The sequence below is a fragment of the Pocillopora damicornis genome, chromosome 4, assembly GCF_964200805.1.
Source record: "Pocillopora damicornis chromosome 4, jaPocDami1.2, whole genome shotgun sequence".
Taxonomy (NCBI): domain Eukaryota; kingdom Metazoa; phylum Cnidaria; class Anthozoa; order Scleractinia; family Pocilloporidae; genus Pocillopora; species Pocillopora damicornis.
The window spans coordinates 11,968,431-12,029,378 of NC_142673.1; the positions used below are offsets into that span (position 1 = coordinate 11,968,431).

The 60,948-nt window shown below is 38.6% G+C and overlaps 1 protein-coding gene and 2 pseudogenes across 9 annotated transcripts; 2 read left to right on the forward strand and 1 right to left on the reverse strand.

The window, feature by feature from the left end:
• Positions 1-25,034: 25,034 nt before the first annotated feature.
• On the reverse strand, positions 25,035-27,280 carry LOC149046825 (t-SNARE domain-containing protein 1-like; annotated as a pseudogene).
• A 1,162-nt stretch (positions 27,281-28,442) lies between these two features.
• Positions 28,443-34,230, forward strand: LOC149046826 (uncharacterized; annotated as a pseudogene). The gene is made up of 4 exons (XR_016185470.1): positions 28,443-29,602; positions 30,687-32,008; positions 32,303-32,457; positions 33,174-34,230. The product of XR_016185470.1 is annotated as an uncharacterized LOC149046826 (transcript).
• A 12,916-nt stretch (positions 34,231-47,146) lies between these two features.
• On the forward strand, positions 47,147-54,937 carry LOC113668176 (cannabinoid receptor 1). Of its 8 annotated transcripts, none has more exons than XM_089202607.1 (3): positions 51,148-51,188; positions 51,601-51,659; positions 53,084-54,937. In XM_089202607.1, exon 3 carries the CDS (start codon positions 53,087-53,089, stop codon positions 54,089-54,091), a length of 1,005 nt encoding a protein of 334 aa, XP_089058733.1. In that variant the 5' UTR covers positions 51,148-51,188; positions 51,601-51,659; positions 53,084-53,086; the 3' UTR covers positions 54,092-54,937. The 8 variants fall into 8 exon arrangements, with proteins under 8 accessions (XP_089058735.1, XP_027039869.2, XP_089058734.1 ...); XM_089202610.1 differs by lacking the exon at positions 51,148-51,188 and adding an exon at positions 51,216-51,336; XM_089202609.1 differs by lacking the exons at positions 51,148-51,188; positions 51,601-51,659 and adding an exon at positions 47,147-47,277.
• Positions 54,938-60,948: the final 6,011 nt, after the last annotated feature.

Here is a 60,948-nt window from a genome sequence, read left to right on the forward strand (position 1 = left end):
GGTGTGTGTTTGGCCTGTGTGTTGAAAACAATTTCTCTGTCCTCGTCAGTCATCTCGGAATCACAAAAAGTTCTGCATTCAAGGCCTCTGTGCAGATATAACCTAACATAGTTCATTTTGAAACCGAGACATGAGTTTCCAGGATGGTTATGGTGGTTTCAAAACATTTTAAAAATCTTTGTATGTACTTAGAAATGTGTTAAATTCTGTATATTAATGAATTACAATCACGATGTTATAGGATTACAACAAAACTGAACATACATTCACACGCATGGCATTGTGGGATGTCTAATGCATAAACTTATAGTTAACTCAAACATCCGGTTTTAAAACAATATATCCCTTAGTTTTTTTTTGTTTTTTTTCAGAGCATAATGAAATGTTCAAAATGAAACGAGAACAAAGCCTTAAATACTGGATAAAGAAATCATGTTAAGTTCCATAACATGATAAACAGAGTACAGCTGTAAGACACTCTGCCAGAAACAAAGTCCCATCATGCCTTTGACAGTTCATAATCCTCAACTTGTTTATGAAGTCTAATCATTTGAGTTGGTCTCTGGCTTGTTTTAAGCATAGGTGAACTTGGGTTAACTATCTGCTGCATTGAAATTGGGCTAGCAATTGGCTGCCTTGCAATTGGCAGGCTAACAATTGGCTGACTAGCAATTGGCTGACTAGCAATTGGCTGACAAGCAATTGGCTGGCTAGTAATTGGCGGAAATGGTGTTGCTGGTTCTAATGGGCCAGCAGTTGGCTGAAGTGGTACCACTGATTCTGATTCTGTAGTACCATTCTCCTGGTACTTCTTAACAAATGACACATTCCATTTTAATTCCACACCATCTTTCTTCCTTAATGTGACTTCTGTATTTCTGTCTATGACTTCACAAGGACTTGGGTTGAAGTTTTGAGACAGGTTGTTTGTTTTCGTATTTCTCTATAATACGTGATCTCCAACTTCCACTTGACTCTCAACTGCATTTCTCTTTGTGTCCACATAATCTTTTTGTGTCAGCTTTCTTTCCCATTCCCAGTCACAGATTTATTCATTGGTGATGGGTGTCTCATGTCTCAACTCTGGCAACTTCGACTGCATTTCTCTCCCAAACATTAAGAAGAATGGTGCCACACCAGTTGTCTTTTGAGAAGTGGACCTGTGTGCAGTTAAAAATTTGTGAAGCTTTTGTCGCCAATCTTTTCCTTCAATTTGGGCTACCTGGATCAATTTCAACAAAGTGCAGTTTTGACGTTCTATTTCCCCTTTTGCCTGGGCTCCCAGAATGAGAGTTGTTTGGTGTTCTATCCCCTTTTCCATAAGGAAGGCTGTGAACTCCTGAAATGAACTGAGGGCCATTGTCTGTTTTAAGTGTGTGGGGAACTCCAAACTGAGCAAATATTGGCTAGAGGCTGTTGATGACCTTTGTGCTTGTAGTTGACCTCAGGATAACTACTTCAAAATATTTACTATCATAGAACTGTAACAATAGAACTAAATTCTCTCCAGAGGATAAAGGACCCAGTATGTCTGCAGCACAATCTTGCCATGGTCCACTTGGTGGGTAAGCTTGCACCATAGGCTCTGGAGCAGAATATTTGCTGACAGCTTGACAGCCATGACAACTCTTGCATAGTTTTTCTGCATCTACTTTCGGCCACCACACCTTACTATACAGTCTGCACTTTGTTTTCACAATTCCTTGATGTCCTTCATGAGCCAATTTCAGAACGTGTTCCTGTAATACTTGGGGAATTACAATTCTTGAACCATGCAGCAGTAACTGACCATAAGAACACAGTTCATTCTTCACATGTAAATAGGCAGGTATATTACAAGCATTCCAGTCTCCCATATGCACACATTCCTTTACAAGGCTTATTTCTGGGTCTGCTGCCAAAGCTTTTTCAATCTCTGTCAATCTCTGGTGTTAGAGCACAAGGAGTGCTATTCTCAACTTCACTGCGAACATGGTCATAGTGTTGTCCTTCACCACAGGGTACTCTACAATTCAGCCTTGACAACGCATCTGCAATGTTGGTTCTTCCTAGTCTGTAGATGACCTTTAAGTCATAGGCTTGCAAGCAGAGAACCCAATGTTCTACACAAGCAAAAGGCTTTGATTTCTGTGAATATATGTATTCCAGTGGCTCATGGTCTGTCTCTAGTTCAAAATGCCTTCCAAAAGTGTACATGTTAAAGTGTTTGTAAGCCCACACCAGTGCCAGGGCTTCTCTCTCTGTCTGGCTCTACCTCCTTTCTACATCTCTCAGACCTCTTGAAGCATAAGTAATAACCCTCCACTCTACCCCTTGCAACTGAATCAACACCGCACATAAGCCAACAGGTGATGCATCTACCACACTCCTTGTCTTACTGTTCACATTAAAGTAAGCCAATGCACTTGTACTTGTGATCAGTTCCTTCAACTTGTCAAGTACAGCCTGTTGTTCTGACTGCCATTTGAACTCCACATTCTTGTGAGTTAGTCTCTGGATAGGCTCTGCAACAGTGGACAGGTCTGGAATGACCTTAGACACATATTGAGCCAGACCTAGGAGTGATCATGCCTCGTTGGTGTTCTGCATTGGATCTGCATTGTGGATTAAGGCAATCTTCCTCACAAGGTTCTACCCAATCTGTTTCACTTAATGACCAAAGAATGTCAACCTTGGTAACCTGAACTCACATTTGTCCCCATGCAATGTCAAACCCACCTCCTTTAACTGATTGGGCAGAACAAAAAGCCTCTCATCATGCTTCTCAACATCAATACCATGAATAACTAGGTCATCTGCAATATTGACCACCCCTTCACAACCACACAATACATCTCGGATGATTTGTTGACATTTTTTGGGTGCTGAGGTCACCCAAACATGAGACAGGTATATCTGTAAAGACTGCAGTGAGTTACAAATGTTGTCATGTGCTTACTCTCCTCTGCAAGGAGTATCTGATGAAACCCCTACTTCAGGTCTACACGGCTTAATACTGTGCGGCCATTCAAGTCTTGGAGAACTTCTTCAACTGTGGGGATGGGCTGACATTCTCTAGTGATTCCTTGGTTGGTGCGCCTCATGTCAACACAAATGCTAACATCACCACAACAACAAGTGGGGAGACCCAACTGGTTGGTCCCTCTGGTACTTCTATGATCCCACAAGCCAGCAACTCATCTAACTTTTTCTCCACTTTCTCCCCCACACCAAATGGAATTCTATGGGCGGGTTGTGCAACTGGTTTTACAGAGGTATCAACATTAGTAGCGCTTCAAGAGACCCACCCCATTAAACAGTTCCTTGTATTTATCCCTTATGTCTTGATCTGTAGTCTAAACCTCAACACTGTTCACAGAATGGATGGGTCCAATACGTAATAGGTTCAGTTTTTCCACTGTGTCTCGACGTAGTAGAGCCTACCATCATCATCTATAACCACAAAGTCGACTTCAACAGTAGCATTAGTGTCAGTACACATAACATGGGCAGTAACTGTTCCTAAGGTTGGTTGTGGTTTAGTGTTCCCATATGCAAATAAGACCTTGGCATCTTTTTGGGTTTTGCACTAAATTCTCCAAGTCTTAAGCCACTCCCACGTTGGTTTGCCTAGCAGGTTGCTCGTTGCACCAGAGTCAATTAGGAGATTTGGCAAATGGACACCTCCAACATGCAGGGTTGTTATTCCATTACTCTGTCGTGTATCATCTCCTACAGAAAACACATACTCAGAACCAGTGCTGGGTCTTTCATTTTGTTCTACACTTCTATTTCTATGACCATCACCATCTATCAAATTTGTGTTTGTCTTCTTGCTGCTCTCAGCTGTCTTTGGCTCAACTTTCTTATCTCAGCGATTGATACCTCATCTTTCCCCCTGCTGAAAATTTTGGGATGTCCCTCTCTGACACTTCACTTTAAATGACTGAATTCTCCACACTGGTCACATTTACGACCCCTTGCAGGACATCTTCTATCCTTTGCAAAATGATCCTCTGGCCACAGTTAAAACAACTCCTCCTGTCAACATTCCTATTCAACTCAGTACAAGTGACATTATTGAGTTGTTCTGAATTAGCATTCCCTCCCATTGCCACCATTTGTAAATAAACTGTTTCCTGAGCTCTAGCAGTTATTAAGAGATCATCCAGAGCAGCACTGCCATCTTGTTCAAGACGCAACTTCACAGAATAACATTTATCAATTAACTGGTCTCTGATGTACTCATCCTCCCGCTCCCCAAAGTCACATGAGGCTGTGTGTTGTCTCAGCTGACAGACAAATTGATAAATAGTCTCCTTCCTACTTTGAGTAATTTGGCAAAACAATTGTCTCTTGAAAGGTACATTAGCTTTAGGAATAAAGTAATCATCTTGTACCTTAGGTGTGGTGGGGTAATCCCTATCTTCACCATCAGGAGCAAGAGTAAAATAAACGTCTTGAACCTCAAGACTGGCTGTGTGAAGGAAAAGGCCATGTTTCTGGATGTTTATGATCCCTTTTCCCAGCACGTATAACTTGAAAGCTTTTTTTTTCCAGTGCAGTGAAATGGAGTGCAGATCCCCATTTACTTGAAAAGGCTGTAAACCACCAACCTCTACAGCCACTGATGTCACAACTCCAATGTTAGTGGCAGTACTTGTCGAACTTCCCGTCTCGTCCAATCCCCCGGGCATCACACCAAACTACGTCTCCTAACAAATGCAAATCTCCTTTAAAACTTTCACAAAAGTGTCCTTAACTGTCCCATCCTTGTCGCCAGATGTTAAATTTTGTATTCTAATGCTTTATAATCATGATGTTATAGGATTACAAACTTATGGTTAACTCAAACATCCGGTTTTAATACACTCCAAAATGCACAATTAATTAACAAGCAAATCTGAACTTTGATATTCCTAAAAGCCAGATATACTTGCACTTTTTTTTTTAAATGTCTCCCGAATTTCCTTAGAAACTGCTTTTTTTTAACTTTCATCTCCCTTAGAAGGTTTAACTTTTGTTCTCTGGCCTTCTCCCCTTTTTTTGGGTGTGGTGTCTTTGACGTATTGACTGTACAACTCCGTTTTGTAACAACAACGTAATCTTTATTCTGTTTTATATCGTCTTACCACATGCTCGCTCTCTCCGCTACTATATCCCATAATAATAATGAACATACGGGACACTACATCTCCCCCTAAGTTATTAAAAAAACAACCAAGTAATAAAGTACTCGAAAAGAAAGTTCAGAGTCTCTTATTTTCTTCTGAATAATTTTAAACTAGGCGCGTACATAATCTTGCATCCAGGAGGGCGCTCGCTTGGCACGCACAGGGCGCGAAGCAACTGAAGGCAAGGGGCTAGATACGGCTTCAGATGTATCTGTTGCTGATTGACTAGAACTGAGATTTGGCTGATCCTGTCGGGGTTGCGCTGGTTGCTCGGCTAGGCATGGCTGTGGATCTATTTCTGCTTTTTTAACAGTCCCAGGATCCATAAACTTTTTCGTATGAGCAATGTTGCGCATCTTATTGTTCCCGTTTGTGTCTTGTAAGATGACGGCATTTCCATCTTTACGAGTGACAATGTAAGGTTCTGGCTCATAGTTTGGTGAGAGCTTGTTTTCACGTGTCTGCTTTAACAGTACCTTGTCACCCTCCTCAATATTGCTGTGTTTGGCTCCTCGTGTTCTGTCTGCATACTCTTTCTGGCTGAGTTTTGCACGAGTGTCTCTCTCTCTCAACAACTGTTGCCAATATGCTTCAGTTGCACGGTCTTTGGAGAATTCGACTCGTGGAAGTTTGTCACGCAGTTTCCTCCCCATCAGTAGTTCTGCAGGTGATAATCCAGTAACAGTGTGTGGGGTAACTCTATATTGGAAGAGGAAGTTCTCAAGAGCCTTTTTCCAATCTTTTCCTTCGACGCGTGCAATTCGCACTATCTTCAAAATTGTTTCATTTGCGCGTTCCACCTCTCCGTTGCTCTGTGGCCAATAGGGTATGCCCTTCTTGTGGTCTATTCCCAGGTATTCTAGGAAGCCCTCAAATTCCTTTGACGCAAATGGTGGTCCGTTGTCACTGCGCAGAGTTTCTGGTAGTCCATGTGTTCTGAAAATAGCTTCCATGCTTTTTATCACATGTCGGGCATCTGTCTTCTTTAGGAGAATAGCCTCCAGCCAACGAGAATAATAGTCGACAGCAACTAAAAGGTGTTCACCGTTTGAGATTTCAAGAAGGTCCACTGAGATCTCCTGCCAGGGTCCATCAGGTAGACTGCTTGACCTCACAGGTTCTGGTTTTGATCTTGGTCCCACAAGTTGACAGGGGTGGCATGAACGTATGGCATCCTCCACCTGTTTGTCCATTTGTGGCCACCACACTTTTTCCCGCAACCTGGCTTTAGTACGGACCATGCCCTGATGACCTTCGTGTGCCAACATGATGGTTTGTTTCCACAGGCTCTGAGGCATTACAATGCGAGTCCCTCTCATCACTACTTGTCCTACTACCCACAGTTCTTCCTTAACTGCTTTGTAGGTGGTGCCTGACAATTGGGTCCAGTCACCAGTCATCACAGCTTTGTGCACTATCCGTAAAGTTGGATCATTTGCTGTGGCAGTTTCAACTTGCTTCGGCAACAAAGCGGCTGGTACTGCTGCACTTGCCACGCTGTATGCAAAATCTTCCGTCTTTCTGGTGTCGTCATCTTGAGTTGAGCCAATAGGCAGGCGGCTGAGGACGTCTGCCGGATTATCTTTGCCTGGTATGTGCGTCAGCGTGTATTGAAATTGCTGCAAGTATAGGAGCCACCTTTCTATCCGGGCGGATGGAGGCTTCGACTTTGTACTGAGTACTGTGACTAGCGGCTTGTGGTCAGTGCGGACTTCGAATTTAATTCCATACAGGTACAGGTAAAACTTCTCGCAAGCCCATCTGACAGCTAGAGCTTCTCTTTCGAACTGGGAGTACCTTGTTTCAACGTTGCTAAGCTTTCGGCTAGCGTAATATATTGGCCTGTAGGTCCCGTCTCGTTGTTTTTGCTCCAGAACTGCTCCAACTCCAACAGGAGAAGCATCAGTTGTGAGCCGTGTTGTGGCACCTTGCCTGTGGTAGGCCATCACTGGTGCTCTGGTTAGCAGGCCCTTGATTTCTTGAAAGGCTTTTTTTTCTTTTGGACCCCAGTGCCACTTAACATGTTTGCCGGTTAGGTCCCACAATGGACTTGATATGGTTGCAAAGTTTGGGATGAACTTCGCACAAAACTGAACTGAACCGAGAAAGCTTCTTACTTCAGACTGGTTTTGGGGCGTTGGTGCTTTAACGATAGCTTCCACTCGTTCACTGGAGACTTTTAATCCCTCGCCAGAGAGTACATCACCCATGTAAACCATGCTGCTAACACCAATTTCACATTTGTCATAATTCAAGGTGAGGTTTGATTCTTCCAGTTTACGCATGACCCTGTCTAAATTCTCATCATGTTCTTTGTCGTCTGCCCCTACGACTCGCAGGTCATCATGGAGATTGTAGGCACCCGGGCAGCATTTAATTACTTGCCACACGATCTGCTGGAATTTTTCTGTGGCCATGTTCACGCCAAAAAGCAGGCGTTTGTACCTGTATAAACCATCAGGCGCAGCAAATGTTGTGATATCCCGAGAGTCTGGATGTAGCTCAATTTGGTGGAAGGCCATATTTAGATCTAGCTTTGAGAAAACTTTGGCATAGGAGACTTCTTGGAGTGTCTCTTCAACTGTTGGTACTGGGTGCTTCTCCCGTACGATGGCCTGATTTGCTTGCCTCATATCAAGACATATCCTGATGTCACCATTAGGCTTTTCCACCACAACCAAGGGGTTCACCCAGCTGGTTGGTCCCTCCACCTTTTCAATGACATCAAGTTTGAGTAGTTCCTCTAGCTTTTCGGTGACCTTAGCTCTTCTACTAAAAGGGATTCTGCGTAGTGGCTGAGCGACTGGTTGAACACTCTCATCAATGTGGAGTTTTAGCTGATATCCTTTGAGCTTGCCGAGGCCTTGAAATACTTTTGGAAATTTGGACTTCAGAAGGGCTTTTCGGTCAAGACTGTTTGTGAGGCTTTCCATGCTATCAGATTTGACATCACAGCTATTAATGGACACGCCTACCCTTAACACGCCCAGCAATTCGGAGGCCTCGCGACCAAGTAGCGTCGCTGCCTTACCGCACATTACATAAAATTCAGTATACAGGGATTTGTGGGTCTGTGGTACTTGTACGTTAAAAAAGTATTTCCCTTTAAGCTGGAGAGGCTGTACAGAAGCATAAGCATAAACTCTCTTATTGCAGTCCAACAATCTAGCCTTGCCCCCCGATACAAAATTAAACATTTCCTCTGACATTAAATTACAGCTAGCACCAGAGTCTATAACAATGTTTACAAGCTTATCTTCAATCATGAGTTCCATGGTGTTCTCTCCATCCGTGCTCCCGGTGCTGAACACGTAGAAGTCATCACTGTTTACGCGCTCGTCTGCACTCGCGTCTTCGCACACGTTGTGTACATCACGTTGCTCCTTTGAATTTCCTCCTCTTCGTCCACGGCTAGGTTTTGTTCGTGGGTTTCCACGACCACGACTTGAACTTTGGCTGGGGTCTCGTCCTTTATTCTGCTTGGAGTGGCAGCACACTTCAAAATGACCGATGTGCCCGCACTTTCCGCATTTGTGATCACGTGAGCGACGGCATTCTTTCGCGAAATGACCCACTTTATCGCACCGCCAACATTTTCCCCCTTGTTTTGGATCACGGGACAAGCTGTTTACGTGGCTTTCGGGAATGAGTATAAGCGCTTCTTTGTCATGATACTGGCTAACGATTTCCATGAGTTTGCTGAGAGGCAGTGTTTCCTCACGGTACAATTTTGACTTGAGATTTTTGTCCTTCAGAAAAGAAATGGCGCGATCTCTCACCTGGTTGTCCCTTTCGCCCTCGTAGTCACAATGTTCTGCTAGTTTCTGCAGGCGAGTAATAAAATTGTTGACGGTTTCACCAGGTAATGGAGTAGCCGCTAAAAATATTTGTCTGGCCATTGGGGCGTTCTTTTTGAGCTTGAAGTGTTCTGAAAGGCAGTCCATAGCTTTTTTGTAATCTTTCGCCTCGCCTCGTGTTGTAGCAGGAATGGAATTATTGAAAACATCTCGGACTTTGGGGCCGGCTAGGTGAAGTAGTAGTGCTCTTTTTTGTGTAGGGTCGCTGATTCCAGAGGCAGTAACATAAAGCTCGAATTCTTCTTTCCAAGTTAACCATCGTTGGGCGAGTGTAGCTGGTTCGCCGACGGCGTCGAACGCAGGTAATCCAGGTAATCCGCTTAAGCATACGGCCATCTGTGCGAGTTTTGTCCACTGTTTGAACTCGTTTCCACTTCAGCAGCCGTACGGCAAGTTGAATATCGTTTATCCTCGTCGCCAAATGTGGTGTCTTTGACGTATTGACTGTACAACTCCGTTTTGTAACAACAACGTAATCTTTATTCTGTTTTATATCGTCTTACCACATGCTCGCTCTCTCCGCTACTATATCCCATAATAATAATGAACATACGGGACACTACATTGGGTATATGTTTTTAGGAAAGAAAACTAACAAATCTAAACTTTGATCTGCATAAAAGCTAGATTTTTTGTCAAATCTCTTCATCACTTGTTTTTTAATGTCTTGAGAAATTGGCTAAAATATTGCTTTTTTCATCTTTCATCTCTCCTTGAAAGCTTAACTTTTTTTCTTCAGCCTTCTCTCTTTCTTTGGTATATGTTTGTAGGGAAGTTAGCATTTCAGCAGCTGACGAAAGACTCTTGTTTGTGCTGTCTGCTATTTTTCAGTTCCTTTTTCTCTTGATTTTCATTGTCATCAGCACCTTCATCACTGCAGTCTGAGCAGGTTTTGGTTGTCAGTAGTGCTGCTGGTGGTTGATGGAAATTCTGATTTGGATGCCTGACTTTCACTTGATGCATGAAATGTAAATGCTGGATTAACTTTAAGCTTCTATTGGCGAGTGAACATATCAGTTGTCCCACTTTTGAAAGGTTCCCTTGTAAACAGTTGAGTCTGAATTAAAATAAATGATACACATTGTTCATTCGTGTTATATAAAGGTGGGAATCAAGTGAAACTTTGAGGACCCCCTTGAAGCAAATCAAAAGCAGATCATTTGAACCATGACAAAAGCTATCTTTATGCATAACATCGTATGGAGTTTTCATAGATTATTTTTCCTCTTTGTGTTTATTTCTGGTCTGACATTGGTGGAAGATTTTGACCTGATTGTTTTGGTATTGCTAATGCAGTAAATATTGTAGTAACATTAATTTGATTATAGCTGCACCTTTTGGTGCCATTAGTGATACTGTTGGTTTTTCAGGATTACAAAATCCATGTCTAAAACTCTGTGGCAGTGTGATAAATTATTTTATAAGATGTGATCTGCCAGCACCTGCACCTCCAGTTATAAACAAACAGATTGGCTGAACTTCAACAAGTTGTAAGCTGTTGATGTTTTTACCTGTTTCTACACCATGAAAGTGCATTGTTATATCCTTGACATTGCTGAGTGTTTAAAGATCTTAAAGATTTTCATGAGAAGGGGGCTTTGGCCAATAGCCCAGGGTTTAGGGTTCAGAACAAGTTCGGTTGCAAACTTACTGCTGGTGTGAAATGATTGTTAATTCTGTGACTGCAGCACTCTTTGTATGACATGTTTTAGAATTGTCATGACAACAACGTATTTCTGACCACTAATCAGATTCTTTTCTTCCCACACATTGAAAGACAATCTCACTCAACTGAGCAAAACTCTTCATTTCACATTACACTTGAAATATTTGGTCTTTCTACTGTGAAAACCTCTCCATCACTTCCTCATCTAGATCAGGATACTTGGGAGGGAAATGGCCCATTTTTTCACATTTTGCAGTCATCTTAAGCTTGCCAGAAGAGGAAAGAGCAACATTCTGTTAGCATGATGAGAAAAATTAACAGTGACAAAAGAGATACTTGATTGAAACGTTTGTCAAGTTACAGAAACTGAGAGTACTGTTGTGTTTCTGCAGTCATGTGATAGTATCTACATCTTCACTGATCCGCTTTTCTTCTTTTGTGTTTATTTTAATTCATTAGCTCTTGTGTTCAGTGAGCCATTCCCCAATGTTTCCCCGTGAGGTTCGTTCACTCAAATGGCTGGTGACAATCAAGAATTTCACTTTTGGCTTATAGCTGATGGTTTTGCTTTTCCATTTTGGACAGCACGAGTCTGTTAGAAGGTCTCTAACTTTTAAGGTCTTGGCTTATAGCTAAGATCAGCTTATAAGTGAAGAAATATGGTACATCATTTCCTCTTGCAGTCTTTCTTAGGCCAAACATAGCTACAGCAGGGCTCAGTCTTTCCAAAGAGGTTGAAAGTCGTTTGGTACTCAACAGTCTGTTTGCCTGGTGTGTCATCTTCAAACCAGGGGAACAGAAGGAAATATCTGTGCTCAGGGTTTATGTGAAAGGAGTGGTACATCTATTCAATGTTGCTCATATAGGCTGCCCTCATAAAGCAAACTACCACTCCTTGCAGGCTGTTCATGAGGTCTGGCCCTGATAGCAGCACTTTGTTCAGAGTAAAACATCAGTGTTTGGCAGATGAGTCAAATACCACTGTTATCTGCATTGGCCTCTTATGATAGTAGGCTCAATCAGACTCAATAACTCTTCTTTCTGCACAGGGGAGGCATGGTTCTTGTTGATAATTGGTGTGGCTTTCTCTTTAGGATGCAAATGGGGCTGATGAAGCAGTAAACTGCTTGGTTGGGGAATGGTATGTATTTGTAATTTCTTAACTTGGTCATTTCCCCTGTTGGGGAGTAGCCTAGCAAAGCAGGCATGTTAGCATGGCATGGATAGCTTTGACTTGAGCACTTACACTGTTTCTTGTGGAGTTTTATTCCATTCCTTTTTTTTCATATCCTCAGTGTTAGCAAAGTAATAAAACCACAGTTGGGAAATAGCCGCCAGATTACTTTTGCATGCACCTATTCTTAGTTTGAGAAAAAGTGCAAGTAGCCAAGCTAAAAGGTGATGTCCATCTTACAAAAAAGGAAGCTAAATTTGTTAATACATGCCTTTGCAGAATACTTTCATTTGAAAAGTTTCTGTTTGAATTCTTAATTGTAAATTAGAAGTTAAGTTTTTTATTTACTACATTATTTTATGTTAATGTCTTCAATTTTCATTCCCTAATAATTTAACAAATAAATACCAGACAAATAGGAACAATTCATTCCTGCACTATATGAATGTTTTGTAAATTTTATGCCTTTGAAAAATTATCCTCAACAAGGAATTTTGTGACAAATCAAGTTTTGTGTGGCATTAAAGTGAATGCTTTAACAGCTTGGTCACCAATGCCAACAATAGAGGAAGAGGGGTTGCTCTTTTCCCACCTTCCTTGACCATCAAGAACTCAGACAGCAAAGGCAATGCTCAATTCTCCAATTCAATATCTGAAGCATTGCTTAAACAATTTCATCAAGCAAGTTTGATTGTCAATGGACTGATGAAAGTAAAGGGGAGGTGCCTTGTTAACTAATTTTCTGGAGTCTGTTTGATCCTTATGGAGGCATTCCCATCAACCTCAGTTAGACTCATTCACTATATTTCAACTAGAATCAGTACCACAAGCAGCAAAAGATTCGTACCATATGAGGTAAAAGAGACTTAAGAGGACAAGTTCTTCTGTCTGGCTAACATGATCAGGAAAAGAAACCAGGAAAAGAAGAAAAGATTCACCTTAAAGACAAATCGATTTCATTATGTACAAAAAAGTTTTAAGATTTAGATTTAGATTTAGATTTCAAGCTTTGATGGCTGTTGCATGAACCAAAGAATTAAAGAATGCTTTCGCTCAGCATATTGCAGTAAACTCATTCAAATATTAGTGTTTGTGAGAATGAGATGATACACAGTTTACCTTTTTGTTAACCCCAGGTATGATCATTCTGTTATGATTTCCAAAAATTGAGGAATACATCATGGACATCCTTATCTGGTGTGAAAATGAACTAATTTGCAACCCAGATAAAACAGAATTTTTCCATTACATATAACATCACGGTTTGGAAAGCATCATGAACAAATTATGGGACTTAATATTATCAATGCAAATATTGTTCCTTAACTAGCAATTTGTGATGTGGGAGTCCTTGTTGATTCACATCTTCAAATGGCAAAAATATATTACCAACATTTGTAAATCTGGTTATATTGCTTTGAAAGATGTTGGTAAGATCAGAAACTACACAAGTCAATCTGATTGAGAGCATCTGGTGCATGCTTTTATTACATCAAAGCTGGACATGTTTAATAGTACCTTGACTGGATTGCAATTAACTGATATAGACAAACTTCAGATCGAGTAATGTCTAAATGAGTTGCTTTCTGTTGAAAATTACAACAAGTTAGAACCAAGACAAGTTTTGAATGTTAATTGACTGACGGCCATTTTGAAAGTTTATATGGCTGTGGGAGCTGGGGCGATCAGAAACAACAAATGAATTAACCAGAAGCAGCTATGCTTGCAGTAATGTTGCAGAATGGTCAAACAGTGAAATACAGAACTTTTGTTAATCATGACTTTTAAAGATTTGGTGGCTCCAAGGCTACAAGGTTGTTTGACAATTGGGTTGTTAATTATCTCGCAGTCTGTAGAGTTTGGAGCAGGCTCACAGCAACTGCTTTGCTGTCCGATCACCGTTCTTTTACTGATACCACAGGCTAACGATCTTTGCGTGCAGCAGCTGATACAATTGTCACTGAAGTCTGCACAGTTTATGCCCTCAAACCATTCAAATTTGGAGGGTTGTAACGCAGCTCTCTTCTTGTAGCAGCCAGATCAACATGTACATGGGAAGCTAACTTTGTTCCTGAGGTGGAAAGGAAGAGAATATATATAAAAATTTAGAAATAATTCAGACACAAACTCAAAACGAGAAAATGTGCAACAAAACTGAGAAACTACTAATTTGCACTAACCAACACCTCTGGCACTGCGCAACACCTCTAGCTGTTGCTTGCTGATGAAGATAGGGTGATGACACCCATGTACTTGAAAAATTAAACAAAAACCACAACAAAACGTTCTTCTAGCTGCTTAAGATATACTTTATATTTTATCTTGGTAATTCAGCCTATCTATCTCCCTTGAAACGTCTATCAAATACTACTCAATAACTTCCCTAATAATACAATAGTTAGTACAATAAATGCGTGCAACTATAACATGTGATAGTGAAAATACAAATGAATTAGTGGCTTGAACCATTAACTTTGCTCACAAGTGCCTTTCACATTGATTGTAGAATACTTACCTTAATATCTCCACAGAGAAAGTTCTCAGGGATGTGCCCAGGCTGCAATTCAAACTCAAGGTCTACAGGATCTACTGGTCTCAATTGCTGCCAAAGGTGGTTGGCTGCTTTGGTAAGGTTTACCAGCTTTGGCAAACTGGGGCAAGGATCATCTGTCAGCTCCTCTGTTAGCACCTCATTGACGATTGCCAATGCCAGAACAACAACAACAACAACAACAACAACAACAACTTTATTTTTTCACCCCAAAATATACAAGTCTGGGCTGCTAAACTTGTGCCCACTTGCCCTGGGTGATTGTGTGGCATGGGGCCCAAGACAAGTTCACCTGACGCCCTCTCAACTACAGTAGCTCTACAGGCATTACCCGATGGAGAATATAAAATGCAACAATCAGATTATGAGGCCAACTATGGCAAGAGGGTGCATAATCTAATGTTTAGATTAAAAAAATTTCAGTTACTTTGCATCAACCAATTTTCAATTGCATTACATCAATTTTTCGATTACCATAAATCAACGAATTTTCAGTTACATTAGATCAAGCACTTTAATTTTCCGCTTGAAAAAACTGAAAGAAATGAATATAAAACTGTACCTTTGGTCTCACAGTGCACTGCCAATCAGTGTTTCCGCCTTGACATCTTTTAACGTTGTAAGTGTAACCATGGCTGCCCACCAGCTTATTTATGCCCCACTTTGTGGAATTTTTCACTATCTCAAACTCAATCTTGAAGCTGGCTGGTCCAGAATCTGGTGCTGAAGGCTCCATTAGTGACAAATCATCAAATGTAGGAGGTACTACTGCATAGTATCAGTAAATACTATACAGAGCGGATCAATGAGGGAACAATGTCTATTAACTGCAATAATGAGGATCAAAATGCACCAATAGCATTAAAGCCTTTATTCACAAGTCTGATGTTGTTCTTAAGTCTGTTTGTGAATATTATCAAAAGCGTGATCAAAGCGTGGTTTTGCATTCTTTTTCAGTTCTATATTCACAAATAAAGTTAAGCAAAGTAAGTATCAGTAAAAATGTTACACATAAATCATCATCATTAATCAAAAGTGTGATCAAATTGTGCTTTCACAAATTCTTTAGTCTTATTTTCATAAATATGGCTAAATGAGGTTAGTATCTTTAAAACTGTTACACATTTATTACAGGTCTAACAATTAAGCAATGCTGTTGCAATGATAGTGTGATTTGCATCTTCTCAGGTCTGGTTGCCATTATCAGGTTTTGTGTGATCATGTTTCATGTGATCACTACAACACATTTTGTGTTTGTTAGATTAACCAAGATTGTTTGGCATCTTTGAGTCCAAAAGTAAAGTAAAGAAATGTTGTTTTGATCTAAACGTGTTTCACGATCCCAGTCAGAGTATTTAGTTGATGCTATCAACCCAGATCTCAAACAGATTCCATGCAATTGCCGAAATTCAAAATGATCATCGTTGACTTGACATTCAGCACATCGTTGAGTGATCTTTGTCACACACAAATCAACTCATCTGGACATTACTCAATCTGGGGGCGAACTTGACTTGGTGGGGTGGAACTCAAAAAGTGTGGGGGCAAATATGGCATAAGGTAAAGGCAAACTTGAGAGGGGTCGGAAGCTGCAGATACCATATTGATGCTTAGCAGGATCTGCTTGTCAAATATTTTAATTAATTTCAAAAGCCCAGTGAAACATAATTAAAGAGATATATATTATTAGCACTTTATTCTTTACGTTTTAATATGCACAGTTTGAATATAGAGATCTAGATATATTTTGCTGCCAATATCAACTGGCAACAGCCCTTTCTGCTTCAATAGGTTTCTACATTTCTTCAATTGTAAAAGCATAGAGACCTTTTATATATGCTCCTAATACTTATCATCATCATTATTATTATTATTATTACTATCATTTATTGAGGAGTCTCTTTAGTAAAGAGAAAGGAAAACATTATTGGGATTCAGGAGCCTCTGCAATGCCTTAAAGCATAATCCTAGCTCAAGCACATGTAGTTATTAACAAATTAGAGTATGCAATTCAACAAATCATTTGAGACAGGCTTGTGTCTTTCTTGTCACTTGTATCCAAGTAGCAAAGCATTGACATACACAACATTTTTTGGCTTAACTTGGTTGCACAAAAAGACAATTCCCTATTTAAAAACCTACATTAAGAAGGCAAACACTTCACTCAATGGAATGTCCAAAGTGTTGCCAAGAAAACCACACATTGTTACACCCCAGGCAGAGACTGATTACAATAACCAGACCTATAGCCAGACATTTGTAGCATCAACCCCAATAAACTTAACTGCCAGCCAGTTAATACAACCACTTACCACAGAAAATCACGAAATTGCCTTGGCCTCATGTGTCAAATTTGTGTAAGTGCCACCCACACATTTTTAATGGAGATCCCAAGCTTTTCCACCATGGAACATGGCCTTCAAGCTAAGACATAAGTTGTAAAGTTTTTGCCATCCAGGAGATTAATTATCTGCAAATTATATGAGCAAAAAGCCTTAAAGATTTTGTTGACAACTATCAGAAGTGCAAACATTTTGATCCTATTGCACTGTGGAGTGAACTATGGATAGAGTTAAGAGGGCATTTTAGCAGTGCAGCAAACATACAAGAATTTGACCAGCTTTGTGCTGATGTTGACATGCTTGACTCCATCACTGATTAACCCAAGGACACAGCTAAGGACTGCAAGAAAAATGTCAAGTGTAGCATATGCAGAGACAAACAACCAAGGCAGATTAACTGAGAAACTTATCACTGATAAGCAGTGAGCTTGCCAACATTGGGAGTTGTTGGCACTGAACAAAAGTACTTTCTTATGACTTGCAGGTGTGAAAAGGCAGTCAGGTATGGATGACATGTTACTGGGGCCTTGTCCTTGAGCAGTACAATAGCAAAGCTGTTCTCCCTCACCAAGAGCAAAAACATTCCTCAGTGACAGCCCTGCTGAAGAATGTATTGTTACATAACTCAAATAAACAGAATAGCACACTAACTTCTTATTTTAAAATGAGGTATTTCACACTTAATGGTATTTAAAAGCAATGATGAGAATGACAATTGACAACAACATAACTACTATGTCTTTTTAAGAAAACTCTACATGACACATAAACTGTGGTTGTTGTTGCACTAGCAAGGCTGTCATGTTCTGACTCTGCTGTTGTCGTATTATCCTCATCATTTCCTGCTTATGGGCCTGGCCCTGTGCTGCCTGTTGTTGCTGTAGTGCTAACTGTGCCTTTTTCAGTTCTTTCTTTCTATTTAGCTTTTTTCTCTGAGGTATCCCATAGACATATCTCCACTTCTGCACCTTCCCTTAGTGCTCACTGTCTCCTCTCCCTCTTCTTGTCTTTTCTTAGTCTGGCTTACCCTTTCCCTTGCATTAACAGCATTTCAACTCTCTTCACTATCTTTCTCTTTTTCAGTGATATCTTCCAATAACTGGTCTAACTCTTACATTTGTTTTGATGTTCCGCTGCCTGTCTTGTCCTTTCTATTTGTTTCTTTGTACTGCGCTTGTAAAAGGGCAACCCCATCTCTGACTGATCTCTGTTTTACGTTAAACTTTAACTCTGTACAACTATCGAGTGACCTTGCTATCTCAGACCACACTTCAACCCTGTCAGGGCTGCCCTACTTAAATTGGAAAGGGTACTTGCACAGTATCTCCCTACACAGCATCACGTCATGGTCATCACTCCATTCCATTGCAGCCCTTCAGTAATGCAAAACGATCAGACATGAATGTAATCATTTCTATTATTCAGGGATTCAAGATGCTTGAAAATAATGAACAAATTATTGAATAATTGAAAATAATCTTCAAACCTCACCACAAACAGCAAAACAAGGAAATGTTTTTAATTCAATCAGGAGTAGACTGAATCAATTTTTATAACTATGCTCAAATAAAAACAGGCGGTAGAGGACTGTGTATGGCTAATACTGCTGTGAGTTTTTTTCGTATACTGAAATGAGGATATTCTTTAATAATTAAATAAACATGGCACATTTTTACGTCTAGCAACGCACCTTAGCATGCTTAAATACTCATTTGGTTTCACTTTGTGGTCACCTGGAGTTGAAAACCATCCACAAGTTTCAGAAGATATATTTTAAGCTTAATCTTTTAAATCTTTAGTGAATGAAAATAAACCTAACAATAAAAAATTTCTCACAATAAAACTTCATCAACAAAAAGTTTTCTTTCAAACATTGGGAAGTAGTTAAGACAAAGAGTGTTAGCATTCATTATCAAATGGGAACCAAAAGGAAAAGCAAAACAAGCGTGAGCAAACTTACTTGAGATGCTTTTCAACTGACATATTTAATCAATGCCTGTGGGAAAAGCAAAAATGCACAAATATTACACCAATTCTTACAAAAACTGGCCTGGAAATGTGAATAAAGCTAGAAGAACTAATTTTTCTCCATGACAAGGCAAAAAGTTGATTGAAATGTTAAAAAAACTTCACCCAAAACTTCTGTAGTGTGTATTGCATCAAACCACTCTGATTACCGAACTAGAGAAGTCAGCCGCGGTGGCAAGAAACACAGACGGCAACACTTACGTGTGTGCAAGTCCACAAAACTGTTGGTGTTTCATGTAAAAGTCCCTATTATTAACGTGGAAGAGGAGAGGTCCTAAAATGTGCAGACTTTACCTGCTCAAAATTCTGGCATGTGTTTTAGGGCAGAATAAATCCTTTAGTATTCAAGACACTGTCTCAGCCTCATAGAACACTGTTAGTTCATTGGTGAAAGAAGTGGTCATTCCACTATCATGATAACTCACACAATACTGCATCTTACAGGTGAAAATGATCATATCAGTGTGACATTATTGCAACCAATCTTAAGGGCTGTTTACATAGTCATTTGCGTGGGCACAAGGTGTGCTTCAATTATTCAGCTCTGAGTTATCAGCTGTCAGAGGTGTTCTGCAGGGCAAGAATGTAAACTTTGGAGGACTTTTGGCATAGAGAAAGGGGCTCTGTGCCTGACTTGGTGGAAATTAAGATAAGTGCAATTCCAGAATCACCAATACATTTCTCTGAGGTGGAAGAGCTATTACTGAGACAATAAGTTTCAGCCCTGCCACAAGAGGAGAATGGAATAATGGGTTAATCCTTCAGCAGTCTGAGACATGGGTTATGCAAGGAAGGTAGAGACCAGTGTAAACAAAGTCTTTCTTGCAGTATTCTCAATGCTTCTAAAGTTCATTATTTTTATAACTTGAAATCTGAGCTTTGTAAATTTACACATTAGACGTCTTTAGACCACTATGAGCCTCTCTTTTCTCTCAATCTGTGGGGTATGTTTTTATGCCGCCATTTTCTCTCTTCATATTTTGCCTCAAACTTTACAGTCTGATGCAGGATAGGGGCAGCTGGTAGTATAGACAGTCCTAGAAAAAGGTTATACTGCACCTTTTAGTGGATGAGAAATGTTCTTGCCCTACCACCCAGTTTGAATGAAAGTGGTTTATCTTGTGACAGAGAAATGAAAGTGTTGAATTGAATTATTACATGGTTTGATGCTACTCTGGTTTAAAGAATGTAACCAAGAAGTTTCGATTCATAGACTCATATTCATAGATCTATTAATTGTAAATTCTTGGTTGCAATCATTAAATCTTTAAACTTGATTGTTTTTAACCTCTAGAGTGTATTGGACAGAGAACTTATGCTCAGTTTTCTTGTTGCATTGTGTTTAAATTATATGGGAAATCGGGACATTCTTCACACATCAACTCAATATTGGTCCCCATGAAGTGTTTTTTTTTCATATTTTTTTTCTGTTGTTTGTTTTTGCAGAAGCACTTAATAAATAACAAAATGAAAGAACAATGGACCATGACCTTTCGACCAAAGCATTCCTTTAAACTTATTGTAACCCTTTGGAACCTCAGATATTGATGCTAACTATTGAAATGGGTTTCACTATTTTAAAATAGGCACAAGCATATACAAAGCATATATTCTTATTTCACTATTTATTTATTCGACTCTTACTGAGTACATAACATATAAATATGATAAATAATAGTTAGGTGACAGTTAATGTAAATTGATAAAAGAAGAAGAAGAAGAAGAAAAAAAATCCAAAAAAAAAGAATAGTGAAGAGAAAGACTCAGTGAGGGACAGTCACGACAGAGCAAGCTCCAACTAGGTGAAAGCCCAATAAAAATAATGGTAGGGGAGAATTTAAGTAAAATACAAATAAAATAGATAATTTAATAAAATATAAAAATATATATATCTAATATAAGAATTTACGTGTAAAAAATATATATCAATTCTTATTTTAAAGGTTAATAATTATTAATATCTACTGTATTTAAAACAACATCAATGAAAACTTAAATTCTTAATGGAATAGCAATTGGGGCACAATGATTCCAAGTATAAACATTATCCTGATCAAACGTTTCAATAAGTGCTTTTTTTATAATAGTTAACGACAGCTGCTTTGAAAGCATTAATGCTGGATAAGGTTCTTATTGACAAAGACAAGGAATTCCACAATTTAACAGTTCTATTGAAATAAGTATGTCGAAAAAGTGATGTTCTGCATTTTAAAGGCTGATAGTCTAAAGAGCAGCTATGACGAGTGGACCTGGTTATGACTTCACATTGGACAAACTCTGTAATATCAACGTTACTGTATATGTGCCATTAATGGCCTTAAAGAAAAATACTAAATCCCTGATTTCATGCCAGTAAGACACTGGCAAGAGGTTCGGTTTAATAAGAAGTCTTCAGTTTAATAAGGAAATGTTTTTAGAAAGGTTATAAAAAAATAGTTGCTGATGCAAACAGTCTAACTCAATTGAGACATCATATCAAATGACATTATATTACCAATTATGGAAAAATGGTTCTGAAACCAGTGAAACCTCTAAAAAACACATTTTTATGTACTAGTTTTCCACTGTTTGAGAATTAATTGTAGGTTAATGAAGAGTACATACTATTTACAACTTAAGCAACAAAACTTTGTCAATTACACACATGAAATAAGGTATCAACTTTGGTTGTGCAAAGCAAAGTAATGAGGATGATTATTATAATAAAAAAATATACATTTGAATTATAAAATTTGTGTTCATTTATGTTGTACTTATCAAAGGGTTGAAATCGAGGTTGTTGTTCTGGAGAGGCAGTTAATGTTAAAACATTTCAATTTGGAGTAGTGTGAGGCTGGTCTCTTGGCCTTCCTGGCTGAACCCTTGGTCTACCACAAGGCTTCCTCAATCTTTGTGGCTCTGAGTGTCAACCTGTTGAGTGTGCACTTTGCAGGCTAACCTGTTGTTGTGTGAGGTAGGGTAATGGAAGTAATTTGGGTTGAAGCTGAAGTGAGGGTTAGGGGCTGCTGGTTCTGGGTTTCGTTCTTTCTCCTGAAATATCCTCTCATTCAATCGCAGTTCCACAACAGCCTTTATGAATTCAAACATTTTAGGCACTGGTTTCTGAACACTTAGCCATCAGAATTTTGGTATTTGTAATGCTCAGTTCCAAAAGATAATTCTTAATAAAAATATTTCTTAATACCACACAGTTACTTTTGAGGGGCATGCATAGGTGGTAACCTGTCGATCGGAGAGGTCAACACCTTCCATATTCTGATTTTAATCAATGACTAGTGGTTGGTTTACAGCTGTCTTCTGCCATTTAAGAAGTTTATAAACAGCAGCAGAGGGAACATATCAGGAACATATGACAACAAAACAGTACTCTCTGAATGCAAATAGTGTGATACTAGGTAGTTTAAGTGTGAGACATCAGGGTTTCACCTCTTCCATAACTCCATGTGATAGTAGAAGTAAGAGCTCTCTTGAATTCCTAATAGCTGCTGTGGATAGTTGGTAGTCGAATAATGAAAAAAAACACCATACCATTAAATCTGATATTCAGTGGAGATAAAGGAAGATAAGGATGCCCTTCTACAAACTACAGCAGTTAAGCCAGTGTTGGGAGTGAACCAAACCTCTGGCCATTTGAATGTATGTCCTTAACACCGCCTGCCTAGATTAGCTCGCTATTTGCAGGAGGTGATTATTGTACAAAGATTTTCCTGCAAACTTAATAAACTTGAAACTTGAAACTTAATAAACTAAATAAACTTGATGTATTCTGGTATGTATTCTGGTATGTATACAAAATATGTTTGTAACCTTAAACAAATCAATTTTCAACAACTAAAAAACTGGTTTTTTTTTTAAATTTTAAATCTTTGTTTATTGAGAAAAAAATTTATGTGTTGGATGAGGACTCAGCTAGGCAAAAGGAGCAATAAAAGACGTCAGTTATCTTATGGCCTGAGAAACATGTCATCAGCTTGAGAACTTAAGACACCACTTGACGTTTGTATATTTGGACACACAGCAGAAGGACATGTAACCTGAACTCTCTGATGTACATGCACCCCCTATGTGATATGTTTTTAGATTATGACAATTATTTTGTTTTTTTTTCTAAAAATTTCTAGTTTTACTCAGAAAATACATTTTTAAACAGCTTACCAAGTAGAAGATGCTTTAATTCATCGTGATGCTTTACAACTACCTCTAGCTCAGCATGTGGCTTGGTAGCTTACAATAATACTTTTTAATTCATTTGAAGTTTCAAATATTTTCCTTAATTTTTAAAGCAACAATGCAAAAACCTGGCTCTCCTAAAGCTTAAACAAGTTTTGTGACCTTGGTATTTGATAAAATTTGCATCTTTCAACAGAAATCTTGAGAAACAGTGGCAGTTGTACAGTTACATGAGTTCAATTTTTCACTTTTGATCAATGTTCTTACATAGATAAAATAAATGTAGAGAAGTATCTTTGAAAATGATGCAAACAGAGCATTATCTGTCTGAAACGTTATTTCTACTCTTGATCACCAAGGTTAAAAATGGTTCACAGCACAAGAGTGCTTGTTAGAGACTTTTCTATGACAGGAGATGAGGGCTTGCTTTCCTTTACTACCAGAATCCATGTTAGCTTCTTAGCCTGCACCTCTTCCTTCGTAAATACACACATGCCACTTCTCTTGTTTGCTGGGATTCAATTCTTTTACCCCTTTGCTGGTTACTGGCTGTCCTAGGATACTCTCCCTGGCAGTACAGACATAATTATGGTTGTATTCCTGTGATGTCTTACTTGTGATGCTGTATCTGAGGTAAGACCAGAGCCTTAGCAATTTCGGATGGGAGGTAGTGGTACTTTCTTCTTTGTTGTCTTGCTTCCCATTTGGAAATGCTTTATTCCAGATATACAAGTCAATCATCTGTTCACCTACCTCCCCCCACAACATTGTTGTAATGCAGTGTAACTTCCAGTTTTTGGACCATGTCTTCAGAGATAACAACAACAACAACAATCTTTATTTGTACTCTCTCTTGCCATATAATAATGATAATAATAGTGTTAGTGATAATGATGATAATAATAATAATAATAATAATAATAATAATAATAATTTCTTTAGTGCACACATCCACCACTTGTTTAAGGAGCTTCACAAATGTAATTTATTCATGTAAATTATTAATAGGTGATGAGTCGATTTCAATCGTAATTTGGTGTAAATAGGCACTTGTAAATTTTTTTAAAATATGTTTTTTTCAAAAATTGCAAAAATTCTCGAAATTGCAATTGCCCATTTTGTTGTCTTTAAAAAATTTACTCTGTAACATAATTACAAATAAAATTGGATGTAAGTAAACACTTGTATTTATTTCAAAGACCACAAGTTGCACTCGCTCTACAGGCAGGTGGAATTTTGGTGTCTTTGAAAAATCTACTCATGCTTATTTACACCAAAATGCAACTGCAATCATGTTATTACCCAGCTAAACTAAATATGCAGGTGTTTAAGGAAAATAGTTCAGTTTGGCAAGCAAATGGCTCAGAGTAAAGGTCTACACTTTAAAGGTTGGTCAATGTGTAGAAAGTCGGGGTGGCTGACAAAAAAACTGGGTGGGGCATTTGAACACAACGTTTTGCAGAACTTCCTCAAATAACAACACTTTATCTTGGTTTAGCTGGATTTTGAGTCTGCTTGTTGTTGTGTTCTTTTTCAAGTAAATTGTGGGTTCTTTATTTTTATATTAATTGTTACTTCACTGGTATTATGTATTTGATATTGTTCTAATATGCTATTGCGGAATATTGATCAAGGCAATGTGCAATAATGTGTAATGCACTGCATTTAACCCCCCCCCCCAATGCTGATGGAAATATTTCTAAGATGGTGAAAGATGTTGACATATTTTCACTTTTTCCCCTCCTACCCCCCATCAATTGCACAAGACACTTTTTATGCTGTTAGAACTTTGTATTTCACTACTTTCCAACTTGCATGGGGTGATGGAAACCTATCTTATCTTATAGAAAAGGAATAATTATATTACACATGCCCTAATATATACACCTTATTTGATGGTTTATAATGGTAATTGAACTGAATGAAACTATTGTAGTATTGTGTATGATTTTGCAAGATGAAAATTGATGGGAGTGTTAAAAAGAACCAACCCCTTTCTAGCTTGCTAGTATGTGGGCTGTTAATGTCCTTGTCTGAGAGATTGTCCTTAGAACTTCACATTTCTAATTCTTTACTAATTCTCAGCCAAATATTGATTTGTGGGATATTGATCAAATGAAGCCTTCAAGTGCTACTGTGGTTCTTTCTATATTTACTCCGAGCTTTCGCCGTTCTACGGCATCATCAGGGAGGACGATAAAATATTTGCGCTATGGTTTTAAACGTTGGAGGTGCCACTGTAAATTAGCATAGTGTAAAACTAGCTTGAATATATTGAATATATTTAAATATTGTTTTTTTGGACACTCTCAGACGCTGACATTATCAGTAGACATACCGGCCAGCCAGAAAGGATTTAATGTACTAAATAATCTGAAATTTATTTCAGTGGCTCCTATATGTTTTTTGCATTCACCTTTCACAAATGATCACTGCTATTGGTTTATATATATATGACTTTCTCTATTGTTCAGAGGTAATACTGCAACAGCAAAAAAAAAAAAAGGTTGCAGTCTCTTTCATTCTATAAATTTTGCTTATTGCCTGTAAATTTTTATGACACTGATGCCCTAATATTGTCATTGTGGCAAAAGTTGTGAGGAAGATACATGGGTTGTACTTAAATCAGAGTAAATGATTATTTAAGAAAACTATTTTCACAAGTTGTTAAATAAATATACTTTATTTTGTATTTCAATCTGGGTGCTTGTCTCTAAAAAAATGTTCTACAATCAGACATAAATAATAAAAAGGTAAATAAATTTCTTTACTTGCCCATAACACATTATATCTTTGATTATATAAAACATGGGCATTCTCTATTTTATACAAATTTTATGTGATTACAACTTTCTTCACATGTCCATAATATAACTTACAACTTGAATCCTGCTTAAATTGTCCATTTTATACATCCATGGACTTAAATTTATAGACACAGTAGGGATCGATCATGATCTTTGTTCCAAAAGGAACACATCCAACTTCAATTTCCTCTTTTTTAGCTTAAGATTTTCCTGCTTTAAAACTAATGCTTTGTATTGGGCCTCAAGAGTGTCGTGTTGTGTTGTCTTTCTTCTACTCTTTTTTTTATGATGATTTTCTTCTTTCGATGTATTGACCACTTCAACATCGATTTCTTGGGTGTTGGCTTCATCTTGCTGCACAGCTTCTTGGAGTTCTTTAAACAGGTCTTCATTTACCTCAATTGTTTCCAATTGAGCAGCCACTTCCGTGGGCTGGTTTGCTTCAGGGCCTTTAAAAAAACATCCCCACATATTTCGGTGAAAAAAAAAGTGACCTCTTGTTTAAAATTACTTGTCATCGGTTCAAAGGTTCAAAGTAAATCATTACCGAAATGACTGATCTAAATTCACTTAAAGTACTGGCTGTTCAGTTCAAGACAGGTCTCTTTCTGGGAAGCTTTGAGGGAGTCTTGAAGAAATGGTAAGTTTAAAAGCTTTTACACAAAACTTCTGCAGTTTTTTAGGAATATTTGTTATTTTTGTGCTCGCCGTAGGTTGCGTGACAAATAGTGTAACAAATATGATAATCAAAGCTAATAAAGAGAGTGACTTCTGAAGCTGTCGTTCATGTAGCGGAAATTGTAAACCGAAAATTTGTCTTGTTTCCTATAAACAATCAAAAAACTTATGCATTCCTAAGGTAATAAGAAGTTCAAGTTTTAAACAACAGTGGATGTTAATTCTCACCTTTTGACTCAAGGCCGGTGAATGATGGGGTTTCCCTGAAAAGGTCAATGATTTAAGCAGTTGCCGCCGACGGCATCTTCGGAGCTTCACCTCCTCCAGTTTTTTTCTGCTCTTTGGCCAGTTCTGTGAACTCTTTTTTGGCCTGTGCGTGTAAATTTTTCCATTTTTCTCTGACCTCGGTGGTAGTCCTCCGAGCAACTCCTACGGCGTTGACAGCATCCGCGATTTTACACCATATTTCATTTTTTTTTTTGGTTTGTGACGCTGTTCGTAAGTTTACTTTGTATAATAGAAAGGTTTTCCTCTACTTTTTCCGTTAAGATGGCTATTTCGGACGCGCTGAAATTTTTTTTACGGGCTTTGCGTGAGACCGCAGGGAAAGCCATTCTGTAGCTCGCAACTTGCTCACCATAGCAACAATTTACGAAAAGAATATTATGGGTTGCTAACCTCAGGTTAGCCGCGTCTAACACGAGGTTAACTAACCGGCTCTTTAACCGCGCTTTAAGAAACGCTATTTTAACCCTGTGTTAACAAACCTGCGGTTGAGAAATTTAACCCTCGGTTAGCCCTAACCTCAGATTAGTTTAACCCTCTTTTGAACGACCGGGCTCAGGGGATCAATCTTAGGGCCCTCTGCGGTGAGTAGATGTCCTATGTAAGGCACTTTCCTCTGGCGGATTATACATTTCTCTTTCTTTAGTTATAAGCCCTTTTTTTGATACTTTTTCCAGATATGTCTGCAATCGTTCATCATGTGTTGTTTCATCTTCCGCGACGATTACGTCATCCATTATGACCTCAACACCATCCAGGTCTTCAACCATCTGGTCCGTGGTTCTTTGGAAGATTTCCGGGGCACACTCTACGCCAAAGGGCAGCCTTGTGAACCTGTAAGAACCAATTGGGGTGTTAAAGGTGCATAGAAGCGAGGACTCTTCATCTAACTTTAACTGCCAGAAGCCACTTTTGGCATCTAGGATACTGAAAGTATTAGCACCTTGAGAACAGCTTGCAACTTCATCAACAGTTTTCATAGGGTAGTCAGACCTCTTCATGGCAGCATTTAAATCTCCAGGATCAATGCACAATCTCACTGAACCATCGGGCTTCTGAACTACCACTAGTGAGTTCACCCACTCTGTCGGTTCCTCTTGGCACGCAATAACTCCAAGCTTTTCCATCCCTTTCAGTTCTTCAACAACTTTCTCTGTCTGAAGTACTGGTATCTTCCTTGGGGAATGTACAACAGGGGTAGCACTATCAGCCAGTTCAATGCGATATGTCCCAGGCAAGCATCCTAATCCTTTGAACAACTCTGGATAGTCATCCAACTCCACTGTTCTTGCAAGTGGTGTGTCGCTGGTCTGCTAGTGAACTCTCTCTAGTAGGCCAAGTTTGACACAGATGTTTCCTCTAAGCACTGATTCCCCTTCGGGTTTTACATCAAAGAACTTGACCTCTTCGACATTATTTTTGTATTTTGCGCTCAACACCACTTCTCCACAAGGTGTTAGTCTGTGCTTAGAGAAGGAAATCAACACAGTGTTCATCTTTGTCAGCCGTGGTCTTCGCTTGAGATTGTCGCAGGTCTTCAGTGACACAACATTAGCCTTTGCACCACTATCCAGCTATCCGGAGGTTTGCACTTCGCCATTGTGGCTGTTTTCACAATATCCGGGAATTCTGTGATCTATTTCCAGTCAGCTGTTGGCTTGATAGCTTGTTTTTTGGCGTGGAAAATAAACACGACGAGCCAGAGCAAACCGGATGTTCAAAAATTCGTGGGGTTTGGTTGCTATGGTGTGACGTCACGATCCGGCTCAGTAGCTATCATCGCTTTCGATTTGTGGTTTCAACAGGGGAGCGTTCGGTGATTACATTAACACCGTTGTGTACAACCTTCAATGGCGTCAATCCTGTTTATTTTGAGGGGCTGGATTTTTCTTTTGACATTTCTTGAGGTTGAATTTCAGACATTACTCACAAGAGCGGGAAATTTGTTCTCATTTCGATCAGGTGCTGTGCGGCATGGATGCCTTCGATATTCGAAGAGCTGAATTGCTGCACTCCACGAGCGATTCGAGGGACTGGTATCTCCTGAATTCCAAAATATACGGCATTCCTGTAGGAAAAATCATGTCGAGTAGCCCTTTGGTGTCAAGCTTTCCAAAATAATTTAACTCAGTGCAACTCTCGAATCTTTAAAATGGCGGGCACTTGGATCGACGACTAGTTCACAAAGAAGAGGTATTCATAGCCTCTTCTTTCGGCGTTGTTTCCGCAATACTTCGGCAAAAACTAAAAGCGGGCGAAGAAGAAAAGTACAGTTGGTTGGTTGATGGCATCAACAGCCTAAATATTGGCCAAGTTAATGAAGATTGCCAAACAGCGACTGACACACGTGACAACAACAAGGACAAAATTCATGACCCTGTACAAACAGTATTTGGAGTCGATTCAAGGTCAGCCATATCCATAGAGGATATCGAGAAGAGTCAAGATGAAAATCTTAAGCTTAAGGCTGAACTTGAATTGTGCTTTCCCAGTTAGAGGCCCTTCGAGATGAGGTTAAAAACGGCGGTCAATCGACGCTGAGCTCAGGCACACAGGACCCGGCAAAGGACAACCCGGACAGTACAAGCGATATGTGGACCTTGATCGGCGATGTTTGCGATAAGTTCCAGGTGCCTCTTGCATCTTTATTCGCCGATCAGGTGGACCAGAATGTTGAAGTGGCTAAAGTGATAAGCGATATCTCAGAACAGCTGCTGAGAAAAAAAGACCCGAAGCAAGCCCTGGAAGCAATACTGGGGGACAGTGCCTCAAAATTCTTTAAATCCCTTCGTGTGCCCGATTGGACGTTGCTTTACTTCAAGCTGCAGTCCCGGATCCCAGACCAAGGATGGCAAACCTTGTTGAACTTTACAAAGTTAGGGCGAGCTAAGGTAAATCATTTTATCTTTTTAAATCATTTTGTATTGCCTGTTAGTGTGTTTGATTAAATTGGTGAGTGGGGAAAATCTGCCACCCCTGTATTTAAATTCTGGTCAACTTTATCCGTTTCTTTTGGAGGTCAAAATTTATTTAATTATGATATAATAAAACAATATACCGATACAAAGTACAAAGATAAATAGAAAAATAACAAACAGAAATATTGTTTTTCCTCTTTCTTTTTTATTGCTAAACTTTGTCAAGGGCATGGCTAGAGGGGTTCCTGAGGTGCCCCTGACCCCCCACCCCCATTTAACCATACCTCATCTTACTAAAATCATTTTCACTGATGAGCAGTGTGACTAAAATAGAGTAGTTTATATTAGAACTCAAACTGTAACTTGATCTCAGTATTTTTATTTCACAAGACATGTCTTTCCTTACCTAAACATTTATTTGTGCTCTTATCATTATTGATGGATTCCACATTATATTATAATCATTCTATTACCATTTTACATTTTAATGGGTTCATTGATCTGTAATGCCAGGGATGGAAACTTAATTTTGACAGCACTGGCCATCGGGCGAGTGCCTTTAATAAATGCAACAAAAAGTCTAAGATTTTTACTTGCCCAAGTAGTTTTGACACTCGCCTGGGCAAGTGGGTAAGTGCTAATTTCCAACCCTGTAATGCCTTCTTTTATTGATGCATTAAGATATTGTTATGTCTGCATTTGTTTATCTAGACGAAATCTGACATTCCACTTCTTCTGAACAAGAATCACATAAAGGCTGTGCGCAAGATGATCCACTTGTTCGTTATCTAGATTGAACTCATTGCGTTACATAAACTTTTAAGCCTAAGCTTCAATTATGAGATCTTCCTTTTTCAGCATAAATCTTTGATTTCTTCAGAATACCAGTAGAGACCCTCAAATGTTATATGTCCTCTCTGGTTCACCCAGGTTGAAGTCCTGGCATAGTTGTATGCCTGAGTGCTTCTGGGATATATAACATAATAAGTATTTTGGTTCGCAAATGGTAAATCGAAGTTCTAGCAAGTGTTATATATATCCTCTTTGGTTCACCCAGGTTGAAGTCCTGGCATAATTGTATGCCTGAGTGCTTCTGGGATATATAACATGAGCATTACTTTTGGTTCGCACATGGTATCGAAGATCTAGCAAGTGTTACATATCCTCTCTGGTTCACCCAGGTTGAAGTCCTGGCATAATTGTATGCCTGAGTGCTTCTGGGATATATAACATAATAAGTATTTTGGTTCGCATATGGTTTCAAAGTTCTAGCAAGTGTTATATATCCTCTTTGGTTCACCCAGGTTGAAGTCCTGGCATAGTTGTATGCCTGAGTGCTTCTGGGATATATAACATAATAAGTATTTTGGTTTGTAAAAGATATTGAAGTTCTAGCAAGTGTTATATATCCTCTTTGGTTCACCCAGGTTGAAGTCCTGGCATAATTGTATGCCTGAGTGCTTCTGGGATATATAACATAATAAGTACTTTGGTTCGCACATGGTTTTGAAGTTCTAGCAAGTGTTATATATCCTCTTTGGTTCACCCAGGTTGAAGTCCTGGTATAGTTGTTTGCCTGAGTGCTTCTGGGATATATAACATAATAAGTATTTTGGTTCGCACATGGTATTGAAGATCTAGCAAGTGTTATATATCCTCTCTGGTTCACCCAGGTTGAAGTCCTGGCATAATTGTATGCCTGAGTGCTTCTGGGATATCTAACATTGGCATCATGACATCACGTCAATGTGAATTTTGGAGACATGCATGCCGAAAGATTTGGTAAGTGTTTATTATTATTGTATTTGGTTATGCCTACAAGTCCAAGGTGTGCTATGCTTATTATTTGTTGTTAGAGTGCCTTTTTTTTTTTCTCAAGAGTACATATATCTGACTTTCAAAATCCCACTGGTCTAACAAATATTTTTATGATTATTTTGATTCTAGTTCTCAAATTTCTTTTTAAATTTCATCCTGTCGTATGTGTAGCAACTGAACTAAATGAGAAATTGTTTCTAATCTACAGCATTATGTTGAGCAATTAATTTTGTTACTTAAATGTTTGACCACAGTTGCAGTTTTGTCAAACGTGACCAAACTGGCTGGCATTTTCCTGATGACTGACTGTCAGTTCTAGCTTATTATTTCTTATATAATACTGGTGAATGCTCAGTCATATTGATCATTGAAGTGCTTGCCATATGCACTATTCCTTGTGTTGTCCTTTATGTGAATTGCATACTTATGTTATCACTGCAACACACTTATTAAAATTATTGCATCTGATGTTTTATAGCACTACACCAAACTGAACAAGTCAGGAAAGTTTTTTTAGAGATTGGGGAACTCACAATGACACACTTGACATTGCCAGTACAGGTAAGCAAATTCACTTTTCACTGGGTTCAATGTAATACCCAGCTTAGTGAGTTTGATGGGATGTTAAGCCAGCTTAACATCCCATCAAACTTGCAATTTATTATAACAACATATACAAAAAGAAAACTTATTTCTTTAACATGTGATATAAAGGACCGTTATCATCTCTTTAAACACCACTTTGAAAAGATATGCAATACCATTTATTACACACATTTCAATTAAATAAGGCTCCAGTTTTGTGAACAAGTGAAATCCCTTTGATACTCTCATTATTTGGGATCGTTTTGTTAGGTCTGCTACATCAGGAGTTAGATACTAAGCTACAGTTCTGGAAAACAAAACAACAGGAAGTTGTTGCAAAGCTGTCCATTCTTCGAAAAAACAAGAAGTACCCAAAGGAAGTCCAGAATTATGTTGCTCAGTATCAAAAGGATGCCTACAAAAATGTAAGTGATGTAATGAGTTTTAATTACAAGCAATGCATACTTGAAACAAACAGGAACCATGACAACTCTTTAGCCATTGCTTTATCTGGCAGATGGCAAAAGAAATCTGCAATTCATTTTACAAGTTCACTGACCAGTAAGGCAATATATGTTATGTAGCCTTCAAGTAGAGTGCTACATTGTATAAACTATGCAATATAGTCATATGCATGTCGAATGCCTTACACAGAATTTTTCGCATGTAACAAAGTTAATATAAGTAAATATAAAGTAGAATAAAAGAGGCTGACAAATAGTTTCCATCACTTTCCAAACTCTTATATTTAGATAGGCCATTCCATAGGTTATTGTCAGTTACTGCTACAAATGTGGCTATATATTTGCTGGGAGATGTTGAAAACTAAGGTGGCTCCAAAGCTCGAAAATTGCTTCTAGGAAGTTCTGTTAACTTCGGCGATGAAACCACTCCCAAGAAGTTTTGGTAACTTTGCAAAATGTTGTATCTTATCAACATGCTGATCATACAGGAGCGCTTTTAGAAGTATAAGGTGGCCAGAAACCGCTCTCAGGAAATTTTGTTGACTTGATAAAAAGTTGTATCTGAACATACTTATCATGCAGTTCAATAACAAAAGATGGTAACACTGTAATTGACACAGCAATTTCCAGATTGCAGCGTAAATGTGATTTAAACGAGTCTTTACTCTGTCTTCCAGCGCACACTATTACCTGGCTCAACACTGGAGAGAGAAGCTTTATCCGGCAATGTTTTGAAGAAATCTTGCAAAATGTCAAGCCTGGCTTATTAAGCTTGGTATTGGTTCCGGTAAACATGGACAATGTACATTGGGGACTAATGGTCCTCGATGTAAAAAACAAAGAAGCGTATTTTGATGATGGCCTTGGATATTCTTTCTCCAAAACTTCTTATGTCTTTCTTATCATGAGTGAGCTTCAGTCCAAGTTTCCAGACTGCGATGACTTTTCTCTGGATAACTGGCGTAATGTAAAAACATTCAAAAGATTTGGAATGCCGAGACAATCGACAGATGGCCAACTAATTGGAAGCGGCATTTGTGGCGTTGGGGTTATTCTAGCGGCCCTTGATTTTATGACCTCTTCACAACCTCAAGTTGTTTGACGGTCGTGGAACTTCAGTGAGATGACAGCACACAGGAAGGACATAATGAAACTGCTTGCTTGCAGGTAGTTTGTTCTCTTCGAAGCCATAAGCCAGCTACAAGTTTGGCCAAAACGTTTGAGACACTGCCGCGAAAAGAGAAATTTTCTTTACGCTCCCTTCTCCAATTCACTAATTATCAGTAATTCTTACCATTAAACTTTTGTATCTTTTAATAAGTTGAAAATGTTCGGCTACTTCCATGTTAAGCAGCAAGACTCAGCAAAAACCTTATTCCAAAATTTTCCCTTTCAGTGAATCGCAACGGAACATAGTAGCTTCAAATTTATGACGTCAGGTTTATGACGTAACCTTATAACATACTATTTACACTGGAAAAATCAAATGTACAGCTGTAAAGCTAACGATGACATGAGAATGTCGTGCAAATTTGAAAATGTTACTTTGTTAACTTTTTGTTACTCTGTTGTTTTATCACTGTTTAATTTTAACGTCAGAGTACTTTTCAATCACCAAATGTTGTCAAGTAAGTTGTATAACTAAGTTTTGATTTGTTTAGCGGCCAGTGGATGGTTTTCTTTACAAAAATTGTCTTCCTTACGATAAAATAAATATAGCAAGATTCGCTGTTACCACGTGGTAGTTCTTATTAAAACAGTTTCTCCACTCGCGTGTGTTGGGTAAGACATGGTTATAGCCAACTTCAATCCTCTGGTTGGCTATCTACAAGCTCATGTCCAATGCGTACTCGTGGAATAATTGTTAAGTATTTCTGTTAGATTATGGAATGGGAGAACCTGGAAAATGATGTTATTCCCTCACGATGCTACCTTTCATTACTATTATCAGAATACCCTTTCCATCATAGCGGCTATTCGGCTATTTTTTTAAGGTAAGAATACCCTCTTTGAATGAACAAACAAATAATTGTCCAATAAGTTCCAAATTTATTCATCATCCAATTTTTCTTTTTTTTTTTCGGGGGGGGGGGGGTCATTTCAAATAATATGGAAATGTAATACGGAAACGTGGTGCCGAAAACAAAAAGCAAAAGGGGGCGAGAACCAATGATCAAAAAAAAAAAAAAAACCGTAGCGTACTTATTCAACTTATGTAGTTCGGTCGATTAACACACTCGCAGGCATTCCTACTGATCGATAACGTTACCGAGTGTTTTCACTTCGCGTGTGAAAGCTTGCCTCAGTGGGAACTTTAGCATCATGTAGTGGGTGGGGGAGACTACCGCGAGCGGGCTTTGGATGTGTCCTATTTCAGTCGTGTACTGGTTGAAATAAAGAAAAAATGCAGTATGATAGACGGCTGGCTTTTAAAATATAAAGTCGTGCGACTTCAGCCTGGGAAATTGTTGAATACACTGCGATAATTTCGTACCGTGTAAAACGGCCCGAAGTGTATACTGTAAAATTCTGGTTAGATCATCTACCTGCAGACAAAACAATCCGGTTATAGGCCCCCCGATAACCCCCCTTCCCCCCTCTGCTGGATGACAGTGCTAACTGGAAATTTTGCTTTAATATGACTTCAAATTAAAAACGAATTTAGATCAACATTACCATGGCTTGTTTCCAAACGCTTTTCAATCCGCTAAACCTACCCAAAACCCTTTACAAAGTTTTATTATATGGCTGCGATAGTACGCGCGCTCAGATTGGTTAATTAGCGGTCCGTAATCCCCCGGTAAACGCCCACGGGCATAGCAGATTTTTTCCGCCACGGTTTTGGTTTACAAAACCTAGCGAACTTAGTGACTTTCGCTGAAAGGAACTTCGTTAAAAAAGCAAGAAATTGAACAAAAACGTATCTCTTCTTTAACTATGCGTTCTGAAAAACATTTCTTTTCTGAATTTTATTATCCTGACGAAATTGTGACGGAAAATGAAGGCAATGTATAAGTTCACTGTATTTCGCGCGCTTTACCTACTTGAAGCCATATTATAAAAAAAAAACTTAATAACCTTGTTTGCTCGGGCTTTACTAAAAAATTCCATAATTTCGGGCTGAAATTTTGATTTATGGACCTCGCCCAGAGGCTCGGTCCATAAAGCAATTCATCCCTCAGTTTGGAATTTTACAGTTAAGCCCTCGCGCCCGGTTATTAAGTAGTTAGTACTAGCCAAGGGCTTATAACCGAAATTTTACAGTATCAAAAATTTAACATGCTGAATTCGCACTACTTCACGGTTTAAACGGCTAAATTTCGCCGTCAAATCCCGGAACGTTCTCATTTTGATCGACATACGCGTTTCGTTTGTAGTCGTGGCGTGAGCGTGTTGCGTGCATTAATCGAAGGCAAAAGTCGTGGCGTCCGGTTCGTCCCTTGTTCATTTCAGGCAGACTTAAAAAAGGGGGAATTTCGCGTGAATGTTAAAAATGACCCAAAATGACGAAATCCGAGATTCGTTCAACAAAAGGGTCTATTATACTCTTTCTTAGTATCGATTTGCTAGCACGTACGTATTTGTCTGGCCGTTTACGGTCCAGAAAATAGAGCGGTTTCAGAAAAGGAAAGCTGACTTGGAAAGTCAGCAAATAAAGTCGGCTCGTCCGCTTTCGCTTTTGTTCCCGGCCTAATTGATAAAAATCAAAGAGCCAAAATACGTCATTCACTCCAAACGTGGCATACATTCACTGACACGTTTTGAATTACCAAAATAGAAATTTTAATTATGAACGCACACTCTCGTTTCAGGATTATAACACGCTCGCGCGAAAGTTCGCACTTTCAGCGTGACATAAATGATCAGTAGCAGGGATATTGTTACAATGGAATGTTGCAAGCTGCTGGACGTCAAGCTGAGATCGTGGAGTAAAACTCCTCGATCTCAGCAGGATCCAAAGCTCTTTTTTCGGTTGCTAAGAACGTCTGGCTCGTCATGTCTTCCTGACACCATGTATGAACAGTCATTAAAAGATGGCTGACAACTGCAAGTCCTTGTTCCATGTGCTTAGTCACGTGACATACATTGTGTCTGACTAAGGAGGGGAAAGTAAACTTGTTACATTTTATACTACAGGCCAGATCATGAAGTCGAGGTCAGTAAGGGAACTTTTCCTTTCATTTTGACTTCGCACATATATATGGCTGCTTGTCAACTTACAGAAGATGATAACCCGGGGTCTTCCCTATGTGGAAGATCTCCCGCAACTTTGAAGAATGAAGAATTAAAGTTCTGGCTAAAATGTAGAGGTGATTCACTGAAAGGACTTAAAACAAAAGCTGCGTTAATTAAGAGGTAAGGCCAACTACAACACTCGGTCGTCGTTATTACTCGCGCTCTTGTTGTGTTTTCTCTCAAATACCTCATGTTTTATAATGGGTCGAAGAATACATCGATTCTGGACGTGAAAATCAACTGGTAGACCCTGATCCCGACCAGATTTATTCAAAACGGAAACAACGTCGCGACAAAACTCAAGATGTAAAGTTAGACAACAGGCCTTCCTTAAAATATCCTAACTCCTTCTTAGTGGTGTTTAATTCGCTATCATTGGCAACTGAAGAAATAGGTTCCTCAGTAACAGTCGCATCGAGTTTGTCCCGCTTCAGAATTTTTTTCGTCTGTACTAATGGCTTAAAGCTTTTGCCAACAAATGTCAGGTTGGGGGTGAGATCTTTGTTGTTCACCCACTAGTGGAGGAGACTGCAATGTTTTCCAAATGGCCATGTTGTTTGCCATGTCGGCGAGCTCACTGAGACTGGTGTATTTGTGCACCGCAAGAGTCATGCGAATGGTGAGGGGAAGCTTCTGCAGGTAAAGCTCAGGAAAAATCTTATCAGTGGCCGCATCGGCAACTGTACCTCTGCAAAGTTTCAACGTATGTCATAAAAGTCGTGATGGCTTCCAATCGCCAAGGACGTCAATGTGTAGCAGCGGCTGTAATCATTGTCGTTTTGAAGGGCAGACACGTTTTTGTATTTCGGTGGTTGTAGAATTATTTCACGTACCTCTGAGGCATATTGGGTTGGAAGAACGTGCACAACATGACCAAATTTCATTTTCTATTGGGTGATATTTTGTGCTGCGAACAACGTTTCGGCTTGGCTGCAAACCAAAGCGTGGGGTCAGACGGCCTGAGATCTGGTAGTTTTAATGAAACAGCATTAGCGATTGCGGTCAGCAGTGTCAGATGATCTGCTTCGTTGGGCTTGATCACATATGGGTGACCAGTTTAGTGTTCAAAATAGACGAACACCAATAAGAGTTAATCTTCCTTATTTGCAAACAACAACAACCCTCGAATAATAACTCTTTGCTCAAAGGCACATGGAAAGGATTATTTCAGAAACAACTGAGAGTGAACCAATATACCTTTGATATTCTGTTTAACGTATTGCGGCCTGCTCTATTACGTGAAAATATGAGATTGCGGGACTGCATTGCTCCAGGAAAAGTACTCACACATTGCTCGAGAAAATGTACTTACGCTTGGTTCGTACCTCCTAGCTCACGGGAACTGGTACATGAGAATAGGCCGGAACTTTAACGTTGGCAGACTGACTGCTCTTGAAGCAGTCCAAGATGTTGTGGAAGCCCTTTTCGGCCTGAGGAATGATTACATAAAGTTTCCCATCACAGAGGCTGAATCTGAGCTCCCAAACATTGTTGGTGCAATTGATGAATCCCATATAAGAATGGCTACCCTTCAGGCAGTGCTGTGGACTATTTCAGTCGCTATCAGCAACATGAACTCATTGTCCATACTATTGTGATTAGCAGGAAACACTTCCTAGACTTTACATCTGGCTTTGCAGGCAGTATTTAAGAGTTCTGCCAAAATGTACAATCGTTGATCTCGCAGAGCAACATCAGATTCTTATGGGCCCTTTTCTGCGGATACTGACATCAAACTGTATTTAGTTGGAGACAGTGCATACCCTCTTGCTTCCTGGCTTCAAAAACCATTTCCAGAAGCAGCAAGAGATTCATAGGAAGTAGCTCCCAATAAAGCTTTGTTTGCTGGTGGGTAGAGGTAGAGTAGCAGTAGAATAGGCTTTTGGGATGCTAAAAATTCGCAGGCGTATACGCGGAAACAGCTGGATAGCAAGATTTCAATTGCTGTTGCTTGTGCTGTCGATGGCAACTTTTGTCTTCTGAATCAAGACTACTGAAATGATGATGACAACGATGAACCTCGAGATCAAGTACATGAAAGCAACAACGATGATGTTAAAAGGGAAAAGGCAACGTTCAAAGTGTTTTGAGGGAGTACCTTGCATACGCATGACTGAACTAGAACATTTAATTGATATTCTCCTTCCTCTGGAATTGGGCAAATGTTATTGATGTGTTGAAAAGATGCATACGCCATTATAATTTCAATGAGCTCTAAGATCAAACCGACAGTCAAGTAATCATTGATTGCTCATGCTTATGTGTTCTTCATTGAAGAATGTTGCAATCATAAGCAAACAATTATTTCTTGTGCAATTTGATTTCATTGAGCAATGATTGAAATTCAAAGCATGCTAATGGTGATCCATCGTTCAATCGAAAATCATTTTAAATCTAATTAATTAAAATAGCCCGGAAATGCGCTTAATAAAAAAACGAATATACAGCTTTAAACACTAGAAACTGTAACCATTAGAATCATCACACCGATAAGTTTTACTGAGTTTAACTGTCTATTTTTTTATCTTTAATGGCTTCAAGAAAAGAGCCCATGAAAGTTGACTCAGTGAAAATCCTCTAAAGAAGAATTTGAATTTGAAATGTTTTCAATTAAGTCTACGTGTACTCAGCTTCTACGTTTGCTATGAAAGATCAACCAAAAGGTTCGAAGTAAAAGCGAAGGAATGGTAAGGGGCTAGTTTCGTTGGCTCGGTTGAGTTGCCGTCAGCTGAGCGTGTTGCCAGCGATCATATGTACATTTCCTTCCGAGTTGAAAAAAAACCTTTTGAAGGTGCTTCTTTGTTTGCATGTTTTTATGATTGCGGCATGATGAAAAGAAGTTTTGCACGGACTAAAATGTCCTTGAGTGATTTTTCCTTCCTGTAAGATACAATCGGTGGCTGGTTAGAGATATGTGCAAGTCTACGCTGCTGTTGAATGATGTTCCAGTGTTTCATGAGAGTCTTCTTAAGATTTGGTGTGACCGGGTTATAAGTGGTAACAAATGGTAAAATTTCTTTCGCCTTCTTTGTTTTGTCATGAAGGGTCTTTGTTCTGTCGGAGAACTAAACTTCAGTAAGGATTTTATGAACGAACGTCGTAGGACAGCTTCTGTTACAGAGTCTTGGCTGAAGATCTCGTTTGTGTTTATCAAAATTCTCCTTTACTGAGTTGGTTCTTAAAAGACTTTGTGCTTCTCCTTTAGTAAAACCCTTTTTCGTCTTTAAAGGGTGGCAGGATCAGAAGTGTGTATACTGAAAAGTTTCAGTGGGTTTAAAGTGGGTTTGCGAATCGAGAATTTGAGAATTGAAGGACATGGTCCCTTGAATATCTCTGTGTCGAGAGAGACAGAGTGTTCGAGTGACATTTCACAAGTAAACTTGATTGTGGAGTGGAACGAGTTGGCGAAGTCTACAAAATAGAAATTTCCTCCAATGTAATGTTCCACAAAGAGAATATGTGGTCGATAAACGTTTTCCAGACAAATGGTTGAACTGGACTACCTGCTAACAGTCGTTTTTCAAGGTCCGCTATGAAAATAACGGAAAAATCGACTGCCGTTTTAGTTCCCATAGTGATGCTGTGAGTTTGTACCAAGTGTTTTTCATCAAACTTGAAAGAATTTTCTCTAAGTATGAGCCGCACTAGTACTGGTAAATCGCTTGTAATAGGTAATTTCTGCTCATAGTGATCTTCGTAATGGCGGCCAAGAACGTCAATTCGTTCTTCTTGAGGAACGTTGGTGTAGAGAGAACTAACGTCAAGTGTGACTAGGACCACATTGTCTGGAATTTGCATGTTTTCAATTCAAATTGAGACAGTTGGGAGTTCCTTGAAATCCTGAAGCCCAAGTGGTTCTAGTAAAGTCCTTAATTTTAATTTTTCTAGCATTCAAAGGGATCTTATGCGATGGAAAATGTGAACAAAAAAAATCCAAACTAGTACACAATTGTTTAAAATTCCTCTACAGATAACTTGCAAGCACTCTATTTGTGCAGATAATACCTATTTCTACTTTGTAATTCATTTCAATCACACTTTACATCAACGTATTTGATTCATGTTATTGAAAACCCTTTCTTATTAGTAACGGTTTAGGTAACGGAAGTTATTGGAATTAACTAGAAAACCTAACAAACCATTTTAAAGCTATTTTCGATATAAAGTTTATGTAGCTTTGTTTTACACTTGATCATATACCAATGCTTCATTGCACCAATCTCCATTCATTTGTATAATATGTAAATGGAATATATAGTTATTTTTTTCAACACGCATTTTTCCACAATTTTGCACTGGTTCCAAAAATTGTGGTTCTTAGCTTGAGTGATTACAAAAACAAATGGTTACACAAGCAGAAAATCATACTAAAATGTTCAACTAAACCTTAAATTTTCTACTAACCAGGTAACATAAATTGTAACAGAAGTAACCGACTGAGGATTCATGAATTCTGTTCTATTTGTCCTCCTTAATTGGCACGATGGTTAGGCAAAAAGTCACTCAATCATGGCAACAGTGTCATCGTGAACCTTGAATTACCTTTTTGTTTTACCAGCGGGGACAGGGGGCTCTATTTTTGCCAGGATAGACTTCAGATCTGTACAAACTTCATCTTCTGGATTTGGCCACTTCAAGAGTCCAGCTTGTTTCCCCGATGACTGGATGACTCGATGAGGTTTATAATAATAATAACAATAATAAAACACTTATAGTGTGCTGTGTCCACTAATTGCTCGAAGCGCTGTACCACAGTGGTTAAACTATAAAATACAAAAGCCAATAGCTATTATAATAAAATTAACTAAACTACACTACCTAAAAATAGACGACATCATAAGCTAACTTAAAGAGGTGTCTTAAACTGCGTCTTGAACTGATCAACAAAGGTAACACTCTTGAGTTCAAGAGGCAATTGATTCCATAGCTTAGGGAGCAACTACAGAAAAAGCTCTATCATGATACGTCTTTAACCTGGATCTAGGCACAGCTAAAAGATTCTAGAACTAGAACGAAGTAAACGTGGACTCTTATGGCAGTGTAAGAGTTCAGATAGATAAGTTGGTGCCAACTAGTGCAAAGCACATGGCAGACCGTATGCGGGGCGGCCCGCATGGAAAACTAGTAGCTTCTAATTTTGAGGGGAGTCCTTTAAGTCTAAAATATCACAAGAAGGGTGATACTGGTCCACAGGGTTTACAAGGGCTATCTGGTAGTGGTGGTGGTTCTGCAGACCTTCCAACTGTATCACTGTTGGATGGAAGTCAGAAAATGGCAGGTGATTTGAATATAATAGTAAAAAGGTGCTTAACATGACAATGACACCAAGAAATTTATGAATTTACTGGAAACGTTCAGTCTTTCGCAACACGTTTCGGGCCCGCCCCATTTTATCAGGTCATACCTCATTTAATTATTACTCGTTCCTCAGATGATATTGTTCTTGCTTCCCCGAAAACTACTTTTCCCATCTCCGATCATTTTATTATTCAGTGTCCTATTGGTTTCTTATGACCAGCTTTGTCATGCAAAAAACTGTTCGTAAACTCAAAAATATTGATATTGCTGCGTTCTCAGCTGATATTGCCTTTTCTATGCTTTGTGCAAGCGTAAACTGGGACAATATTGATGCACTCTCTGACTGCTTTAACAAGACTCTTACTGACTTACTGGATAAGTTTGCCCCGCTTAAAACAAGGACTATGATTAATCGTCCAAAGGTCCCATGGTTTAATGATGACATTAAGCAACTCAAGCGTCAACGTCGTCGCCTTGAAAAGAGAGCCGTGAAAACTGACCTCCCTGGTGACTGTGAATTATTATTCAAACCTAATTGATCAGTGTGCGGGTGACTCTCGCAAGTTATTTCGTGTAGTTAATTCTTTGTGTAGGGAACCACTTGAGACGGCTCTTCCAGAGCACACTGACCCCACAAAGCTAGCAAACGAATTTGGCACCTTCTTCCTCAAAAAAACTAAAATCATAAAGGAAAATCTTGACAAGTTTCAAGTTCAAGAACCTCGACTCATTCGTGTTACTCCTAAGGAGAATCTGGAGAGTTTTTCCGCGCTATCCATCGGAGAAGTGTCTAAGATTGTTCGAGAATCCTCCGATGCCTCTTGTTGGCTGGATCCTGTTCCTACATGGCTAGTGAAGCCCTTTCCTGATGTATTAGCGTCCCCTATCACTGAGATGGTAATCTCTCTCTTCTCAATGGTCATGTTCCAGAAAATTGGAGAACCGCCGTTGTCTTTCCTCTACTGAAAAAACCTGGACTTGATTTGGTCTATAAAAATTTCCGTCTAGTCAGTAATCTTCCATTCATTACCAAGGTAGTGGAAAAGGCTTCACTTCAAGAACTTCTCGTCCACCGTGAAAAAAATTCCCCTCTCCCTAAATTCCAGTCTCGCTTCCCTAAGTATCACTCGACAGAAACTGCTCTATTAAAGGTTGAAAACCACATCTTAATGAGTAGAGATATTAAAGCAGTGACACTTCTCGTACTTTTGGACCTTAGTGCTGCTTTTGACACCATTGGACGTTCCATTCTTCTGAATATCTTGTCACAGGATTTTGGAGTCGTCGGGACTGCTTTAAATTGGTTCGACTCATTTCTGTCCGGTCGCAAACAACGTATACTTGTTGGTGATAAGACTTCTGATGACTTTAATATGAACTGTGGAGTCCCCTGGGGTAGTTGTATGGGGCCTATTTTATTCACTCTCTACGTCTCCCGCCTCTTCAACATTATTTCTCAGCATCTCCCTTCCGTCCATGGTTATGCTGACGACACCGAGATTTACCTGTCCTCCCGACCTTGTTCTATCCATTCCGAAATTAGCGCTGTCTCTGCGATTGAGATGTGCATTGCTGATGTTCGTTCTTGGATTATTGCTAATCGTTTAATGATCAACGACGCAAAAACTGAGTTTCTAATTATTAGCACCCGCCAACAACTTGAAAAAACATCTATTGAATCTATTATTATTGGTGACACCCTTATTAAACCTTTAGAAAGCGTCCGGAACCTTGGGTCCTGGTTCGATGCCTATATGCGAATGAACGTTCATATAGGCAAGATTTGTAGCAAGGCTTTTCGCGGATTATATAACATAAGACAGATCAGAAAATTCCTTACTGTTCAATGGACTAAGACACCAGTCCACGCCTTTATATCCTCACACCTTGATTACTGTAACGCATTTCTCTTCGGTCTACCTAAATATCAACTCGATCGCTTACAGAAAGTTCAGAATGCTGCGGCTAGAGTGATTTTTCAGATTCCAAAATTTGAGCATATCACAAATGCACTTATCGACCTACATTGGCTCCCAGTAACGTTCAGAGTTCAGTTTAAATTGCTCCTCTTTGTTTACAAGTCATGACGCAACCAAAGTCCTCCCTACATTAAAGATCTTTCGTCCCTGAAACCAGCTACTAATTATGCTCTTCGCTCGCCTGTTCCATCTCTTCTGTTCGTTCCAAAAGCCAACTGCTCTTCACTTAGGGATCGGGCCTTTGCTCATGCTGCACCTGTTTTATGGAACTCGCTGCCATTAACTATAAGAACAAGTAATAGCCTCGCCATTTTTAAAAAGCAACTTAAAACATATCTATTTAGGAAAGCTTTTAGTTTGTTGTAATAGTTCTAATGTTTATTGCCTTTGAATATTTTAACTTTAATTAGTATAGAACTTTAACTTATGTAAAGCGCTTCTGAATATTGTGTATAGTTTTAGCGCTATATAAATTCCTTATCATTATCATTATCATTAACCTTGAAGATCAATCAGGTGCAAAGGTGCAGGTAATAAAAAGTATGTTGATACCATTGCAAATAGTAGTCTAAACGGTTCTGACACTTTACCAGGTGATATTAATATGAATAATAACCGTATCAAGAATGTACGTACACCCACTTCAAATACTGATGTCGTTAATAACGCATTTTGTGGTGCAACATACAGGACAAAAAGTGATAATAACCAATTATTGAGATTAGGAAGTGATAACAGATGGGATGCAGATGGTAGGACCATTTATGAGCTGAGTAGAGCACAATATGATGATGAGGCTGTAACCTTGGAGCAGATGAAAGATACCACAGATAAGAAAACAGATATGAACAATCTGTTACCCCAAATATTGAAAATCAGGCTATTAATACCAGATTATCACAGCAGTAATAACAATGATAAGGATGCGGTTAATAAGAAATATGTCGATCGTAAAACCTTTATTCTGGATGTATCAGAAGGTCTTGATAAGAAAGGCAATAAGTTTATCATTGTGGCACGCCCATCAAATGCAACAGATCCCAGTAATTAAGGGTATGTTTATACACAAGCAAGTGGTATATTGAAAACTGATGGTACAAGAGTGATGACTGGTAATTTGAATGTGAATAGCAGAGGTGTAATAATTAATGTCAAACAGGCACAGGCACATGAAAGCACACATGCTGCTAATGTCAATTTTGTCGCTACAACTATCACTAATAGTAATGTAATGATGACTACTAATTATCAGAAGTATGTTAATGATAGATTGAATTAGTCTGTTGGTAGTAAGATTTGAAAACCACATTTGCATACACTATGAAGAAGTGGACAGTTCAGTGATGGGGATGACATTACAGGGGTTAAATTCATTGATAAGGACTTTCATCAGTTTAATGAAAAAACATATGAAATGAAACTCCATTTGGATTCCAGCAAAGGGTATTATTCATCTCATGTTGGGTTGAATATTTATGCAGTATCAACTGGTGAAAATTCAGTGGTATTTGAATTATACTTCCCCTCTGCATCTATTGATCATTCATTAGGTTATCAACTAAAAAATTTACAGATCATACCAGATCACTGTTTCATATACACAAGTGTAATAATGTAACACCTAACTATCTGTTGATGGATTTGGTATTGAAAAATAAGTAAGGTGTGGCTTATGCGCAGGATTTGGTCATACGTGTTATAGTTTATGGCATCTCAGGGTATCATAATAATGTTCTCTTGTGTGTGTGTGTGTGTTTCTGGAATGAAAATTATGAAATAAGTGCCAGTGCTCTTAATTTCATCACACTTGTTAAAATGACATAACAACGGTGTTACAGTAGGACCAGTTACAAGTGGAGCTAATGTTTTAATTTAAAATGGCGCACATTTTTCTTTTGACACAAATCATGATCGTATTGGCAAGGTAAGACTTTATTTAATGAGGGTAACATTTGACAGTAATAACACCGATAAGAAGGTGACAGAAGGTGTTGTTCTTTTGGCATCAAGAATTATTCTGGCCGCACGTTTTGAAGACGCAGGAAATCTTATTGCCGTAAAGCATTATAGGTGTAATGACTGTAGAGTAGTATATGTCTCGTCGACTGCGTTTTAAATATGGACTTATGTGACGAAGGAGTCCAGTACGTTTCGCCAACTTTTTGCATAACTCCTCAATCTGGCGATTAAATGAAAGGTCGTGATCTAACGTGACCCCTAAAAGTTTGAAATCAGTTACATGTTCAATGTTTCTTCCTTTTAAGTTAATATCTATTGTGGAAGAGGCGACAAGGTTCCGCAAACGTTTCCCTGTTACCAGCATGGACTTGGTTTTCTGAGAGTTCATAGACATTTTGTTTGGTGCTGATCACTCATCTAAACGTTTGAGATCTTGATTGAGAGCGTATGTCAGATGAGGGACATTTTCCCAGCTAGAGGTTCTTGATAAAGTTTTGTCACCAGCATAAACGTCTAGTGTTGAATCACGTATACTTAAAGGCATGTCGTTCACGAACAATAGGAAGAGAATAGGTCCTATAAAATAATGATTTTCCTCATGTATGGTGACCACGCATGTGAAAGTAAGTAAGAAGTCCCCAGCAAAATTTCAGATTCTATCAAGTGATAGAAACATCCAACAGCCAAACACGTCAGGCGAGTCTATTTCACGTCTAGAGAGCGTAGCTGGTAAAGTTGTCACAGTAATGTTTACTTTCTTAGACAAACACACCAAGAAACGCACGCATTAAGCTAAAAAGTTTCATGAAAAAAATAGCAAAAAACTCTACGATTAATTCAGATATCAAAGTATTGTCATTTGTTTACACCTTATCAAGCTGGAATATTCTTAATCAGATAAACTCTTGAACTAAATTAGCCACCGCTTTTTTTTCCCAGTGATGATGAAACAAAAATAGAAGACACAATTTATGCATTCTAACCAATAGTTTAGCATCTCTCTCCTGAAAAAATTCAAATTGCAACAAAACGGAATTCGTATCATTCAAAAAAATTAACGGCGGATGTATTAATAGTGAAAGATTTGAAAATGTACGTTTGCAATGAATATTCAGCTTCAAAACCCGAGTTATAAGAATTTCGATTTGGTTTCTGGTTCAACCACACTTTGAATTCTTTTTATCATTGTGGTTTTGGTAGATCGAACGCAACCTCTACAGTTGAACAGCTAATACCGGACTTACGTCTCGTTTGGAATGAATTTCGATAAAGATGAGTGATGGAGAAGGAAATGATGTGAGTACATGTGGTAAGTTTACTGCAGTGCAAAGAAAAAAAGGCATTGATGATTAATGAATATACAGCAACATAGACCACGGAACCTGGAAATCAAACGTGATCCAAGGTCTTTAATTTTTAATTTGTTTTATGCACGCGGTCACTTAGTGAAAAGATTGACGTTTCACAACAAAGTAAATTCATGAAATAACTTAGCTGCCCCCTGGTGATTTTGAGATGTGTATTATTTTACTTTGGTCGCTTCGTCTAAGCTAACGACAGTGCCAGTGTTTGGTGTCTTTCCACCCAAAGGTAAGATGGCGCTGCTTTTTGGAAATTTATCCTTTTTTAGTCTTTCCCTCTCTCTATTCAGAATTTGCTCAGCTCATTCGTGATTCAACATTAAGAACAATCATATCTTCACTTTTTTTACAGTCGTAAGCAACGTAGTTCCGTTCTATGGCTGATAGGAAAAAATATAGATGATGCAAAAAAGAGTGTGTTCATGAGCACGTATTTTCTTTTTACATTTCTTAATAATCGACGAATCGTTATTTATGATGACCTGTGAAAGGAAAATATTTTAAGAGGACGTGTTACCGTTGTCTAATTGAATGTCATGTTATGGGCAAAATATGAAATTAGCTTTTTTCTTGCCGTTGATATCATCTTTTTCTAAGCTTCTAAGCTTCAAATGTGGTTTACAACTAACACGGGATTGTAATGACATTTCTGTCTATTGCGGTTTTTCGAGAATACATTTTTTCATGTGATGAATGTTTTGTGTATTTTGGCGATTCCATTTAGATCCGGCACACAGGGGTATTCTTGGTAGCCAAATGGGGAGTTACACGGAGCAAGCGAGTTGTCTTTAGCGCATGGTGTTTTGAAGGGGGATGAAACTCTATCTTTAAAGCCGGTTAAACTATAGGCCATCGACAATGAACATTCTATTAGTATAAGTGATAGCAACGTGAAAAGAAACTGAGTCATCGAAAGCTTATCTCCAAGTGTTTCGGATAATAAAATACCAAGAACTCGGGTTTGCCTTCGTTGATTTTGCCATTTGGTTTGAAATCAGGCAAACAATTAAGACGCCTGCGGCCTTAAATAATGAGGAAAAGTGTGTGTTGAGAATTTTTTTACCATGTGATTGAGTGTCGTGGTACTCTCTGATTTTATTCCTCGCAATCAATCACTTTATATTAAATGTTGTTGGAGTATGTCATAGTTACTGACGTCATTTTATTCAAGTTCCTCGATGGATCACGGCAGAGAGCCAATCGTAACATCTCTCGTATGGTTTTTTTCCTTTCTTTTTTCATTTAGGTAAACGGATGTATTAGCCAAAATTTTACAGGCGCATTTTTCATAGTCAGAGAGCTTCGAAGGACGGAAGGAAGTAATTTTGGAATTTTTCTGATATGGTTGTTGTAATTGATATAAATAATACTTTTTTGAGAACGTGCTCTATGGTTGCGTAATTGCCACTGAGAGTTCTAAACGCAGCCCTCATTCTGGCTGCCGTAGTTTGACAATTTATTGAAGTCACAGGAAACTGATAAAATAAATAAATAAAAGTAGATAGATAAAAATATAAATGCACGAGTAAAAATATAAGCCACAACATTCCAGCCTGAGATTTTGCGATCCAATTGCGCTGGTTATCGTTCACCAAGTAAGCTATGAAGCTTCTGAATTGGGAAAACGTTAACTTTAGGCTCATGTGATGAAGAGACGAATGAATAGACAAAGATTACTACGTTTGACGTTTTATGTATCAAACATATTTCTTATTTCTTATCTTTTGTGATGCACGTGTGACAAAATCCGTATTTTCGACTTATCGCTGTCATCGAATTTACTTTACTTACTTTCTCTCCTCTTACTTTCTACTGGGTTTTGTTCGACCCCTCCATCAAAAATTTCTAGAGTGAGAGGGCAAGCCTCGTAGCCACAAAATTTACAGAGGAAAAATACTAATCGTTGATTGTCAAATTTTACAACTTAAAAGTTAAATGAAAAGAGTAGTTGTCAAAAAGCTGTCAGTCTACTGAAATAAGTAAACAGAAGCATCTTACACATATTATACGTTTTTTCAATAAGATGACGAAACTGATTGAAAAAGTAGACCTCAATTTTGATAAAATCTGATTTGAGAATTTTTATGACACATGTTTGAAAAAAGTTTCCTGAATCCACAATTTCAACAACCAAACTTTGGTAGTCCTAAGGAAGCCACGTGTCAGGTTATAAAGTAAACGATAGCAAATGGAAAAGTAATTGCCCTCGCATTGGTAACAATTATTTAAGCAGTGTCATTAACTTTTTGGGAAAAAAAAATGTATACAAACGTGACAAATTCAGAAATACGAACCTACTGTAATCGTTTGATATGATAATCATTTCCACAAGGCGTTTTCGACGGATTTAGTTGATGAGGCAGAATTTGTTCATTATGTGAAGCAACCTTAATATCTAGTAAAAACGTGGACAATGTTCGCTTTTTTCCTTGTCTCTGAATTGCTGGCTGTAACACTGACACGCTCGTTTAATGCCTTTTTAGATGCACTATATATTGAAAAAGAGAGAATTTATGGCTGACATAATTCAAAATTTTGATTTGCTTTTACTGCCAATCGAAAATAGCACTTCTGGGCATTTTGTAGGTATCAGTTAACGATATTCAGACTCAAGGTGTCTTAAAATTTAAAGTAAAGAACCAAGTTTCCCCGACCCAAGCGATAATTACTATGGAATAAGCCAGTTTATTAAGAAAGGCAACTGTTCCGATGCCTCCAGTCTACACGTTTACGGACACTGGCAATAACTATCGTAAAGATTAGTATCGGACAGATTCATGTTTTCATCGTTGATGTCGGTGTTCTTAATTTAGGTAAGATAAAAGTCCCTCTCTGTCAAGAATGTAGAATGTTGTAATCCGTTTTTTAACAACATCAATTTATCGGTTATGAGATACGTTCTTCCTAGAGAACGATGAAATGAAAGTCATCGATGGAAATCATGACAACTTCGGAAAAGGCGAAATGAATCTCGGCGGACAATAATCAGATACAGATGATAAATGTTTTTTCTGCACGTTGGTTAGTCGCTCGGCTTCCTCTCATTTGATCGCAGTGGCAATTAAAATATATTAAGATTTTGCACTGCCAATCAAAAATATATATATCTCCAAATTAAGAGAGAGAACATGTACGTCTGGTGAGTGGCAGTTCAATCTCGATAAGGTGAAGGATATTGTATCAACCTTGCTAGAGTTTCCCTTGTTTTTCTCGAAATGCGGTCAAAGTTTTAAATTAAAAGTATCGTCACTTCCTTTGGTTGAAATAGTTAATTCTGTGTTCGGTTTGTTAAGCAGTCAAAGACAGAAAATGTTGTAGTAAGGCTAATTATTTGGTAAACACTTAACATTTCGGGGGAGGAAACATTTCCAGGTCCTCGCGCACTTTCTTCTGTTAGAAATTTTTATGAAACAATTGTTTCTGAAGTCCTCAAATTATTTTTGATATCTTCGTGGTATAGAATGCAAGTAAATGGCCACGTTTACTTTTTGACTGAGGTATATACTTTTGTTCAATTTTCGTTGAGTTTCGCCTTTGTAAGGTTTTTTTTCCTCAGTTGGCTTCATTACCTTGGCATTTACATTAAAAGATAGGAATTGTACAGAGAGGCTTAGCCGCCGGCCACCTTGTGGTTCAATAAAATCCGAAAGCATTTGCGCGATAAGGGCACAACTGTACTCAATCTGTGACACACGGATAAATCGAATGACAGATTTTGAAACATTGCTCAATTTGACGTACAAGCTTTTCCGGTTTCCGGCCGTTCTCGATTTAGCCTATCTTGAAAGGATTATAGCAGTGCGCAACGAGTGAAAGATCGCGGACTATCCACCTTAATTATAATTGGGTTTTCACTAAGGTACGTTTCATTCTTTTCTTAGTTTTCGATCGGAACCGAGTTGGAGTGACTATTAGAAAATATTGTGATCATAGATACTTTGAGGGAAGGCTAAAAATAATGACAAATAATTTAAACCAGACGAAAGTAGGTCAACGCATAATTAATAGTGAGATATAGCCTTTCTTTGGAAAAGTATAGGATGATTCGCAATATTTTTGTGCTAAGCCCACGGATTGAATGGCTATTTATGAGTGAGAGTTGCTCCATGGAATACCAAGGGCCATCTTTTTCCTGTAAAATCCTTTTGAATGCCTTCCCAAATCTGTGGAACCTAATTATCTCGATATGAAAGAGAAGCTTTAATAACCGCTTTTATCAAGAAAAATGGTTTCGAAATATTTCATATTTGTTCCGTTCTTTTAATTTGTAGATAATTTGCACACAAGATGTGATGAAAAAGAAGCTCAATTACCGCTTTTATGAAGAAAAGTAGTTTTGAAACATTTCATATTTGTTGAATTGTTTTAATATGTAGATACTTTGCACACAGGATGTGAGAAGTTCGTTAAAGCTTTAGAGCGTAGACATCAAACTTTGGAATACGCTTTTTAAGCCTTGAAAGAATTACGTGACTCTTTAATAAACCTTTCGGTGGTACAAGACAATAGCGGGTTTTCTAGACTGAGCTAAGAAAACACCGACCAGACAATCAAAATTCAGTTACTGGCCAGACAAAGACATTATTATGATTCATACCTAATAGGATATCCTACCTTTCATATAAGATTTATTTTATGTCGACCTGTGTCTTTTTAAAAAAACATATGTTGCAAAGTAAGCGTCCTTAAAGAATCATCAAATTAAAAAAAAACCGCAAAACATAATTAAAAAAGGATAAGAAATGGCAGGATATCACTGATGACAGCATGGACGGAAGCATGCCAGAATGGTGACGTCAGTGTCAACGTAATGTCCTTTGAACAACTTCAGAACACAAAGTGACAGTTAAGAATGTAAAAGGCGAAGCTAACCTTTGTTTTGAAAATTTCCAAAGATTCAGGATGTGGGAAGGAGTAACGATCCGTTAGTTTTTTTGCGATGTAGGCTCATTTCTTCCAAATATAAGACAACAGTTCCTCCTATAAGTGAAACAACAATTTTTGGTGGCAGGCTTAGTCAAAGTAGCCGCAAATGTCAGAAAATTAGCAGACATTTCAAGATTATCGAATACATGTGATGTGTTCAAGTAGCACAAAATAGGGAATGAAATATAGGAAGGTCATCTTTACAAAAATTTGCAACCATATTAATTGGCGTGCAAAGTAATATCCAGAAAATTGTTGAAGAATTTAAAGAAAAGGTTTCCTGAGGGGACATTCGGCGAGAACATTGATTGTTAAACCCAAAGATAACGAGAAATTGTAGAATATTGCTGGCTAGTAATGATGAAGCCATTACGATATTTCAGTAATACGACAACCATTATGTCGCCGAACACGCAACTTAGTCACATTTGTCCCTGTTCGAGGGTCCTTACCATTTGAACTAACGTTAAATCTCACAGGATTGCTTATTTCATTTTTAATTTCTATTTCTTAGCTTTTTTACATTTGCATATTTTTTTTACCTCTATTTTTTTGGTGTCCCGTTCGCGTATTGTTTTTTGGGCGTTTATACACTATGGTTTTTTCAATAATTTCTTCTTATCCTGTAAATAACGTTTCTTCATTTTTTATTACTCAATAAAGAGAAAGATTTAGGTAAAGAGAAAAATTTATAAAAGTGTTAACAAACCCTACTGCACCATCGAGCGAAGAGAGATTTCTCCAGCGGATAACATTATCCACGCTATAAACAGCCAGGGCCAGAGCTATTGAGAAAAATAGATTGGTTTCTTTTTTTTCTTCTTTCAGAAGATGGCGGGCAATTTAACTATGTTTTCAAATCGCACAAGTCAAATGAGCTGCAGACAGGAAATATTGGACAGCAAGTCGTATCACTATGATCTAAACATCTCTATTATTGTGATTAACACACCGTTTGCCATATTTGCTGTTCTAAGCAATCTCTTGATTGTAATCACAATCGGTAAGTCTCAAGAACTTCGAGTCCCTGCGAACATTCTTCTGGGTAGTTTGGCCGTTACAGACCTGCTAGTTGGTTTGATTACTCAGCCTCTGTTTATTGCCTGGCGCTTGATGTTACACTACCCATCAACCATCTGTAACTCCGAAGTCGTTCATTCTCTATATGAATGTTTCCTCCATTTGTGCGCGGGCGGCTCTTTCCTCAGTCTCGCATACCTCAGTACCGACCGTTTCCTGGCAGTATCCAAGCCGTTACATTACCGTGCTAACGTCACAACAACACAAGCCGCGCGTAATATGGTCATACTGTGGCTTGCATGGATTGGTATCGTTGTTCTCCGCTACTCGGGTATTGACGAAGAAACCAATCAAACCATTACTTCGGTCATTGCTGGCACTTTGGTAATATATCTTGTTGCTGCTCAGATAGCCTTGATAGTCAGCGTCAAGCGCAACAGTATTCATGATTTGCTTTCAGAGGGAAACGCCACCGTCATCGCTTCGAAAAGAGAAGCACGAATTGCGTTAACCATTGTTTACATTTTCTTAGCTCTCCTGGTTTTCCTCCTCCCCGCTGTCGTTGTTCAAATTGTTTTGGGCTTCACCAGAAGTAATAAGAGTAAAACCGAGTTGAACTTAGCCATTTCAGCTCTTTTGATAAACTCTTCTGTAAACCCACTTATCTACTTCTGGAGAGGCCGAGACCTGCGCAAGGCAGCACGTCTTCTCTTTCTGGACCCTACGACTAGAGCAGGCGATAGCAGATTGTCGTCTAATAGCCCTGATAAAAACAGCGGTGATAACAGTGGAAGGTCTGTTGAGGAAACTGTGTAGATAAATTATGTTAAAAGAACCCTCCCTATGACAAAAATGAAAAATTGCAATAGACATTCAGAGATACTGTACATATGTCCTAGTTTAAAACGATTTCAAACCAATTTGATGTTTCCTCTGTGTTCCAGCTACCTTACCATAATCTTAAAACAAAGTAAAAATTAAAATAATACAACTTATTTGAAATTAAGTCAAACTGAAATCAATTTTAACCTCGGCATTTCAGTGTTAAAACATAGTCCTGTCTTACACTATCTTAATAGTGTTGGAACACTATCTTGATACAACGAGATTTAATTGTGATTTAGAACACTGGCATTGCTTGACTGGAGTTGGAACTGAATCGCGAAAGGAAACCAAGGGTACTCAGCGGGCTTTATAAACGTCTGTAGATACGCTCTCCCAAAGAAAGGAATCGCGAGTGTTTTCAGTCCATTTAAGGAGATAAAAACAAGGTTGCTTTCATCTTTGTTGTCGAAGGCTTCAGGTTCAACTGAGGGGACAACCACTTTTTTCCTACCCTAAATCGGGCGTTGACGAACTCAAAGTAGGGGTTGAAGTTGATAACTGCAAAATCCAGACTCGACGCGTTTGTCTCTGTGTGACAGTATATGTACTGTCAATAATGAGGAGATCAAGTGAGGTGGTGTGAGATATCTCACATGAGCTATGCACTACCGATGCATTTATGGCTAACAATAGTTTTCACTTTATCTGCCCCACCTTTTGATGTTATAAATTTTTTCATTATAAAGAGAATTCTAACAGGTTTGAAGCAGATTCATGTAGTTGTGGGTTACGATGAAATTTTAACATTTGCATTAATAAAAGTTTTAATCAGTCTGATATGAGACTAATGATATTTTTTAAACCAGTGCAGAGACATGAGATGGAAACATTTAATATCCAGTTTCTCCTTTTTTATGCCATTGGATCAGTTTGCTAGTTTTTCCTCTCCTATTGATAGGAAGAAGAAGCAATGAAATGTTACAACTGTAACACTGTGGTATGTTTGATTTTGGATCAGCGCATCTTTTTTTCTGTAATTCCTGTTGTTACAAACAGGATACTCGTTTTACGTAGTCGTCGAAAATATCCAGACGTCACCGTTAATATAAACGGTATTGTTAGTAGAACAGAAACTGTCAACCTCACTACCTGAGCGTAACAGAAAACCGATGCAAGTAAAGGGGTGATATCTCTTGGCCTCTTTACCCAACTTAAAAAAGAAAAAACCTATCGGTCTTAGTCGTTACAAATAGATGTTGTATTTTTCGCAAAGGAAATTCGGAAAAAAAGCTATGAAGCCATTTCCGAGATAAATGGCACCAATTTCTAACAAGCGTCCACGAAATATTATTATGAAAAATACTCTTGACTCGCTAAGCTGTAGTTCCTCCTCGATACGAGGAACTAGTCCCAAGTTTAGCACAATAGCTAACAACTGCGATGTACACTGGATAAGAAAATACATTTCCAGTCCTTAACCAATACCCGCCCACAAAAAGCGGCCATTGCACCTAAGAGAAAGAGGCTTGACTTAAGTTGGTTTTTGATCGATGGACAAAACCGTCATATAAGGGAGTAGCCTTCAGTTTCAGTTAAAAATGACAAATATTTTGGGAACTATGTCATCAAGTCCCCTTCAGAAATGGCTGGCGAAGAAAAAAAGAACAAAAGAACAGTTTTTCAGAGAAACTGCCTTTATGCAGCGACTTGTTACTCACAGGAATGTGCTAAGTATGAATGGTTACTTGGACAGGTCAGAACCAATTATGCTAATCCTGGAATATGTTTCTCATAGAGATCTTTTTCAGTGGTTGAGAAACAGAAGACTACAAGTAAAATTATTTTTCAACGTCAACAACAGGCGCTATAAAATTAAATCAAAGGCTTCATATCAAACTCTTTCCCCAGTGCGACGAACATTTGTTTTTCTCGGTTCCAGGTGTACGCAACCACTAACCCCACGTAATGCGCATGCTCTCCGTTACGAATTTTCAAAATGGCGGACAGGTCAAAGAGGGAAATTAAAAAAACAAAGCGATTTTGCAATGAATTCTCAACATACACCCTCGTTAGAGAGGCGAATCCACGGAAGAAAGATACAAAACTGTATGATACTGAGATCGATATGATATTAAATCGATACCGAGGGCCCGTTTAATTGCCTTCCGCCACGATTGTTAGCTTTCTTGACAGCTTTCTGAAGACAGAATACTTTCTTCCTGAAGACTTCTGATATGCGGCTATTGATTATTACACCTCGTATACCTGATTGCTCAAACACTTTGTTTACGATTGTTTAAAGGACCGACTCATGGTTCTCCGTCTTCGTCTTGACATAGCTTTGAAATAGTATAGACTAGTAAGCTGAAACGAAAAATTAATCAGGGAAGTTTACGAAAAATCCAGCAAACAAGCTTTAAAAAGGCAATTATTTAGACTTCATACTTCAACGAACTTCACAAATCTTACTTGTTTATCTTGTAAGTAAACGATGGCAGATTAATTCCCGAAGCGCTTTCTGAGTTTCCCGATCCCTCTCCTACTGCTTTCACGCTTACAAAACAGGAAATATCAAAAGGAGGAAGATACAGCTGTTTTGAAACGCCATTTGACGAAGGTAAATCTGCTTTTTGTTCGACACTTTACATATCAAAACAAAGGAAATTTGTTCCTCTTTTTGATTCTGGCGGTACATTTTAAATTTGCGCCTGCGTAAAAGAGATATCGCCCGAGACCCTTCGCTCGGTCGTGTTTTGATCAAAAACGCCTTGTTAATTTCACGCAACCGCTCGGAGAAAAGGTAAAAATGACGAGGGAAAAACTTTATCTTCAAGTTAGAAAATTAGCGAAATAGAAAGCCACAATATTATAGTTTAATATTTCAGAGGTACATTGAGTGTTTTTTCCGTAGAGAATCCGCACGATGCTAAAACATTCGAAAATTACACTCGATTTGAGTGGGGTGTTGAAGTGGGCGTGGTCACTACATTCATGTTAAGACTATTTGTACCCCATGAGTTTGATATGGGACACTTTGCAAGGACTAAGGTGTAAAAGATCATAAAAGTCGCCTCTGCTTATCATGGAAAATGTCTGTGTAAAGGAGACGCAAGCTTTTTTATATTAACTGTTTGAACAAGCTGATATGGTAAATTGTTTGTGACAGAATGTTTTACTTATTCCAGAACCAATGCAAAAAGGGCATTGATCGCGTCATTTTTGGTTCCGTGGCCGATCTTACAGATGGCGATAATGAGTATAATACAATCGAACCTGAATTATACCGTATTAAGCGGTTGTCCTGTATTAGACCGTTATCCTGTATCAGGCGGTCGGTTGCCAAAGTCCCGAATATGTTTCCCCTTAATTAATGTAATATTTCTTTTTAAAGTGGTCACCTCTATCTAACAGTCGCGGTCACCCTTTTACTAAGTTCCAAAAGCCTGTTTGTATTGTCTTCCACTAGTAGGTAGCGGTCATTTAAAGCCGAACTCATTTTTAAAAGTGCCTACTTCTAAATGAAAGCACGGCTTTTTGAAGGTGAAAGATGTATCTACAATTTGCACTTAAAATGAAAGATTTTTACGAAGTAAAAGCACTACCCCCGATCGTCCCAAAAACTGTATGCGATCGGGAGCTCTTTTCAGAGCTCTTTGAAACCCTTCTCCATCCAATGATTCTAAACATGGTGCCACTTTAGGTTGACGTTGCTAACCCAACGTTCGGTTTACAAATAAATGGCGAAGGAGATGGAGTGAAGTTCCGGAAGGCTCAAAATACTGTTTGAGCTGTTACAAATAAGTTCATCACAACTTGGATACCGACTCACGAAATCTGGTCGCGAACAGGTGAGGCAAGCGCTAGCGCAGAGGTATGGAGATCTCGGATCAACATCCAGTCCACGTCAACGGTAAAAAGAGGAAACAGCTGAAAGATGAGACGTGGATTTGGGTGTCGCTTCAACCTCACGAAATTGATCAGTATGCCAACGACGTGATGGCGCACCCCACACGAGAAAATTCAGTGCATCTCTGGAGGGAAAGACTGCAGATCTGTACGAGCACATGTGCTAGAACCTTACCCACTCTGGGAAAGATTTTACAGAAGTTGGCAAGAGGCAACAGCACTTGACACTTAACACAATTACAGTAAGTTGGCTTTTTTTTACATCGATGATTTACTTGACTGGTGGAGACACTTAGCCAAATAACTTTTATTTAATTTAATTTAATTAATTTAATTAATTTAATTTTATTTTATTTTATTTAATTATCTCAAATAGGGTATAACCTAACAAACATTTTCCATGGATACCAAATAGTCAATTCAAACACAACACGAAATCCCTGACATAAGAAAAAGAATCATGTAGATGAACTTAATTAACTGATTCTGATCTCGTTATTTTTCTTTTTTATTTATTTATTTTTTCAAATGGTTTCTTGTGTGTGCAGAGATAAGGCAAGAGAAGCGCTGTTTTTTGCCGAATCATATGTATTAGTGCCGTAGTTACTACAAGTTTGTGACAAGAATGGCCTGTCTAATGAACTGGATCTGACCGCTGAAATTGAAAGGAATGAAAGTGCCTGGCTAAAAGTTGAGGACAACTAATGGTCAGCATGGCTGATGATGGACCAGGATAACGTACGGTAAATATTATCACCCATATATGCATATCCTCATTTTTCACGTCCCGAACATGATCAGAATGTATGGGTCATTAAAGAAATTTAGTGATGAAGGTACTGTTGCTAAATTCCATTTTTCTGGTAGTGCTGCTTGATGTATCAAAAAATGTTGTAATACAAAGGTACTTACAGTGCCCATACCACAGAACACTACTTAACCTATAACCTTTTGGAACAATGGTGGCAAACAGGAGGTGGCAAAAAAATATCCGAGAATTTTAATGGAATCAGCTGCAGAAGAGCCAAACAGTGACATCCATGTAGCTCCACCAAAACGAGTTCTTGAGCAAGACGAAGAGGAACTAAAATAACTCAAGGTTGCAGAACTTGTTAAGCTCCTTGTGAATATAGTTAGCTACCAACCAAGTCTATGAAATAAGAATGATTTAAAACAAGAAATTCCAACTTTTCCTTGTTACCCGATTGCTAGGTTAGTATCCTCCAGCACTTTTTATTTTCCTTGTTGTTTGATTTTTGTGTTATTATTTCGCGTACCTCTAGTTTTTTTTGTTCCCGATTGTTGAGTTAGTATCTTGTGCACTTTTATTTTTTCTTGTTATCCAATTATTGCGTTATTCCTCGCACCCTTTTAAGTTTGCCTTGTAAATAGATGTTACGTTAGTATCTTGTGCTCTTGTTAACTTTAGTTTTCCTTGTTTTTCGATTGTTACGTTGGGTTCTGTTGTTCTTTTTAGTTTTCCTTGTTGTCCAATTGTTTGTCACTATCTCGCGTACCGTTTTAATTATCTTCTTGTCCGATTATTCGGTAGCATTTTGCACACTTTAAGTTTTCCTTGGTAATCGTTGTTACGTTTGGTTCTCTTGCACTTTTGGTTTTTCTTGTTGTTAGATTGTTACGTCAGTCTCTCGAATTATTTTAGTTTTCCCTGATGTCCGATTGTTTTGTTAGTATCTCATGGTATTTCAGTTTTCCCATTGTTTAATTGTATCTCGCAGTCTTTTAGGTTTACTTGTCGTTTGATCGTTAATTTAGAGTTTTGGACACTTGTTAATATTCGTTTTTGTGCGATTGTTACGTTAGTATCTGCACACTTAAAGTTTGCTTTTCTTTCCGGTGGTGTCTTAGACACTTTTTGTTTTCCTTGTTGCTCAACTTTTACGTTGGATTCTCGTGCACTTTTAGACTCCATCGTTTTTCCAGCTTTACGTTGGTATCTTGTGAAATTTTAGTTTTCTTTGCTATCCTATTGTTATATAGATATTTCGAAAACCTTCATTTTTCCTTGTGGCTCAGTTATTTCGCTATTAATTTCGAGGTCTAAGTTCCACTTGTTTTCTAAAAGTTAAGTTGGTACCTCGCGCACTTTTACTTTTCCTCGTTGGCTGTTTGTTATGTTTGTTAGGTCAGGTCAGGTTTTATCTAAGCCTGCTATCGGTACCATGTAAACCGATACCACCTGTCGCATGAAGTCCCAGCTGTGGGGTGGTCTTAACAGGGACACATAAATCTCTGTTTGGTCCCCGACGCCACGCTAAACCCATCTGTACTGTGTCACCTTGGGAAAGGGACCTTTGCAGGTGTCCACAGTGTGAGTGGTTTACCCCGCACCTTAAGTTGAGGGCGGAAGTCAACGGCAAACCACCACTTGCTGCCTTACGGACCGGAGGTCTTTGTCAAGACCAAAGGCTGAGGGAGTGAAAAACACAAACGTTTGGTTTGTGCTTGAGGGCTAGAGGTCTTTGTCAAGACCAAAGGCTGAGGAAATGAAGAACACAAACGTTTGGTTTGTACTTGGAAGGAAGTCACAAACATGGATAAGCCTGGGGGTTGAAGTCACAAACATTGACAAGCTTGGAGGTTGAAGTCACAAACATTAACAAGCCTGGAGGTTGCAGTGGCTGGTAGCCACATCTCATTCTCACTCTTGTCCCTGACCGGCAGTTGGTAGCTGCCGCACCTTCCAGGACGACATGCAGGGTAGTGTACAAAGTTACAGCCAATATTCACAGAGGAAAAAAATAGATGAACAGAAAAACTTGGAGACGCGTAAAAGCCATGGTCTGCGACGGGATCAAGCTACCTTGATAATCTCGGTTGGAATTTTTGATAACCACGGACTTCTGCATGAGCTGTACTGGTTACGTTGGCATCTCGTGCACTTTTAGTTTTCCGTGTTATCAATCATTACGTTAATATCT

Coding starts and splice junctions, on each gene's coding strand:
- LOC113668176 (XM_089202609.1), top strand. CDS start 53,087: ATGGCGGGCAATTTAACTATGTTTTCAAATCGCACAAGTCAAATGAGC.